Source organism: Gadus morhua, chromosome 9, assembly GCF_902167405.1.
Source record: "Gadus morhua chromosome 9, gadMor3.0, whole genome shotgun sequence".
Classification (NCBI taxonomy): domain Eukaryota; kingdom Metazoa; phylum Chordata; class Actinopteri; order Gadiformes; family Gadidae; genus Gadus; species Gadus morhua.
In genome coordinates this window covers 14,071,275-14,142,106 of record NC_044056.1, presented here as the reverse complement: position 1 = coordinate 14,142,106, position 70,832 = coordinate 14,071,275, and the positions used below count along the sequence as shown (strand labels likewise).

Here is a 70,832-nt window from a genome sequence, read left to right as displayed (position 1 = left end):
CACACACACACACACACACACACACACACACACACACACACACACACACACACACACACACACGCGCGCGCGCACACACACACACACACACACACACACAAAATTGTGTGTGATTGTGAGGTCATTAGATATAGTTTCCTTATAACATATATTCATCTCTAATAAAAAAACAGCTTGAAAATAAATATATATATTACAATTTGAATGTCTTGAAATTGTATAATCAAGACATTATGACAAATGACATAAGAAGAAATACATGATGTGCCAATACAGAACACATGGTATAATCTATACCAGAAATCCAATACATGTCCTTAAGAGCAAACGGTTTAATAAATCAAACACATCATCACTTTTTTTGTCCGCTTTATGTTCTGTGCTTATTTCTAAAGATTGTTGTTTATTATTCCCCTATTTGTATCCTATATTTCCCCATTTGAATCCATGGTTTGAGATTTCATTAATTTTGAAAGCTATTCTAAAGAATAATTACAGTGTGGAATAACACGTGTAGATCCATTGGATTCCTGTTCCACACCCAGAACTCTTTGGACCATTTCCCCAGGAGCCAGGTTCCTTCACACCCAGCCAGTCCCCAATTTACGTTTTGACAAAGACAGAACAGAGGGAAAATGCGGGGGTGTAGCGTATGATGATTTACCTAATTGCATTTCTAACCTATTGGAGAGTACTGGGGGGTTAAATTATCTCATGTAGAAATCCGACCAAACCTCTGTCTAGGGCCCACCCTGAATACCAAGATAAAGGATAAGAAGTAATATTGTGTATTTTAAAGAATATAATAACTCTCAGGGTTATCATGTCAATTATTGACATTTTATTGATGAAAGATAACAATGGTCAGATTTTTTATTTTTTTAAAATCCATTAGTGCATTTAAATGACTTAAACTACGATAATAATAATCATTTTAAAATGATATACATTCTTAAAAGAATGCATTGCTTTTGTGCTTGGAGATCTGCATTCTTCATCATGATGAGCAAAAATGTCATCAGATTTTAATTTAATCATTTAGATGTATTTTAAAATGGCACAGAAGACATATAATCATAAACATTATTACAAGTATGGAAACATTAGGGGACAAAATAAATTGAAAATTAATCAGGGTGACGAATATGGTGATGTGAGCTTGGCAGCTTGCGGAGTGTGGCTCCCAGGGGCCTGTTTATGCTTGACTGCCCGTGCACATGTGTTTGTATTTTAATTCCCTCATGAGAGCTCAAGAGACTTAGCCAAATTAACTCCATATGTCTGTCTATTATATATCTGTCAATGCGGTGCCATGGATTTATATGTTTTGGAAAAACAATCTAACCCCCCAAACAGAATAAAAACAACCAATGCCATTTAAATGAATTTAACTATTAAATGATGATCCAAAGGAAATTACATTCGTAATATGTTCTGTAATTTAGTATAAATTAAGAAAAGAGAGCCACCATAGATCTACTGTAAAATGGCAGTGATTTGCATTGTACCGCTCGTGGCTGTGATCCGGTTCACTCTGGGTTGATGAAGTCTGTGCTGGTCGCTTTATAAAGCCGCATTAGGCCTTTTTTTTTTCAGCAGGGCCATTAAGAGACAATGACAAATTAATTACATCTAAATCTCCACCTAATCTTCATAATAAAAGTGCACCAAACCTGATAAAATGCTCACTGCTGGGTTAGAAAAAAAACTAGATACATTAGAGTAAAAAGAAAGGCAAAGCCATTGCAACTTTAGATGCTGGCTATGTTTTTAGGAAGTCATTTGTGGTTGCATTTATTGTTTATAATTGTAATGATAATGTTGCAGGAATTTTGTTGCACCAAAATCTAAATATAAAAACGTAATTATTTGGTCATATGGTGATAGGGCTATGGATTATGTTTGCTCAGGAATTTAAATGACGCATCACTTAAGATCAAAATAATCTTTAATAAGTTATGATAATATAACAAAACTACAAAGTAACAATTCCATGCAAATAATTATATTGATAATGGGATTTTTTTTAACATAGTGTACAAGTATAACCGTGGCATTAATCCTTTTATTGCATTTTCAGGTGAACTATATCAAACTATCTATAACATATGTAAAAACTCTTTTTAACCGCCTCAACTTTTACCTTTCTCCCCTACCCCTCATCTATTTTTTATTCATCAAATCATTTTAATGTAAATTATGTTTTTTAATAATTGATGGTTTACACAATTTACATTTGTTGAGACTAAATCCGACACGTATTAATCAAATGTTATTTTTTTCTCTATGCGTGAATGTTTCTGTGTGTGTGTGTGTGTGTGTGTGTGTGTGTGTGTGTGTGTGTGTGTGTGTGTGTGTGTGTGTGTGTGTGTGTGTGTGTGTGCGTGCGTGCGTGCGTGTGTGTGCGCGTGTGTGTGTGCAGGTCACAGTGGAGTCAACCAGTTGGGAGGTGTGTTTGTAAACGGCAGGCCGCTGCCAGACACCACCAGACAGAAGATAGTGGAGCTGGCTCATAGCGGGGCGCGCCCCTGCGACATCTCCCGAATCCTACAGGTAAAGCCCTCCCCCATCAGCTCATCCTGATGACCACAGCACCTCTTGTGACAGAACAGCACAAGATGCACATAGAACAATGAACAGTACCAAATTACACTAATGTCTAGCGTCATATTAGACACAGACATGAAGTTATTATGGCATTATTCTGCACTATACATGGTCACTATTCTACTACACTGTCAATAAAAGGGGCCGAATGTTAATATTACAATTATTAATAAAGTACAGTAGTAACAATACTAAGAAACCAATTTTATGAAACATACTTCATGCTTATGAGGGCACCAGGCAGGACAACTATCGGACAGAATATTCCAAAACAATAGACGCTATAACTGTGTTGTCCAATCATCAAAACATACATTACAACCTGAGTGGCTTGAGTATAGCAGTTACCAATAGAGTCTCATAAAGATATAAAGAAACAGGTTTTGAGAGGCTTCCTCACAGCAAGGAGCGGCAGGCTGCGCTGTGTTTTCGTGTGTGGTTTATTGTCAGTCCTGGTACTACTTCAGCTCTCGATATGAATAAAGGTTAGGGCACTTAACCATTGCAACAGGCTCAATGGCAATAACGTGGATCTATGACATATTCCAGGGCAAAGCCATGAGCAGTTTGCCTTTCAAACTGGCACAAGATCTCAGCCAGTTCGTTATTTCCGATCTGAAAGTAATACATAATTTTGCCTATACTGTTATCGTCTATCATTGTTTTGTTTCTTTTGTATTAGAGTACATGGGAACTCAACAGTCATCCGTTGGAAACATGACTGCACAGGCAATGCAACTCCCATCAAGCCACTGATGGATGTTAAAGATTGGGTCTGGTTTGGTTTCAGGTGTCCAACGGCTGTGTGAGTAAGATCCTGGGCCGCTACTACGAGACAGGCTCCATCCGACCACGGGCCATAGGGGGGAGTAAACCCAGAGTGGCGACCCAATCGGTGGTGGGGAAGATCGCCACGTACAAGAGGGAGTGTCCGTCTATCTTCGCCTGGGAGATCAGAGACCGCCTGCTGGCAGAAGGGGTCTGCACTAATGAGAACATACCGAGTGTGAGTGGCTGCTGCTGGACTCTACTGCTGCAAACATGTAGTGTTTCAATCAGTATGTAGTACAACTTTAAATACACAATGCAGAGACAAATATTAGAAACATATTTAATTCCCATTTCATATCAAACATCAACAAACATACAAAAGTACTAGTACAGTACTAGGAAGTATGATATAGATCAATTTTTTTATATAACCTGATCATGAAGACAATATTCCAAAGATATTCCGAATAAATCCAATATTAATTCTAATAATAGTTTGTGTTTTTAAATATTCCCACCACAGGTGTCCTCTATAAACCGCGTGCTAAGGAACCTGGCCAGCGAGAAGCAGCAGGTGGGGCCCCCTAGGGTGGACGGGATGTTCGACAAGCTCAGGATGCTCAGCGGTCAGACCAACTGGGGCGGGCGCCTGCCGTGGTACCCCGGGACCACCCTGCCCAGCGCTGGTGAGGGACCCACTCTTTGTGCATCATTCCAGATGAACACCGTGTAAAAACATGTCACATAAAACACGGACGCAGAGATATTTATCACTACGATATTTACCTTATTATATAGAATAATAACCATTCTGTCTATAATATTCACCATAATTTGCATGTGTGCTTGTAGTTATCTAATAAAATAACATGGAGGTCATGGTGAGCGATTGCACATAGTAATCGTATATGTCGATATATGTGTATCTGCTGCAGAGACGGAGGGGAGAGGAGCAGAGAATACCAACTCAATACATGCTAATGCTGAAGATTCTGAGGAGACTCAGATCAGACTGCAACTCAAGAGGAAGCTCCAAAGAAATAGAACATCGTTCACACAGGAACAAATAGAGGCACTTGAGAAAGGTAATTGGATGTTGTTTAATAGGTGGTTGCCATTGAAATCAATGTATTGTTATTCCAATATAAAGAAACAACATGAATTTGAGGAAAAGGCAGGTGCTGATGGCTTACTTATTTTCTGCAAATTTCTTTCTAGAATTTGAAAGGACTCACTACCCAGATGTGTTTGCCAGAGAACGACTTGCTGCCAAAATAGACCTGCCAGAGGCGCGGATACAGGTCAGTCCATCTGTCTGTTTAATTACCTCCAACCGTTTGCACAGTAAGACAGTCCAGTCAAGTTCATTTAGACTGCCCCTAATCACAGTCTGTAGGCCTGCGTCATACCACAACCCGTAGCCCACTATAAACTAAATAACAAAAAATCGAGTTTTATTATTCTGGTCATCGGAAGTAACAGTGAAAAGGAATCAATCTAACTATATTAACAAGTGTATAATATTATTCATAACTAAATTATACATTTCATATCTTAGTATAAAAAAAAATGTGCATATATATTACTTTTGATATTACATTTGATTATATTTCTGGTCATACATTGTTTTAATACTGCCATACATTTGTGGTGCAATTATTCTTTGATCGCGTGAAAGGCATTTGACTTTATTTAATTCTGTAAGCTAAGCACTCATGGTATTATCTTTTATCTCCAGGTGTGGTTCTCAAATAGAAGAGCCAAGTGGAGAAGAGACGAGAAGCTGAGGGCTCAGCGTCGCCAGTTGTCCATCTCCTCCAGTAACATCCCCATCAGCAGCAGCTTCAATACCAGTGTTTACCAGCCTCTACCACAGCATGCTGCACCAGGTAAACCTTACACACTCCTCATATGAGGGTCAACTCGTCAACGCTACTCTTATTTATTGTCTGCATTTGCATCAACACTGCTACTGATCAAATTGTGTATTTAGATACGTTTCAAGTAGTTTGTTGTTGCTTGAATTTTGAAGCCCTTTTTTATTACTTCTATCTCTACTAGGCCTGGCCTGTACCTTCTGTTGTGATATTATCTGATACATTGTTAAAGGTGTAGTATGTAGAATTGAGTGGCTTTCAGCGGAACGGACTTGGCAGAAATAGAATATAATAGTATGTTTTTTTAAAAAACTAAATGAATGAATGAGCCCTTCATGTCTACATATGGAGTGGGTCCTCTGCCATGTTAAACCGCCTTGTTTCAACATAAGCCCCCCAACAGAGCGACGGCTCTAGAGAAAACACAATTTGAACTCAATCAAATAAATGCATTTTGGGCTAAGAGTTCCAGGAAGGATTGGTGCGGGTTATCCTAATGGCTATGGCCCATTTGTTATATTTTTTATCATGGCCGTTGTGTATGAGCGTTATAATGAGTGATTTTGTATTTGAGAGTCATGACACACACGGCATTAGACGATGAGTCAACAAGGAACTCATAATCAATCTCTGGTTGATAAACACACATCCACACATTTCTTGGCGTTATATAAAATTGTCAAGACGCTTAGCTCTCTGTTGGATGCGCCTCATATAGCCTAGTGAAGACGAGCCTGCTCTGCCAATTTGGCAAAATCTCCTATGTGATTAAATTGTAATGGACTTTCACCCACTTTTTAATCCAAATGTAAAATTGTATAGTGAATGGCAGTTTGTTGATGAGGGGTATTTTGATAATGCAATCTGTCATGCATGTTTGGAGATATTAGTTCTTGAGGTTGTTTCCTTTTACGATAACTAGAGTAGGCCATCACTCTCTCTAGAAAGTTGCTGTTTAAAACAATACTATTGTGATACAACTGCACACCTTCACGTTATTCAAAGAAACCTTTCGTCAGGTACTCAAGTGCAATTAAACACCGGCTTACAGCGCCGAATGCTATCGAGATAAATGATCAATACATACAGGTATAATAGATACCGATGATTATAGGTCTATGAATGTAGTTTCCACTATGGGTGTAATAAGAGGCGTTTGTGTTGCCACCATTATGTCCTACAACATGTACAGTGACCATTGTGATTATGACAAAGATACTCTATTATGATTGGATAAACTGATGCATTCGGAGGCTAAAGCCATCCAAAATTGATCTTGGTGGAATTCCAATGTATGTCACTTCATACACACTTCATGCTGCGTAATGGCACAGTCCCCTTCAGTGCCATGATTTGTAATTATTTTTATTGACGTGGGAAAAAATCACAACGAACAATCACATCAAATGATAAAGGACCTTTACATTGACAGACTAAATGCAATCCCTAAATCGATCACCGCTAGATGCTACTAAATGTTACACAATGGATCCTGCAATATATTGTGGAAAGTGTCCTGATCATAATACGATGGCTATTTCATTGTCCTAAAAGTTAGTTATTGCTCCGTGTCTTCTCTAATCTCTAGTGAGCTTCGCATCAGGACCTGTGTTGGGAAGATCAGAAGCAGTTCTATCCAACAGCTACAGCATACCAACCTTGCCCAACTTCACAATGGCAAGCAGCCTGCCTATTCAGGTGAGTTGCTCAAGACGATTGAGCTTTCAAAACAATGCCGCCCCTACATAGTTGTAAAGTTGTAGTAGAAATACACAGGTGTATTTGATGACATTAATGCTGGGCACTGGCATACATACAGTCCAATAATTACTACACTTTTAATGAGCTACACCTACTGTCATGAGGATACAATGTTCATGAAAACAGAGCTACAGGATTCAGGTTGTTCACAAGTATCCAATCAACTCTGCACACGTTGCTTAATAGACTTTTTTACTATTTAGCAGATGTTTTATCCAAAGCCACTTAGTTATTTCAGAGACATGTCGGTCAGGAGCAGGTAGGGGTTAAGGTGTCTAGCTCAAGGACATGGCTTGTAAGTGGGCATGGGGATGGAACTAATCCCAGATCCTTTTGTCTGTAATTATTGGTTGATTGGTGTAAAGCAGAAGTAGATGGTAAATGGTAACGTAGTGGTATGATAGTTCAGTAGGGCTATGTTGAAGGTGTTTCTTCTAATATGAGCCAATGCAATTTATTTTTTTAATTCTTAATAAAACTGTCTTTTTTTTCATTTCCTTTGATTCCAGGCACCAAGTCAAACTTCGTATTCCTGTATGCTACCTACGAGCCCAACAGTAAATGGAAGAAGTTACGAGCCCTACACCAGCTCTCATATGCAGTCACATGTCACCAGTCAACCAATGACTACAACCACATCAACAGGTAGAGCCATCTTTTTTTAGAAACCTGTAAGGCAGCTTGATTTTTCTGATGATTAAAACATGTGTACTTGATATCTGACGTTCACATTTTTTGATCTTGCAAAAGGTTTTTCTAGAAGCAAAGGAGAGCTCATAGATGAGAATGTAAATTTGACAAGATGTAAATGTAGGCGGTTCATTTAAAAATGTTAAATGATTATAGGTCCTTGGTGTTTGTCATGTTTGTACGTTAGTGTAAGCGTATGTGTTCATGTTGATATGATCTCGTCCTCAGGTCTTATTTCCCCTGGAGTCTCGGTGCCAGTTCAGGTTCCAGGGAGTGAGGTAGACATGCCCCAGTACTGGCCATGCCTACAGTGATGCCGTCCACAGGCCACACCCCTGTAATCATCATGGACATTTGATTTTGGTGATGCTACTTCCAACGTCTTGTCGGGACATTATCAACAAGAACAATGAGGAACGTTGCGTGAGCAACGACTTAAAAATGTGCCAGCAGAACAGCAGAACGACAAGACTGATGGTGGAGCTGCATTCCATGTTACGTTCTCTGAAAGAACGAACAGAAAGGATCTCATGTATTCAAGTGTTTGAATGACTGAATGAAATTAAAGCTTTTACAACGGCAAGTGTCAGCAGCAGGTATTGTTGTCCGGTGAAGTAAAGAAGGCCCACGAACCACAGGATTTACTGAGGCGCAGTACAGAAGCAGTACAGGGTTGCAGTCGAAGAGCATAACTGAATAACCTCCTTTACTGGACAGCTGTTTTGCGTTCCTAAAACTATCTTGATGTCTTCTGTATTTGTAACAGCTCTAAGTTTGTAACATGTTGATGGCTGAAAGAAAAAATGAATTGTTTGACACGTTTTCCATGAGCAGAAGGAGACAGCAAAAATGTGCCACACAAAAACGCTACACAGAATATGTACTGGAAATCATTGTTATATGTTTTGATATTGTAAATAAAATCTGCAAAAGATATTACTCTGCAGTGGCATAGGCGGAGATAAAATTGAGAAAATTCCCGAATCACCTCTTGGTTATACAAGACAGAAAGGCAAAAGACAAACACCTAGAAATGATTTCTCTTTGAATGTTTACAGTAAGTATATAGTGAGTCTTTTGGGTAACCTGTTGAAAGGGCATTTTGGATTTTGGCATTTTAATATCAAAGTAGATGATAATTGTACTGCATTTTATGTACAAAAAAAGAAATCCTCTCACAAATTAAGTTTGGGGGCAAAATAAATCCATATTTGAACATGCTGCCTCTATGCACAGACTGACGACCTAAAACATGCACCTTTTGTCGGTTTTAACTTGTCTTTTGTGGATATTTTGTGTAAGATATCCTTAACTTGATCGCGATAATGTGATGAACCAATTAAATGCCAAAATATTGAAATTAATGTTTTCATTCTTCTTGAGAATGGTGCGCTAAACCATTTTAATAATGTTTTATGTAATGTGAGAGTATTTAATGGTGATACAGCAACAGTTGAACACACATTGCAGAAAACCAGTCCCAAAGCTTTCGTTTGTTAAACAGTACACGGCATGTAATGTTTGTTTTATCCTTTATCGTTAATTAATATTAAACAGGCTTTTAAATAACTGATGTTGTTTCCTGAACAAAAATATATATCTATATCTACAGATATATATGTATCTATATATTATATATACATTTCAGACATATTATCAAAAAAACAACAACATTGATAGCCAAAGTAGTATTCAGAGGCCAAACTGAGGCCTTTTGACTTCTTGAATTGAGGATTCCTTTATGGGATGCACACAAAATGCTTGCTTGCTAAATCATTTTTATTAAAAGTAAAACTATCTGCTTGAAATTAAAAAAAAATACCTATCCCTAAAACAATATAAGTGCTTTACAAAAATGTATCTAATGAGTCATTTAAGGAATTGTTTGTGGGATTGTATCTAAACGGAATGCATTAAATGGATAAAGATAATTTTACACCATAGAGAACAAAAGAAAAAAAGTAGGTGTTAAATACCTAGCCTAATAACAGATACAACAGTGTTGTGTGAAAACCAATGGGCGCAAACACAAACACAAAGACAACTTTGGTTTGAGACTAGTCCGGGGTAGAAGCGGCTCAAAATGCCTTTTGCCTTAAAGTTTTCTCTAAGATCTTCCTGTTTCGTTCTCTCAGGCGAAAAAGAAGGTGTAAAACGCTACACACACAAGTGAGTTGAAGAGTGCATGTTGCGGTAGATCCCCCTTCTCCCTCTAGTAGAACAACCCCTGCTGGGTGACACGTCACTTACTGTGCAACACTGTGAAGGCAATGTGGCCACCAACACCAACACATGTTTGTAGCATGAATAATGGTGCAAATGCAAAGGCTTTCAAAAGTTTTCCATAGGCACATAACCACTGTGATACCTAATTAGGAAATAGATAGTGACATAACTGACATTTATTCTCATGAAAATCTTTAGAGATTTCAAGATTGTTGCTCTAATATTTAAAAAACACGTTTATGGTCTTAAATTAACCTTCGGGTTCTGACTCCCAGCTAGTCAAACTACATCAACAAAGATGCGATTATATCCTGATTCTGTTCAGTTGTGAAATGGAGCTTGTTTACTTGTAGCTTGATATCTGAGGAGTGAATAAAGAACAAATATATGACATACATGCATATAGCGTGGTTCTGCAGCATTTCATTCAAACTGAGATCCCATACAATAGCTCAAACTGTATTGACTCCCACTATCGTCTAAAGAAATGCACATCACACCAAATGATCAATTCTCAATGCCTCAGAAGACAATTTCCCCAGACGTACTCATGGAAATAACATTGTGTGGTACAGTTATTTTCCTTAATGAACACTGAATTTGGCTAATGATATTCTGAATAAATGGATGACAATAACAGACATAATAGAGTGGCTGTTATAAGCTGATAGTCAGCCATCTATAGAAGGCAACACTTTTAATGGGGGCCTCCTGCATGGTGAGAGGGGCGGGGTGAGGGGGGCGGGGGCGAGGGAGGCACTCAGACCAATAGGAACAGCCATTGTGAGATCCAAACGTGCTCATGGCTTCTGGGGCGGCGAAGCTTGGAAACCCCAGACTAAGATGATCAAGAACATTCCTGGAAGAACCGATATGGTATCAACATCCCAAACCCTGAGTGACAATGAATAGCTATTGTTAAATGAACATATACAAAGAGCAGGACGAATGCTTTTTTAGACAGTGTGATAATGTCTGCAATAGGTAGAGAGATACATTTAGGAACTAGTGTAACTGAGAGGGGAAATCGATGGGACAGCAATAAGGCCATTGCATACTTAGATCCAGAATGAGGTCTTGAACAGCATCAGAGTCTCAGAGCATAAAAACATGAATAGAATAAATGAATAACGATTATAAACCTGTATCCGATCTGAAAATAAGCTTCGAGGCGCGCAGATCAGGAATGCTTACTTTGAGTATGTGACTGTGAGATACCTGATAACACGGTCAGAGTCTGTTCACGTCACTTCAGCTACGCAACTCTGCAAAGCTGCAGCATTGAGAATGATCAGCCCTCATGAATAACAATAGAAATAGCAGCCCTAAAGGGGTTGCACCGCGCTGCCCTCTAAATAGGGAGACCGGACCGGGGCCCATATTATATCGGCCGCGTGGACCGGGGGCCACACACTGGGACAATTTAATCTCATCCCCATGTCCTTTTTCTTTTTTAGCATGGCGAGCCGAGAAAGAGCTGAGCAGATGTACATCACCTCTGTCCCCCTCCAGTACTCGCTCGGTGGCTTTTGTCCTTTATGTTGCTGGGCTTTGTGGTCTTTCTGTGTCAGACAATCCCACTCACAAAACCACAAGGATCTCCACTTAGCCACAGTGTCCTGCCGCCGCAGCAAGGAGAATCCCGTCCCGAGACAATGCGCTACATTCACTACTGCTCAGCTCAAATTAGCTGTGCTCTGGTACATCTCAATACCACCTTAAAGCACCATCAAATGCATTTTATAAACAGCTCAAAATATCTCACTTCAACTCCACTGCCTCTCAATGCGTCTCAGATTGTGCTTCAACGCTTTTCTACATATTTGTACGGCCCAGCACATCTCAATGCAACTTAAGCAGATATATGCACCGCTCCAGCCCAGGACTTTGGGGCCATTCAACGTCTTGCGGATGATCTGGCTGCGAGGGGGACTTTGGCCCGCTGAGGTGTGTTTGTTGCTGCAGACGCCGTTGAGATTAACGACAAATTGAATTATTTTTTGTTCAGTCAAGCCTTCAGCATTGACAAGTGCTTGACTGGCAAGTGAAGCATGTTTAAATACCGCAATACTGCAAACGTTTCTCGTTTCTATTGAGATGCTGTTGAATAAATATATAATTAATGACAAATTCTGCTCTTTCATGATTGTATATTATAAATAGCATGTGAGTTCATTACATACCACTTTCTACTTTTACCAACCATTTATTTTGGTTAAATGGTGAATTACATCTGAGATTAAAAAATGCAATCCGCTTTATTAAATCAGCGCACGCACGCGCTACATACTTGGCACACACACATAAACCCACACAACCACGTACACACACACCAAATGCTGATGGGAACATTGGCAGCAGACTTTGACAAATTTAGCACTGAATTTATAAAAGGGATACGATTATTTAAAACCCTTATGGAAGACAATTCTGCAATTGTAAGTGTCTATGTTTTAGCAAATTACATTTAGTGACAGGATTTACTTATCCTCTGCAGGTAAAATCCCAAAAGAAGACCAGTTTCTACCCAAACCTTTGTAGTCGAGAGAGGGTAAACAACTTGTCCAGAAGCAAACAAAATGTTGTTTTAAGTCTGAAAGGCTGTGAGCTGGACCAGAGGGCCCTGAGAGGAAGGATAAATAAACAAACCCTTACTACACATCATTACACTATCAAGTGATGTATTTTACTATGCCATCACTGTTTCCACCACTGCTTCATCAATGTCACACATATATTAATATAGCCTGCAATTTATTTTTATGTCCATATTTATGATATGGACTTGTTGATGATACATACAGTACGTATACTTAAGACTATAGACTATAGTATTTAGGAGTTTATAGTGCCTATTTTAGTCTTTTCCCCAAACTAATCAGTTGCTGTGCTGAGTCAATAGTCCATCAACATTAGTCTTTTGTAATAGTGCGCAACAAATATTTTAATATTTCACAATGAAAATATGTCTCCCCAGTTGTTTATGTTCAGGATTGCACCTTTGCAAATTAAATGTTGTGACTCAGAATTTGAACAATCGGACCGTAATATTTGTATTAATTAGCCACGTTTGGCCCTTTGAAGGGAATTTGAGGATTCTAAGACGTTCCTTTAATCTGTAGGCAGTGCAGAATAAAAAAGTTGCCATCACAGTTACAGACACTAACATATTAGCTCGTTACCATTCTCTTCACCAAGACTAGAACTTTGTTTGTGCACAAAATGATTATCATTAACATTTATTTGATTAGTGTACATTCAACTTCTGGAACACTAAAGTGTTTAGAAGTTTTGTTAAAGGTTGTATTTCTTTGTTATTCTATAACTAATCAGTTACATTTAATTGACATTACATTTGGACCCAGCCCTCATTGTGTGCATGTGAACATCTTTCCTTTGGGTTTTCGGTTAAGGAATCCAACAACTCCTGGTCCGAAAGCACTTTACAACAAGTAAATATGTAACGACCCGGTGGGGGCCCTTATTCATGCGCTGTTTTTCCTCACCTAGCCGGCAAGTACAGTTGTTTTGCAGAGGGCCCCTGGGGACCAAACTGACACAGGCTGGCCCTGTGAGACCCAGCCATGTTTCAACCTGCCACACACGCATAAACAACCCTGTGTGATAAAGTGTGTGTGTGTGTGTGTGTGTGTGTGTGTGTGTGTGTGTGTGTGTGTGTGTGTGTGTGTGTGTGTGTGTGTGTGTGTGTGTGTGTGTGTGTGTGTGTGTGTGTGTGTGTTAATGTAGGTGTATGTATACCTGTCTGTGTGTGTGTCTGTGTGGTAGCGGTGGTGGGGCGGGGGTGACCAGGGGGAGTGTAAAATGGTTCCTGACAGATAGTCTTCCCTACGGTGTGGGGTTGCTATGGTAACAGGCATGTCATAACAGTTCCTCTCATCTTTTAACACTAAGAGGAGAAGGGTGTTTGGGATTATTTTTTTATATAAAAGCCCAGAAAGTTGACGATAGTCGAATTCCATTGTAGGCTATCAATGAAAAGAATTATAGTCAAGAATTATTAACTTCAGGGTACAAATTACATGGTTTAGGAGTAAGTATCAGCTACCTACAAAATAAGAACAAGAATAAGCATTTTCTGTCCATTTCTTCTTTTAAATCTTGAAACCATCAACCATCATTGGATAACATATCGTCATACAGATTCTGTGTACAGTTTGTATTGAGGGGCATCATTCAGAACCCCAGAAGGTCCGGGATTTGAACCAGGTTCAACAATCTTGGTTCTCTGACTTGACTCACCAACTTAAAGCAAAGGCAGAAAATAATGGGTAGAAATTGCCCTGGTGACTCGATGTGACTGAATTGATATGATGAGAGGTTTAAACACACATTCAATTTCAACAATTTGACAAAAGTTCCCCTATTGTTTTAGGGCGCAACCATCATCACCATCATCATCACCATCGTTGTTGTCAACACTACCAGTTCAGGGCTCATCCGAACCCTTTGACTGGACTACACTGGTAATTGTGTTAATATAAAATAATGTCCCTCTGGGGAGTTGCTAATTGGCTGCGGCAGACATTCAGATGGATTTCCTTTTCCTGGGGGATACAGTAGCTTGTTAGCATGTCTTGGTGTTTATTACATGAATGACATGGTAAACATATGGCAAACTTTGACAAATTGGACCAAAGACGCGTGTTGCTGCGCGTAGTGTTGATGCCGGGGTGAAGCCTCAAGTGGCTTCTTTAATCATTCGGAAGCGAGGCACTAGTGACATGAAAATAGGGGAACAGCGTATTATGATATAAATATATGTTTTTATTTAGGATAAAAAGTATATACGTTTATAATTACATTATTTGTGTCCAAGAAAATGTATCATTCTACTACCAGTAAGACTAAATGAAAATGTTAGATTTTATCAAACTCCAATAAGATTTAAGTCAAATATAATTTAAGTATGCTCGTTATGAACTAAAAAGGAAGAAGTCTGGAGTAGGGACAGCCACCTTCTCCTATAAGGATATATAAATATAGATTGCGAATTTATACTATTTATCTCATTGACGTCCCAATTCAGGTGTCGGTTAGGGTTAGGGTTAGTGTCCAAATCATGAACACTTAATAATGGTTTTCAAATCCTGTTTTCGGCAGGGGACAACAATGTTCACCAATTCAGTATTGAGCCATCTACGTGCTAAACCGGGTCTAGCAAACCCCTTTGAAGAATGTAGAACAGAAGAAGGGAAGAGAATGGCCCAGAATAGACCCTTGTTTGGCTGGGCGGGCCAAAGAGTTTAAAATGCAGCTGTCAATACCTATCTGCCCCCTGAACGAAAGAGCTGCTCCTCACAGTGGGGGGGTGACAGATGCACAATGGGATAAGACCTGCTAATGACTCTACTCTCATTGGTCAGTCAGCTGTTAAAGGGCACTCCTCATTTAGTGTGTGGCAGCTGATAGCCACAGATAAAGAAAGTCATCTTAACCATTATACCGTCCATCTAACCCCTCGCTGCTTGAGACGAGTTGAAAAAAAGTCCCCAGGAGAAAAAGTTCCACGATAACTTTATATAGGAGAGACACTGGGTCTGGCAAAGTGCAAAGATACAGCGTGAATAACAGAGCAGCTGTCAAGATGACGTGTCAATTGAGGGGTGGTGAAATATTGACATAGATCGAGGAATGCTGCAGGACACAAAATTGCTTTTAGTGACACTGCAATTAGAGTGCTTAGATCACAGTCTCTCTTATCCCTTCTCCAGCCCTTCCCTCTTGCCCGACCAACTCCCCCTCTAGATTGAGACCTACAATTAGTCCCCTTTAGATCACTTTCTTTATGTCTTGACCCCATTTCTTTCTCAAACCTCCTCTGCCTCTCACCGCTATCTGCATGTTATTAGAGTGATGAAGGCTGACACCCCTAGGGGCACATAACCTGATGCCTGAGAAAAATAAATTCAATTATATACACGTGTGTGTATTATAGTCAAAGTTATATTCGCTAGGCTACTAGTTACCCCTCCTGGGTGGCAAATAAGCACAGAGATGTGATTCACAGAAATTAGCTTCAATCTGTATTAACAAGAGCAGGAAATAACATATAATACATGTAAGGCCTGGGTTTGCGTGCATGACAATATCTTTTTTGGTCACGGCACTTGGTGACAAATGATCAAAAGAAACACAGCAAATACAGCAATAATGGTGCGTTCCTCAATATTCGGACGCCAGCCTTCCGAGGCGATAGTCGAAGATCTCCCAGCTTTCTTGCTGCATTTCTCGGAGGCACGCCCCCTTTTTGTCTTCATCTTTCGGAATTCTGAGCGTAGACCGAGAGCAGTGATGACACTCAACAAAATGGCTGCGCCCGTGAAGACATTTATTTTCTTTGCATTTGTACCACGTTGGTCATTTTAATGTCGACAATGACATTGGTACTTTATTCCGGTCACCAATTTATGCATTGCACGGTCTTGCTGTGCGTGCAATACAATGTAAAGTTGTGTTGTTTGTTTTCGGGCTGGTTTGCTAATGGGGCTTATGTAGCTAACATTAAACAACGACTAGCCAATTTCATGACACAAACACAAAGACGAACAGAAACGCTATAAATGCTCCGAGACCAAAAATGACGTCAAAAGTGCAACTCGGAAGGCTGGCGTCTGAGGATTCAGGAACACACCATAATAAGACATCAGATCATTTCACCATCATCTCACACGAGGATGCAAAAAAATGTCTAGAAAAAACAGGGTGACCAATCAAACACTTGGGGGTGCACGATGACCGACAGACACCCTGTAGGGATGGATGTTGCGTTATTTTCTTTTATTACAGACTAACAAACACAGAACTAGTTGTAAACCCGAGGGCCGTGGCAGAAAGGGCCGTGTGCTGTGGGAGCAACACTGCGCTGCAGCCTAGCACAGCAGCATGCAATAACATCATCATCATTTACCAGCTCATTACACATGCACATTTAACCGGATATGTGTCCTCCGGTGAGGCGTAAAGTAAACAAAGCCTGTGTGGTGATGTCCAGGTTAGATGTGGTGACTCCCAGCCTGCCTGCCTTAGGCCTTACACTGAGAACGATGGTGGGAACAGACACAGCTTCATGGTAGAACTACGTTTGGCTGACAAGGCGACTTTTCTGCAATGATAACAGCAGTGGAACAAACTTCTAAGAAGTGCGTTACAATTTCTACGAGTGTTTGTTCATAACATGTATGTCGAAGATATTATTCAGTAAAACCAAATTTCCTTTTCATCCAATTTAGAGATTTGGCGATAAAACAACACAGTTGCATACTGTTATAGTCATCAACAGCCAAAACTGAATCAGGACCACTTTGCACATGGTAGGTTTGGAAACAGTTGCACTGATTTTGTGTTGGCCTTCAACAGGCAAGTTGGTCATTCAGAATTGTTCACTGCCTGTTGCTGGCCCTCCACTATCAGGACTTTGTGACACATACACTCAGCGAGCAGGTATCACAGCACACCTCTGCTCCTTGAATCCCTTGTTTCGATGCCATCTCATCACTCAGCTCCTCTTCTGGGAGGAGGAACTCACCGCCACAGCGACACGCATATGTATATGATTTGTCATCTTACGCCGCGCACGCACACACACACACACATAAACACACACACACACGTAGATTGATTAGAAGACAGGAAACGATAAACATTATACTTTGGGGTGTACATTTAAACAAACAACTATTTTGTGAGTTTAAATTGTAACTGTATGAAACTGAATTATTGACAGCAAGGATTTCCCATTGCATCTCCAAGGCCATAATTCTGCATGAACAGGAAAGGTTTACCATGGCTGTGACCGTTTGCATTCTGGTTTCACAAAAAAGTGGATAACTGAGATCAAATAAAAAGCCTGGGCTTCTGTATGCAGCGAAAACGATGGTCAATATTGAATTACAGAGATTGGAGTACTAAAGGAAGCCAAAGAAAAAATAAATATGTTATAGGCATTAGCCAGTACAGTCCAGCTATGTTTGTACATTGTCTGAACAAAGTTCACTGAACAACGTTTCTGGAAAGTGCTACTCTCAGTAGCAGAGTTAAAACAGTTTCCCCATTACTGTCTGACATGCAGACTATACTAAGCAGAGAAAGTAATAATACGCATAAAGACCAAAGTTTGATGGCTGATTGATATGTAGTTTGACCCCCTCAAAGGTTGCACACATAGGTGATCAGCTTTATTGTGTTTTAAGTACAATTAAAGTATGCCTAAATACAATTCTTAAATAAAGTCCCGTTATTTTTAAGAAGAAGAATTAAACACCATAAAAGAGTGTACTTCAGCATAAAATATGTTACTGTTATTTGAAATCAACAGATCCGAAATTACCTGGATTAAATATCATGTCGTCTTGAGAAATCATGGAATCCACTGGCCAGGCCTGTTGCAAATCAATGTCTACCCAGAGGAGAAGAGGAAGAAGACGAAGAAGGAGAAGGAGAAGAGATTTTTATGACTAACCTCAGATTACAATGAGATTCTGTCAATCGACATTAAAATATACCTTAGGTTGTCAAAAGTATTCTTAGTGCGAGGAGATTAAAGTATTGTTGAATGGTGAAGAGGAGTGACAGACGTGGAGCGGATTGAAGGTATTATTTTAACAGTTCACCTGTCTTAAGGACACTCATTATGAGGTGTTAAGTTTGTTAATGAGAACGGCTCGGAATCCTCAGCCATAATACGTGTTGAACTTTTTTAATAAGGGTGTCAAGACTCATATTTCATAGGTTGCATGAAGTGCGAATTTAGATTGAATAAGAAATACCAACTTTAAAATTATTTTAAATTTTTTAATTAACTATTTTGTTCAGTGTGATAAATTGTTTGGGTGAGGTGATGTTGACACAAAGATAAATCATTATATTGTGATACACCGATTTGTAACCATAGTGTACCACTTACTACATTATTTTCCATTATTTGAATTAACTTCAGCTCCATTTAATTGCATGGGATTTATTAAAGAGTATTCATATAAAGTAAAATTGTATATTATGTTATACTTTAGGATCAAATAATAATCCTATTATTGACCATGAGAAAGAAAGCAATCTAGAACAAGATTTGAATATCTTGCAAAGTTTTCATATCAGAGTAAAACACTGTGTGTAATTATTGAGTTTGCTATTTTAACTGTGCTGCTTTTTCTGAGTTGGTCAGATTATTGAAGGAGAACTAATACCCCATAATGAGAGATTCTAAATTTAGCTGGGACTGCAGATTGAGGGTTCGCTTGTGAAAATAAATAAATAAATATGACACTTTCTTTTTATAAATAAAAAAGGACGGTGCTAAATGAAACCTGTGGCAACGATAAAGCGTTCTGCTGGATGCACACACACCTTAGCTCGTTCCCACAAATAGGATCTTTGCAGTTGTGTCGCTCCCTACCTTCCAACTTTGTCAATGCTAACTCCTGTACTGTATAGTTAACACTCTCACTGGGCTTGGCCACTTTCTCATTTCAGAAGATACTTTTAAACCCTGTTCATCTCTCACAAGACATACTGCCACTATCCGCTCTGCCGTGGACAGGATGGGAGCGAGACGTATTGGATTAGGCTCACAATGAAGGTAATGTAAAAGCATGCAGGTGATAATTAGACAGTCAATAGGTTTACTGTGCTGCAGGTATCAGGGTGTTATTAACAGGCTTGCAACATTCAGACTCAACCACCGGTCCACATATATATTGTAGATACACATGTGTAATATGTAATATTACTAGTAAATGTAAATAACACCACAGTCCACGCTTACGCAGGCACGCACGCACACTTTGAAATTGGATGCGATTGTTTTCCCTATGCAGCTATACTGCGGAAAATGATCTAAAACAACGTTTGAGCTGTGATGTCGTGCCTGCGTGACTTCCTCTGCTAGAAGTCTCACCCTGTTGGCAAGGCTCACCTGCCTGCTGTTGGTGGCTTGGCCTTTCATTCACAGAAAGGAGGTTGTGGAGCCTCTGGCTTTGCTGCTCGGGCCTCAGTAGAGGTTTACACAGAGCAGGGGGGGCAGCAGAGGTTTTGTTCTGACATAGCACTATCACTGGATATCTTGGTTACTGTGTCTGACGATCTATGTTGCGCGAAGTATGCAGAACATTTTAGACCTAGAACTGATCAGTTATTTAAGAGCTGAAGAACTGAAAAACACATTGATTAGAACCATTATTAGGTATCTTGTATGTTGTTCGAAATCAGACTAGCCTGCTTTAGACTAGGATCTAAGGACCAAAAGAACGGATCAAAACAAACCTTTTCTGTGCAGGTCATATTGACTCCTGGCCTCCTGGTTTCCAAGGATCCTCCAGGCCTGTTCTGCTTCCAGGAACCTCTTCAGGGAGGCCTCCGCCGCCGAGGCACACAGCCCTCGCAGACGGTCCGGGTGGTGCTATGGAAATACAAGCAGGTTTTGTTTAGGCTGTAAGAAACATGTAGAAGAAACAGCAAAACCATGAGCAACATGAATAGCTGCATAAACAACAACCATGAAAACAATGGCATTCCAAACAAATTGAAATAAATAACTACTTACGATTAAACTACCAGATAAATAGAAACAAAAAAGGAGAAAGAAAATCTAAATAAATGATCCATACCACTTAACAACCAGAAGCGGATTGTTAGTATTATTTATTTATTATAGATAATAAATAATACAAGCCTTCAACACCTGATTAACATTTTATTAATAATTGCTCTGAAAATGTAAAACATTGAGGGTCACACAACCAAAAAAAAAAACATCAGAGAAGTTGATTAAACGACGTGACATCCAGCGAATATCTTCCTTCCGAAAAATGACACATTCCGAATAAAACTCGGAACAACACCTATTAGGTGACAAGTGTTTTTATCCTTCAGGATTCCATTGGATCATGCAAATGTGACAAGACACACAAGACAGATGTGTGTTAGTCAATGAAAGGCTTTATAAATGGGAGCGCAAATCGTTCTTCATAAAATAACGTCATGCAATTGGTGGAAATGTGATCCTGCTTATTGTCCCCAGACACTTGTTACTTGAAGTTAGGAATGGTTTGCCTGTCTACTGCTAGTGGATTGAGTTGTTCAGCCATGTGGCTTGATTCCCAACTCCTCTGTCTTTTCAGAAGACACAGATGTCATCAGAGTTCAGGAGAGTACTTCAGGCTGAGTGGAAGAGCAATGCTAGAGATCAGACAAGGAGTCTAACGTTGTGATGATGATATTGCACCATCTATTGGTGGAATGACACCGCACTGCCCAGAAGGAGTTAAGGGATGAAATACATATAAAATATTCATACATTCTCTTTCTGTTCTGAAACCATTGAAAACGGTTTTCAAAATTGGATAGGCATGTCGATATCAAAATAATTAATAACACTATCAACATTATCAAAAATATGATGTGTGCCACATTAAGAGACAAATAGGGAGAGGTTAGGGGGCAGTTGTGGAATGATTTGTTTTGGTTTATGATCTTCCAAAATGCTTCACAACAAAAAAAATCAACTTTTTTTCATGTGTATATCTATAAATGTGAAAAAAAACTCTAGCAATGAAAGATAAATGTGAAGATGGTTTGAGTAGCTTTCTTAGGGATAGGGTATTGAAGAGATCAACGTGATGGCGACAGACAGACAGACAGATAAGCAAACAGGCGTACAGAGGGACATGTCCAGTTACCTTCAAGGCAAGCTGCTTGTATCTATCTTTTAATTGTTGTGGTGAGTCCGAGGGCTCGGCTCCCAACACTGCATACAGGTCCTTGGGAGGCGATTGCTCAGACATCCCTGCAGAAAGATTTCATGACATTAAATGATATTAGCGGATACTATTCTCCAAAGCAACTTCTAAGTGACGCTGAAATGACAGCCTTCATTCATTAGACCAACTAAAATGTCAGATGTGTCCTCCCTCTCCCTTACGAACTTGGACATTCATTTGAAGTGTACCCGACCCATTATCAACAACACTGCTGATCTATAGCAGACTGTGCATAACAGACCTTGGATAAGCCGACCAAGACAAGGTAGATGTCAGCTAATGAATGAAGTTCAGAGATATATATTGTTGTTCCGATGATTATGTAGAAGAAAGTTGCCACACATTTGTTTTCAGTGTGATCATTTTGTGAATTGGATGTATGAGTGTTTGGTTTCACACATTTACGTTTGCTCAAAGTTATACAAATTAGTAACACACGTGTCAAATTCGACCTGCTCTGCGATAAAACGGAGCGATAATTTGCAATAGACATACCTTGACTCATGGACGACCTTCGATAGTTCTTATGTCAACATGTACATACTGTAAATACCATGGACCTGTAAATACATCTCGGCTCTTACATGTGTGCGACGCCTTTCCTCGTCCCCTGGTACACTCTGTTGTATAGATGGTTCCACTAGTGCTTCTGCTAATAGGTTGTCAAAAATCTAAATTCAAACTATAGTTCATATGTTGATATGTATCATATAGCCAGGACAATACAATACAATTTGTGGCAAATTGACTGGGGTTCATACGGCCATGGTTTATATACGATATATAAACACCACCAACATCGAACATTTGTGTCATAAACTAATTTCAAGACATGAATTACAATGCATGTAGAGCTGTCAGTTAAACGCGTTATTAACGGCGTTAACGCAAACCAAATTTAACGGCGTTAAATTTTTTATCGCGCGATTAACGCAATTATTTTATTAAAAAAAAAAAAAAAACTAAAAAGAAAGAAGCAGTAGCCTGACTGCTATGTTCAAATTACATTAGCAGTCGTTTAATTGCACTATAGGCTCTTTTTTTGTATCGTCCTGTTTTGATCAGTGTATATGCCAATGTTGTTATCAATAAAAAATAATTCGCACAAGGCAAGCCGATGCACTTCACCATGTTGATAAGATAATTAAAATGAGAAGAATTATGGGACAAAAAATCAAGGGATATTTAGCATAGAAAAATAATTTGCGATTAATCGCGATTAATTAGAGTTAACTATGACATTAATGCGATTAATCACGATTAAATATTTTAATCGCTTAAGAAGTATTTTATAAATAGTTATTCGGAATGACATTGATATAATAACACGTTTTACAGTTGTAATAAAACAAATACAAACCAGGGGTCTCCAACCAGTTTTTCATTCAACTTTATTTGGTTTTATCCTCTCAGACATCTCCATCTCAATGAAGGAGCAGCACCACCTTCAGCTGAACCTGAACAAGACTGAACTTCTTCCCACCCCAGTGAGACCATCCAACCAACACATCCTCACTTCCACATCCACATCGCATCACATCACATCCAGTTTTAGTAGCCTACCCACAAAGCCCTACTAGAAACCTTGGGGTCACTAATGTTAGAGCACCTGTAAGTAAGTCACTCTACACCTCTCTCCATGGGCTCCCCGTAGCGGCCTGCGTCCAGTTAAAGTTCCAAGAAGCTGTTGGTCTCTGGATCTGCACCCATGGCATCAAAGGCCTGACCTTCTAATGTGTGGGAACTTGTTGGCGGACTAAGATCCCCAGCTCCACATAGCTCCCAACAGTCTGCAGAATAAATCCTCATCCTCAGGAACCAACTGGAACTTTTGTCTTATCTAATTCAAATTAAAATACTTCTTCTGTAGAGTTCACATGTGATTTACCCCACAACCTCAACCAAAGCAATTAAATTAAGATAGTGACTGGGAACACTGACTTTCTTATATCAAATTAAAGCAAATGCATTAGAATATCACACATATTGTTTTTATGACTTTTTTGATGATCGTTTTCATTGCCCCTTCATTAAAATACCTTTCATCACTAATTTAGGACCTGTCAGTTGCATGAGTGATTGTGAGGGGGGGATGCATGCACGCCATGTTCTCAGAAATAGAACAGCTGTTTATTAGAAAGGTGTGAGCTGATACTCATTATTGGTCATAATATTTTTTATCAAAACATTTTGTTACTGTTACTATTATGAATCGGTTGGTCTATTTCTTGTGTATTTTAACTACAGTAATACATTTGAGCAGCTGTTCATCAATGTTTCTTTGACACTTCTGTTAATTGCAACAAAAAAAAGTTAAATAAAGTGTTTTCATCATTAAAAATAAAATAATAATATTAGTATTATATTATTAATATTCTTTTTGTGTTATGTGTAACTGACCAATAGTCAACTTTCTAGTCAAGCATTGCAAATTCAAACTTTATTGGGTTTCGACATCACATCCATGATATATTTAGTCTTCAACAAATGTTTTTTGTTGTTTCTGTTTCTTGACCACATCTATTTTCTCTACTCACAGTCTCTACTGCTAACCCTGTACAGTTATGTTTGCCACGCAATGATATTGCTGGCATAATATCTCAAGGCACTGCTTTGCAGGGAGTATCAATATGTACGCTTAGTATCAAGAAGCAGACTTATATAGAACAGCACTAATACACAACAGTAACACAATTTGTGGGAGGATCACCTCTTTTTCTCTCAACACCCTTTCATACCAATGAGTCAAAGATGATTGCACACAACCACACACACCCAAACACACACAAACAAACACACACACACTCCTTTTCAAATACATATTATCCGCCCCTTACACATTGCGTCAATGTGTTGAAGTTGCTAAACCAGCAGCAAGTGTGACCATTTGCATGTGCGTCCGTCAGGTCGTCAACTGTGTCTCATGAATGTTAAATGTGCATGTCATCGTAGATTGCAATAGAAACACAGCTGGTAACCATTAGTTTTCCTACAACCACTTCATAAATACATCTGGGCCACACTGTAGGCTGGAATCTGGCTTCTGAATGTTTGGTTGCTTGGTTGCAGAGGATCAATTTAAAAAAGAGTATCTGATGATATCCTAGCATTATCTTCCAATTGATTGGATATACTCATCTATCATCTGCATCTGGTAAAATATTTACTAGCTAAAAGACATTCCAATCCACATACTCCTCTCTTTCACTCCCTCTCTCTCTCTCTCATTTTATTTCATAGTTCTTTGCTCTAGGCAAAGAGTAGAGGACAAGCCCCCGAAGAAAATGTTGCCTATGGCTCCCAGTTGTAAAGAGCCGGCCCTGGGAGATGGTCATGGAATTCGAGTGAAAACCTGATGGGATTTGCTTTTTTTTTTCTTTAATCAATAGATGAGAAACAAGACTTGTCTTCTTCACTTCTACACAACCCACAGCGCTACACGAAACACAACACAGAGACATTCTGGTCACACATATCCACGCGAGTCATGTCAAACACACCTAGTAAATCATTAAATATCCTCTCCAAGCTAAATAGCTTGTTTTAAAGGAGGAACGAATTTTACCTACCTTTAATTTTACTTAGTAGCTCAACATATACAGATTGTTGTAAATGCGATGTACTCTGTACGTTCATTACATTTTAATAACACATTTACATTTTCACCGATGCATGATCTCACACACACTTAGAATTAATACATCAATGCCCGAGACACCCATTAATGCACGAATACACACATCCATTATATTTACGCTTAGACGCACACAGTGAAACACTGATCACACCCACTCTTCACCTGATGAACGTGCGCTTACAAGCACTCATCAACTATGGCTTTTCATATATTTATATTTTCTAAAGTTGTATTTAGATGAATTTATATACCTTTGGAAAGCTATGACAAATTGTCTTTGCAGGGTTGGAGTAGTTCAGTTTGATTTAAAATGTAGACCTTTGTACATTTCACCCCCATTAGTACTTTAAGTACTAACATTCATGTTATTTGGTTATCCATGCATTTTTTGGCATGGAAATACAGTTACAAAATACATAGGAAATACAAAACATAGATAGATGGGTTCAAAAGCAGGCTGCTTAAACCAGCCATCAACCACACACAGTCCACCATATTTTTGGACTATATGATCTATTATTTGATTGCCATGCAGTATTTGGTGCACAGCTATGTTATTCTATGCTCTGCGGTCCAACTTTGGGCAGACCAAAGAGGGTGGGTGCTTGAGCTTTGCTCGATATGTATTGACACGAATCAAAGGGCAAAAACTCACAGCTCAATGGACAAATGGCTGGCTTCAACCATAAATCAGAATGCATTGGGTCAGACTGGCTTAGGGTTAACCTCCAAACAGCTGCTAACTACAGGAACTACTTAACGCTACACAATCTGGAGCAAACAGAAAGTTAACAGGACTACTATTCAAGGACTTTGAGGCAAACAAATAGATAAATAGTGTTTAAGAAAATGAATATGATTCTCCTGTGGAAGCGACATCAAAGCCCTTAATGAAGGAGAGAGAGAGAGAGAGAGAGAGAGAGAGAGAGAGAGAGAGAGAGAGAGAGAGAGAGATAGACTCATTCACGTCTGGTACAATACAAATAATATTTTCCTTCGATACTCTAACTTGATTGAACCATATTTCTCTGACTGGGTACTGGGTTGCACAGTTCTAAACAAATGCATTTGGTCAGAATATGCATTGTCTTTGACAAATATGATCCTGTATATACCATTCTATTTCAATAAAGTGTTTAACGCTCAAATGAGTTCACAAATAAGAGACAGACAGGCTGACACACAAAAATGAGTTTGAGTTGATAAGTGAGTGTCTCTGTAAGAGTGAGGAAAAATCAAGGGCCGATAATTGTCTTTTTGATGTTAGTATTGATTGATGTGAAAGGGACAGATAACACAAAGTGTGTTCTCACAGAAGTGTGGGGGATTGTGACCTGACTCTGGTCCTAATCGAAAGCTCATTTACTCTTTCTCTATCAATCAGCCTGTTTCCTTCATCACTGTTGGTTCTCTCTAATCTTCATCATCATCATTGTCATCATCTCGTCCAAGAACCACACACCCTATCTCTCACACACACACACACACACACACACACACATACATGCACACACACACACACACACACACACACACACACACACACACACACACACACACACACACACACACACACACACAGCCACACGTGTATACGTACACAGACACATGCACAGACACACACGCACGCACACACAAACACACGCACACACACACACACACACACACACACACACACACACACACACACACACACACACACACACACAAACACACACACACACAAACGCACAGATCTATGTCCTTAATTTAGTACTTATTGGTTATATTCAAGCTCTCATACAAATTAATTATTGATACATAATCAAGCATAGTGGGGGGAACCCTCACTGGCCTTGGAACGATACACAATGTTTTCTTTTTTTCCTCTTTAGGGAAAGTCTCCCATCTATAAATGGATTGTTGTGACAAGTGTATCATGCCTCACATGTGTTGAATCGTTGGATGAAGTGACCCAACCAATACACTCAAAAAGAGCCAAGATAAATCTTCTGGAGGGTGGTAGGTTTGCACGATGCTGTTCCGCATAAATGGACGATATGATCATGCATTTCAGAAGTGCAATATCAAGTAGCCTGCTTTATTTACAAAAGGTGTATGATAACCTTATTCACTTAGGTATAGGTATTAAATGATGATGTATTGTGGAATGACCAGTCCCTCCACATGGGCTGTAGAGAGACTTCAGCACCGTGGACAGCTCTATCACAGAGGGAATCTGGCGAGGTCATTCATAGTGGTTCAAAGTTCAGGATAGTGGTAGAATAAAAAGCCCTCTACATCTACCAAGCCAATGGTAACAGTAGACAGTATTGGTCACGCAAATTATACTGCATTATTTTGAAGGGGAAATAATATCAAGCCATAGGAAACTGTAAGACAATATCGCCCTTTGGTGGACTAATGGAGAATGGCACTTTTCAAACTACACATGAGGCACATATTAGATAGAAATAACTTATTAATTAACAGTCCCTATGCAAACAACATTTGTGTCCTGTACTTTTGAACGATAACTCAACATTAAAAAGTATTTGTGCATATGTAGAATGCTAGGGATATCATCAAAGTATAATGTACTAAATATCAACAAATCAATGAAACAATTAGGGTAACGTTCTCATTTTATTGTTCTTATGAGTTTTTATTCTCTGAAGAAGGCTGATAAACGCAAAGAACAGATTTTATTCTCTTCTAAGGAAAACTACTCAGCAACATTGATGATCAGAGGTACTGTGAACTGGGAATGATGCACTCCAAAGGAGAAGCTGGGAGCGGTAATTCTGGTGCAGGTCACCTGAGGACAGAAAAGTGTGATTTAAGGTGCTGTAGGCAACATGTGTCATTTGAGTGTAATTGGTTAGCAATGCCATTGTTGTCTGTCAGCTATGAGTGAGGGACAGGCTCCTTAACAATATATTTAGGGTAAGGGTATTTTTCTTTTGTTCTCTCTCTCTCTCTCTCTCTCTCTCTCATCTCTCTCTCTCTCTCTCTCTCTCTCTCTCTCTCTCTCTCTCTCTCTCTCTCTCTCTCTCTCTCTCTCTCTCTCTCTCTCTCTCTCTCTCTCTCTCTCTCTCTCCTCTCTCTCTCTCTCTCTCTCTCTCTCTCTCTCTCTCTCTCTCTCTCTCTCTCTCTCTCTCTCTCTCTCTCTCTCTCTCGTATCTAGCTTTAACAGAGGCCTGGAGAACAAATGTTTAGACTCAATAACATATATGTCCAACTTGCCTTCTCGGGCCGATGCGCTCCAGGGCCTGGTTTCTTGGTGTTGTCCCCAGACATGCTGTTCCGTCCCGTCATGCTATACTGAGGAGGTTTGTATTTGAAGAAGGAAGGGTCCACTGCCTTATAGGTCCCAGGGCCGGGGGTCTACATTGGAAATTTATACAAATAATAGTATTATTCAGATCAAGTCCTCTATGAGTCAAATGTCAATAATGTTTACTTTTATTTTTGGATAATTTCTACTGTGTTTATACTACACTAGTATACTTTCTGTATATTTTTGGCAGATTAATTTCAATCTTTATCCCTGTACTTGCTGCTGTGACACCCAAATTGACCGTCTCGGATCGATAAAGTGCTATATCTTGATTTCTAGGAAATATCTACAGCATTTAATTTTTATTATTGAATACTTACAATGATACATTTCTAAGCAATAACATGGACTCACTTTCTGCAGGTCTTCATGGAAGCTGCCGACCTTGCTGCGTCCACAGAGGGAGTAGTTGGGGGCTGCTGTCTTGCAGACTGTCCCGGGGCCCAGCACAGAGGGCAGCATGTATGCAGCAGGGCCTGCATCATGATGATGACTACACATTAGGACCCCGACTCTGCAACGACTATCTTGATCTCGTTCCCTACAGAAGCACTTTTGTATAAACATATATGATCTCTGCTCTCTTTCGGTTGCTCAGATTCCTATCTCAATGCTTTATATTCTGAAGACATTCTGCCAGAATAGTGAAATAAATGATGATCCTATTTTACCAGGCGTCTTGTCATTGTTGAAGTCCTTGCTCCTGCCAGTCAGAGAGAAAGCTGGCGCAGAGTAGTAGAGTGACCTTCCAGCCTTTTCGGGTGAGTATTGACCTAAAAGCATGACGACAAACAGCAGAATTTTCAAAAGAGAAGTTTTAGACAAGGTGGACAGAATCGTTTTTTAGGTCTACTGGGCTAAATATAAATACAACAAGAACAAATTCATTTCAATAATCAGTACTTATCTATTATATTTCTCAATATGGGTTTCCTTTGAGGCTGTAGGTGTATAGCAAGGAAAAATACTGGGCCCCAATAATATAATGCTCAAGGCTAGGCACTACCTTGTGCTTCGGTTTTCTACTCGTGTTGGTCGCTACAGGAAGTAAAATTCCATATTACAGTTTACATATGACATCAGGGTTTCTGCTGACCTGGACCAGGGATATCGAAGCGCATGGGTTCCTTGTAGCGCCCGTACAGAGAGTAGGCTGGGGTTCCAGACCGGCCCACCCTGGTGATGTTGGCGGGGACCAGGTACCTGGGTCCTGGGGAGCAGTCTGCGCCGATCAGCCCGTGGCGCGTTCCAAAACTAAACACTGGCGCTTTCAGTCTGCAGGGGTCATGGTTATCAATACCTGTAAGGGTAAAACTCATGTAAACCAATGGGATGTACACATTTGTTAAAGAGTAATAGTGGTGACATTGGACGTTGGCATTGGAAGGTGGTTTGGTGAAGAGGTTGTTGGCTACCGATGAGTCCAGGTAGGGCATATTTGGGCCCTGGGCTCCCATAGAGAGCAGCTATGGGTCCTCTGGGCTTGTGGGGCCTCCAGGAGCCAACCCAAGGCTCACCGTCAGGCATAGCTAATCTGAAATGCAATTAAAAACATTGTTGACTGTGATTCATAGTTACTCATTTGCAACAAACAAGAAATTGATACTCGATAGTGGTAGCATACTGAATAGCATACTGGATTGAAAGGTCGTAATTTCGCTAAAGAACGAAAATATTAATCTAGTTATAGGGCTTCATTAGATATTGTGGTGGGCCTTACGAAACTTTTCGTGAAAATAACTTACCTGTGTTGTCTTTTCAACACAACTAAAGTGTCCGTTGGGCGAAAACACAGATTGCTTGGGAGCTACTTGTCATCTTGCCACCATGGCAACGTCGCTACAGAGATGACAAACTTTCCAACCGCAATGCATGACATACAGACGGTCAATGGAAATAAATATTTTAATTCATAAAGACACATTACAGTTTTCACGATAATTGTCATTGACAATGTAGTCAATGTATTCTTTAGAATACAAAATGAACATAGGCTTTTTCTTTTCTGTCAATAGTCAGATCCTTCCGAGAGTATTGATTATTATTCAACGTTTTTATTGTTTTTAAGCACACCAACAATATAATACACGCAACATAAATCACATAAAATGCAAGATAGTAAAATAAAAGCACCACAAAAACACCAGCACTGAATAAAATATGAATAAACAATGTAAAAAAAAAAATATGGTTGGGGGTTGGGTGGGTGTAGCTACATCGCAACATCAGAAAGGATGAAAAAATAGGATAGGATCGTCGATGTGTTGATGTCAAACATAGTGTGTGTTGATTTTTGTTGACGGAAGCCTGAATGTTCTTGTGGTAAATCCATATTTTGTACCATCCGCGTTTTATTGAAGTCCCACAGTCGGAAGTTCAGTTGTAATCATTGTGGAGGGACAACGTTGCTTTTAAAAGTTTCTCTGGAACTTTCCTTAAAAACCTTCATCACCGCTGCATGATTTGCCGTTTCCTCCGGGGGTTGCTGTTGGATCAAGTTATTCAAATTCAGAGCCCAAGATGAAAAATAACAATAGTAACAAAATGTAGGGATTTCACATAGGAAACGCTTTACCTCCCCCACAACACACACCGAACACACACACACACACACACACACACACACACACACACACACACACACACACACACACACACACACACACACACACACACACACACACACACACACACACACACACACACACACACACACACTCACACACCTCTTACCCTAGTAACTGCTTTCAGCAGACGCTGCAGTACTGCGTCCTCTCTATGTGGACACAAGCTGACCACTGTTCCCACACAGCTCAACAGACAGGAGATGGTATGTCTCTGAGGCTGCAATCACACACCTTTTAATATGTATCTTTTTAATACGGACATTCAGTAAACATTATGGTTTAGCCAGACAAAGTCTAGCAGATGAATGTGTGGATTCTTTACCATCCGAAGGGCAGCAAGTGGGTTTGTATGGTTGGCTCCTGAGGTTATCTTCTCCACGTCTCCGGCACTCAAAACAGGATCCTGGAGTAGAGTGGGCATAGTCAAGTCAAGTCAAGTCAAGTTTATTTATATAGCACATTTTAAAACAACAGTAGTTGACCAAAGTGCTGTACACAAATACAATATAAAAAACAAAACAAAGAACAAGAAGGCTTAATATTGCATATTAGCAACAACAATGAATAAGATAAAATAAAATCTTAATCTGTATTAAAAGCCAATGTAAAAAAGTGAGTTTCCAGTTGCGTTTTGAACTGGTCTATAGACTGGGCAGATCTCAGACTCAGGGGGAGGCATAAACCTTCTTTACTCTTTTCAGAGGGAATAATTGCACATTGTTGATTGAAAAATGATCATATTTCATTTCTCATGTGCCTACATTGCATGCAGAAAACAAATGTATTAAAACTGTACACATTCCTTACCAATTCTACATTACAAGGTAAAACATTTAAAATGTATATATGATCCAGTGGCTATAACATCATAACCAATAATATCACTATTTGATTCCAATTTAATAGCAAGCCTTCATATAGGCTCTCCTCATTCTTGTAGCCTGTCTTGCCTTTATATGTCCTATTTCGGAATAAAGATGTTGCCATTGGACGTTTGTGTTTCTTTCTATCAAAAACATGTCTTACCTTGAGTTTCTCAAGCCAGGACCACAGCATACAGCTGAGAACATGTGGATCGCTCTCCGTCACCAACAAAGTCCAGCCGCACTCACTACTGTTCAGCTCCTCCTGTGGTTCAGATATAGACCACAGACCACTGGTTTTACTGCATGGAGCCTGACACACCATCAGCTATATGATGGGATGAAGATGATGCTATTGTTGGTTTTGTTTGATGATTGCAGGGTGAAACTATTAGACATTTATGGTGGCGATTCCCATGATGGCTTGAAAATTGTAGATGTCGGAAGGTTCAATTTAGGTTCAAAGGGAAAGGTTAAATTTGTTAAGGTTGAAATTATGATGGGGTTAGGGATTGTTATTATGTTAAGCTATCTAGTAGCACCCTTTATATGTTTGTTTGTGTACTTATTGTCGAGGGAGTTCACCTGCAGCAGAGCTGACCGTTGCAGAACAGTCTCCCCCAGAGGATCCTGATTGGCCAATGCCTTGGCGACTAAACGCGCCGCTGAAGTGCCTGGTTTGTGACGATTTCTACGCAGCTGAAGCCCAAGAGAAAAAACACGTACGTCAGTAGCCTACCACATTTTAACCCGCCCTCGGGACAAAGGGCCAAAAGTTCCACGTTGATGAGGATATGGCTTACATCGACGTTGGAGCTGAACATAGGCAGTGCCGGGTTGTTTTTAGCCGTGCATCTTGATCGAGGAACACTGGAGTTTTTGGGCTTACTGACAGGTTTTGGGATAATGCATGACCTCTGTTTTTTTTCTTTTTGGTTGCTTTGGCGTTCTGCTGAACGGGAGGAAGGGCTGGGACTGACTGGTCTCAGATCAGCTCGTATCAGGTCGCGCCCACACCATTCTCTCGCTCTTCCCAGTGTAGGGATGCAGTAGGGGCCCAGCTCTAGGTCCTTTGATTAAGAACACAACCAGAGGAAAAACGGTTATAATTATAAACATCATGAAGATCATACTCGAAACATGAATGATACACTTTAAAGAAGGCATTATACTTTGACCTGCATTTCCCGTCCGGAATAAAATATAAGTAAGAACACTTATTTTGAAATTGCGCCTCATATTGTTTTTATTAACAATTTCTGCCTTAAGAAAATTCATCTTAGAATGGCTGACCTTGTTGACCGTAATCTTGGTCAGGTCTGAATCACTGTAGCTTCTCTTGTTCACCAGCAGCTCTCTCTTCCTCTCCCAGAATCCCACTGGCTCATCCCAGGAGGAAATGGACCCCGAGGAGCCCAGCCAGGAGCCCCTGTGGCCCTCCTTCAGCAGGGGGAGGTACTGCTTGCTGACCAGGGTCTCCCTCACTGCCCTGCCCAGGGTGCGCAGCCCCGCCCTCTTCTCCAGCTCCGCGTGGACCTCCGGAGGGGCTGGGACCCCCAGGGCCAGGCATGAGAGACACACACACAGCAGGTACACCACCTGAGAAGGGAGAGCACAGTGGAACACCATGACATTTACATGGAGTCCAGTAGCACACGCTTCTATCCAAAACGAGTTCTCCAAATTGGAGAAGCTACAAAAATTCAATGGCAGAGAATATAATTCAGATTGGCCAACCACATTCAACACTGTAGCCTAATCTGTAAACTGCATCATTACAATAGACGCATGCAAGATGGAAGAGATCTGGTAAATTAATCTATATTATATATGACGGGCATCATCTATTTTGATGTTTGAACAACTTCAACATTCCTGTTCATCATACCATGGGTGTTGTGTGGTCAAATATATGACTATGATTTACAATATATGATTCACCATTGCTGTTATATTATATTATACCATACATGATGCAATTTATGATAAATGTTTCACCATTCCACGTGATACAATTACATCAGTTAGCTACAATATCCACCTCAGGTGCAGATTTGTTGATTATATGATGTTGAATATTATACCATAGTTTGGTCCCAGGTAAGTGGCATTAAAAATACAAGTTTAGCAACGACCAGCCAAGACAGGTTGTGTACCTTGGGTGTGTGTCTGAGGGTCCGCGCCTCGGGCCCGTGCAGCAGGAGGGCCTGGCGGTTGAGGTAGTGCTGCAGGGTGAAGTGGGCCCCGTGGCGGCAGCTGAGGTCTGGGTACTGGGCCAGCTGGGTGCTGAGCAGCCGGGCAAAGTCAAAGACGTGCTGGATCTGAGCGCGGGTCTGGATGGAGCGGGGCCGTTTGATGCGCACGTAGTGCACCGCCTCACTGGGACTGATGCGCAGGATGTACACCAGGTAGCAGGCTATAAGGACCCCTGCAGAGAGAGAGAGAGAGAGAGAGAGAGAGAGAGAGAGAGAGAGAGAGAGAGGGAGAGAGAGGGAGAGAGAGAGAGATGAGAGAGAGAGAGAGAGAGAGAGAGAGAGAGAGAGAGAGAGAGGGGGGGGGGGGGGGGGAAGCTTTAGTTCTTTGCAAAATGTATGGATGTAATCTATGTACCGGGACTACCATAGCTGATATCAAAGGAGGTGATTTATTGATTATCTCAGATAAATGCATTGCAAAATAATATAATATGGTCTTCTTCCTCCTTCCACACAAGCACATGCACACACACACACAAACACACACACACACACCCACACACACACACACACACACACACACACAATGTGAAGTATTACCTGTTCTCCCTAGACCAGCATGACAGTGCACAGCCCACCCGCCCCCTCTTTCACGGCAAAGGCCAAAACTTTGACGCCATCGATGATGCCCACCAGAGATGACACACCGAAATCTGGCATCCCAAAGTTGTAAAAGAAAACTATGCGCGCACACACACACACACACACACACACACACACACACACACACACAACACACCACACACAACACACACCACACACACACACACACACACACACACACACACACACACACACACACCACACAGTCATCAGCAACAACAAGGGGCAGTTCAGTGCTGTTTAAAACGAGGAGTGTGTATGTGATGGCAGAGCAGGGGGGTCTCCTACTGCTGTTCTCCATGAAGGGACTGCGGAGAGTAGGTGAAGCCGCTCTCAGGGTCCAGGGGAGGCCCACAGTGGGCATGCTCCCCGGGCTTGCTGCCATGTTGATGATGGATTTGATGTTCAACCTGCAGAAACATACAGGCCCATTGTAACAGGAGTACCCCCATCCGTGGAGAGAACATCCTCCACTCCCTACCTACAAATGGCCACCTCCCCTGTGTGTGATCCGAGAGCGCTCTAGAACCTGGATCGTTTCATACAGAGGCAGGCGTAGGGTGACCGGGTGTCCTGCGTTATGCAGGGCTGCACCGCATTTATGTTCCTTATTCTACATCCCACAGATTGAGACGATGCTCCGCATTTTGATTGGCTCTAGTTTTCCCAAAAGTCATACCACTGTGGGACGGACACTTTTTATAAGATGGGCTTTTATCCAATGGCTGTGAGTGAAAGCAGGGAAAGCTGTAGTAACGGGGCTGTGTTGATGTCAATCCAACTGTGCACACTCTTGGGTTGAGTGCAGGTTAACCATTCACCCTCTTTGTCACCTGCTACAATACGCCCAACAAGGAGAATCGCAAGTCACCACAAAGTCACAAGCTATGCCGATTTAGATGGAATATGAAGGGTCAAGTCACCAGAGGCGGACATGCAATCAACCAGAGCAGATATTCTCACTGAGTATTTCACTCACCAACAGCTGACTGATGGTTATATTCTATCCAAAAAAAGGTCTTACCTGACCTTATCTTACCTATAGCACCTTTTAGATGAGCTACCATTAGCCAGATGACCAATAGTTAACCTGATAGACACGTCCAAATATGTGTCCAGCATATATGTGATATGTACCTGTGATCACCAGCTCATGAAACAAACACATAATCCACGATCCACAATCTAATCCACAATCCACAATCTAATCCACATCTAGTAAGTGAAACATAAGGCATTAGAAGCTACATTGAACAGTGATTACCTATGGAACTGCTCTATAATGTTGAACTTCTCCATAAGGTGCGAGGAGGGTCGCGCCATGGCAACAATGTCATCAGTCACCCTGAGGAAAAAGCATGTTGGATTATTAATCACATCAAAACAGACATGAATTCCACAATTGAGCGCAATTTGAAATTTGAAACAGAATCTCTTCATGATGATTCACCGAGACCCTTACTCCATTTGGAATTTCATACCAGATTGCATAATAATCATCCATTCTGTCCCCAGATTGTTTCCTCACCAGGAGGAGAAGAGGCCTCGTATGGCCTGTTGGTTGGCTCTCCAGCAGGCAGGGCCTTCATAGCGACAGTCCACTCCCCCACAGACCAGCAGACAGAGTATCCGCGGCGGGATGGCCTTCACCAGGTTCTCCCTAGCTTGGGAATACGAAGGCCTCGGAACAGGCGTGGGTAAATTCAGGTCGGGCATCTCCCTGCACGAGGACTTCCAGGATCAGATCGACTGCATCGTACCGTAGATGCTGCTGTTACTTGCTGGTTGTGATGCAAGGCAAAGCTTTGAATCGAATGAGGCCTGATAGAAGTGCTGTAGGATTAGGCTCCCAACTGGAGCATATGGCTTAGTGGTTCACTAACAGCATGCGTGGACCAAAGAGTGTCTTCACACATTAAGTATTCAAAGAAAGAACTTCTGGAATATTCTGGAAACAAAACACTGAATAAATCTGCTTTTGCTAAGGTTCTCCCACTAGGCAATGTGTGAAAACAGACTATTATGTAAAAATTATGAAAAAATAAATGTTGAAGTTTATGTAATAGTTTATGTATTACAACTAAAGGCAGACCCTGAGACAAATCGTAAAATGTTATTAATCCAAGGAGAAAGATGGAGCGAACATAATGAAACTCTAATAGCCTCTCTGCTGTTAAATAAACTCTAGAACAAACGTAACGTGCAAATATCTTTTACTTACGTTAATAAAAGCTCAGTCTACAGAGTGCAATTCATTCCACTGTTCAAAAAAAGTTATTTTAGTCAAATTACTCCAGTGGTGATCCAATACGCCTCTCATAAACAAACATTTGCCCACACACTCCTCTACTCTGACCTAGCTCCACTAAGCCTGATTAGCAGTCATTAATGCATGAGCAGAGATATGTACTTGTCAATACAAGCCTCATTATGTAACCACTATCTTAGTCTAATACGGGATTCATTCAATACTGTAGTATTGTAGTTTGAAGGCCAAAAGTAGGCCTATCTATTATGCAGTCATCCTACACCTGTTAGTGATTACTAATTTCACAACTAAATGATCACCCTTCACTTCAAATAAATAGAAATGGAGTTTTGGATTAAGACAAAGGCAGTTTTGTTGGCGATACATTAAGGGGCATGTCATCCACAATAGTATCTCTATGGACACATGTCAGCACTTGCAAAGATGTGTTGATATAAAAACAAATTGACACAAATCAATTTATTTATTTTTTTCCACAAGGGCCAAACATTTTAAAGTGACTGTATTCATACATTTTTTTGTAAAACATTGCTAGCGCATCACCTTAAATCGTGGCAGCTTCATGCAGAATCTGAAAGCATAGTTTGGAATGTAAGTCCAGCTACGGTATTGGGCTGGTATGAATGGTGTTTTCTAGTGTGGGAGGGGGAAGATTAACCAAGGTCATCTTCGGTCTTCAAATGCAGGGTTCAACAGAGCATTCACAATGGTATGGAACAAAAAAGAAATGAACAAAACAAAAATAACATGCTGCTTTAACTAAATAGTACTGACTTAGTGCAAATACTGTAAAAGCACAAGCCATTATTTTTATTTATTTTTTCGGACACAGCACAGACAAAAGGAGTCGTAATTGATTGAATAAATCTGCTTAGTGTAGTTGGTTTAAATAGAGCCAGCCCAGGCATCACTGACCATGTGCCTTCACACACACTCTACTTGAACTCTTTATTGCAGAATTCCGTTAACAAAAGAAAAGCTGAGAATGCGAGCAGAAACGATGACAGATAGGTGTAAAGAGACCAGAAGGCACACTGTTCCTTTTTGGTTCCTTTTACTTAGAGGTCAACATGTTCACACACATGTAAAACAAAAAAAATCCATTCATTTAATTAATGCCATCCTTCTCCAGCTCATTTTAACAAGCTACAGTGGGGCTTATATAACAGCAGACACAGGGAAGATGAAAAAGTGGTGAAAGCAGTGATGGGAAACCAATGTTCCCGGGAGGGTGGTGGTTAATAGCTAGCGGTACACAGCAGGTTATCCATAACCAAAAGCTAGTAAGTTAGTTAATCATCTAAACCGCAGGTTAGTCCTTTCCATGACAATGAAAAATCGAACATTATAAAAGTGGCTGAGGGTGATGTCTGCCAACATTGGCTGAAGGAGGAGCAAGAGTGACATGAGTTAACGCTCTTCTCTGATTGAATGATACCTTCAAAACACCATTTTGCTCATCATGCAAAGGTTGGCAACAAAAGGAGAAACGTAGTAAAAGGATACTTACAATAAAACCAATAAAGTTAAAAGAAGTATAAGAGAAGCATATTAATATGTTCCAATTACGCTGATTGCATTGTCCACAAGACAAGTCCTTTTTTGGGATAGCAAGTACTAAAAATAAAACCCCAAAATATATTTTTTTCATTGAATGTGGTCTTCTCTCCTTTTCTGGTGCTGCACCCTTTGCTCCTCACTCCCTCCCTTGATCTTGTGTTGTCCAGTGAAGTCCATCAGTTCTGCTTGGACAGTTCGTTGGAGAGCCAGTCGAGCCCTTCGTATAGTCCAGTGCCCTGGGTAGCACAGGCAGCCTGGACGTACCACTACAGGACAAAGGACGTTATCATTTTAAACACTTTAGCTCTTTGGGTACCTCGACAAAGTACTCACGTAATATCAGAGAGCTGCATCGCCGCCATTCTGGTAGGCAACTGGTATGGAGACTAGTAAGTGTAGTTAATTTTAGGTAACCATTTGTATATGGACTAGGTTTTGGACCCTAAACATCTGTAATGATGGACCTAATAATCGATCTAATCTATATTATCCCCTTAATGGGTTAGGGTTCAAGTGTTTGAAAATCAAAAGGTTCTTGAAACCTTTTCATAAGACGATGCGTCTTTGAATCACAAATAATTTTTTTGGGGCAGATTTTTAGACCAACACATTGCAGGATTTTTTGAATTGCAGGAGACCTAGCTAGCCTACAACTATGATCTGAGCTTAGTTGGCTACTTGTCCGAGACCACATTGCACCCAAAATCTGTTAATTCTTAGATGATCGTGTTTGATGTTTTCTCGATTGGAGGTTGTGATTTTTCTTTGCCGGACCATGAAGTCCTTAAGGCCTACCAAATGGAAATGTCGGAAACATGTCATGATGGGGACTTGACTTACAGTTCGGTTGCGGAGGTTCTGAAGGCCGAGTTTATCTGTGAGTTCACTGACAGACATGGCGTTGGGAAGATCTTGCTTATTAGAAAACACCAGCAAAACGGCATCTTTCAACTCCTCCTCCGCCAACTAAATGAACAGAAAAAATGTGGTTATACAAACATGGTTAAAAATAATATGCCAAGCATATCCCCCCTCCCCAAAATATTAAATAAAAACATTTCAAGTCCGTCATATCAATTTTACTAACAGCTAGCGGCTTCATTTCTCTTGTTGAACAAAGAAACTCAATAGTTTCTGGTTATCCGATATTGACAACAGCCAAACTACAGTAGACTACTGATCAACAATCCTCTTACGCCTATCACACGGTGAACACTGTTTAAAATAGTCAGATGGCGTCACCACTGAGTAGTACAGTACGATATGGCTTTAGGCTAGATTTCACAGCCCAGTATATTGTCCATTATGATATTGTATGTACTTGATACCCACCATTTTATTCAGTTCCTCGTTAGATTCAGCCACTCTCTCTCTGTCGTTACTGTCAACTACAAAGATGAGGCCCTGGATGCAAAGAGCAAAACACATTGTTAGCAAAAGACCGGAAATATTTCACTTGATTTCCCCTTCAGTTAACCAGTGTGTCGACTCGTGTGTGCTGCGTACACAATGCTTTGTACACGTGATGTTAAATTGGAAGATGGTTGTGGAACAGGAATCCTATTATTACAACTTGTGATGGTTCATGCTATTACACCATTGAGTCAATTATATGGTTTGTGTTTTTCTAGACGTACCATTGGATGCAAACGCATCTATGCCAGCTACTGTCAAACTTTTGCAATCAAGACTGTTTTAGTGTTCATATGCACACAAAGCTATTCATTATTAATATGCATTGAACTGCAGTCTTCAGGTAATAGTGTTTTTAAATGTATTTAGTGTGCTCTTTATTCCGTCACTTCCCTATAATTTAACACCTAGTCCGATTTATCATAACTTACAGAAAGTAACCAAACCTCTAACTGAAATAACCAATTCAAAGTTGAAGTTAAGAGTATTCACAGGTCGGAAGAAGAAGGTAATAACGGTCACTCATGAACTAAGCATCGTGGGCGGTTCTTGGCCTACCTGTGTATTCTGGAAATAGTGCCTCCACAGTGGTCGGATCTTGTCCTGGCCACCCACATCCCATACAGTGAAACAGATGTTCTTGTACTCAACCGTCTCCACATTGAAACCTTAACAGAAGACATGGAATAACCTTAACACATTGACTCATCAAAATCGAAAAATGTCAATAATAATGAAAATTACTACATCTTACCAATAGTTGGGATGGTGGTCACAATCTCTCCAAGCTTCAGTTTGTACAAGATAGTAGTTTTTCCTGCAGCATCCAACCCCACTGTAGAGGGATAATGATAAAGAGATCAATTTTTGTTTGTTCAGTTAGGCAAACATAGGTATCTATATTATGGATTTGTCTATTTTAACCTGGCACAGATCAGTGGCGTCACTAGGCTGTTTTATTCAGGGCTAAAATCCCGGATATTATTTATTATTAATTATTAATTGCCCAGAGGGATGGTTTTATTTTCCCTCTGGGCTAAGCACCGGATGTTTATGAAACCTAGAATCGTCCCTGGCAAAGATGTACAAGCAGACTTTAACCGCTAAAGCTTTATGCGTTTACATCAATAAAGATAACAAGGAGAATCCTACTGGTGTAACGTTACACGTCACTCATACACATACAGTGAGCAAATCAATGACTGATTCGATTAATTAAATGATAATGGGGTCACTTGTATGTGAAATTCACAGCTATATTAAAATAACAATTAACTCTACGTTGATGTAATGCTAAATGTCAAACAAACATCGTTCTGGCCATATGTGCAATATCACGACATGGAACTAACATTACAGAGGTAGATTGAGTAACACCATATATACTACCGATGTGTCAACATGAGAGTCATGTAACCTCACCTAACATAAACATGACGATCTTATAGACGTTGATCAGAGCTAACTTATTGAAGTAGTACGGTCTTTAATAGACACGTTTAACATGATGTTACTCAAAACGATAGGTAGCTAATGCTAGGTAGCTATCTGCTCTGTAACCTTAGCTGCTAGCAATCATACTTTAAAAACTATTTAAAATGATTCCTTAAGTGTTAAATTCTAGCCCAAAACATGATTTTGTTCTCCTTAACGATTCTCAACATTTTTAAGTAGCCCAACGACCAAGTTTCGATGTTCAGCCAAAGTTTAGATCATTAGTAAAGACGACAAACAACTTAGAAAGCAGTAGCACAAGCTAATGCTAATTTGCAAGTGTATCTCACCCATTAGGATTCTCATTTGTTTCTTGCCAAAAAATCGGCTTAAGAGTGACGAAATGGTGAGACCCATTGTACGTGTTAGCTCCTGGAAACGGTGTAAAATGTGCCCGGTAAACAAAATGTCTATCAATGTGTGTAGCAAGAATAACAAGTTGTTCGCCTCACTGCCACGTCCGGGCCAACGTGGAACTCGCTACGTCATCAGCTCGGGTGGCTTTTTAACAGGTGCTAACTAGAGATGCATGTATAATTATTATTCAGCCTCCATTATTATTATTACGAAATTTCTTGAAAAAAATGATTTAACATAACAATTAAATCGATTTGTATTATATTAATATGTTTGTATCCCGGTGGCCTATTGACCAACAACAGGTCTGGCCACTAGATGACTCGCCCCCACTACTTAACCATCGAACATTGGCCCACCACTTTAAATTGTAGTATGATGGGTGATGGCTGTCAATTTAATTTGAATAGAATGTGTGCATTTAATACAGATAATATAATAATATATCTAATGGTAGTATATATGATGTCAAGAACATACATAGGCCTACACAAATTGGTTACGAATAATAATTTAAAGGGGTAGTCCGGAATTTTGGACACAGGGCCTGATTCCCAAGTTCTTTATCATTGAAGACAGTTTGCAACACATTTCATTCAGTCCGTCTAGTTGCAGAGATCGCTCGTGCTAGGCTAGCACACGGCAACGGGCAATTTGTTGCATTGTCCTGCGTACCACGGTGACGGTTTCGGGCGCCCTGACGATTGCTCCCCGCACCCCCTCCCCTCCTCCGTTTGTTTCGTATATTTTAATTGACCAATTAAGGTCGACACCAGAGGGCGCCCCCACTGCATTTGCCAGTCGCCTAGGTCGCCTATGCCGAGCGCCGGCCCTGAGTCCGCCGCTGCCGTAGCCTAATACCAGGAATATAATAACACTGCTGCTGAGACAAAGCAAGCCCCTCAAAATGCAATGCAATGCAAGGTTGGTTTATTTCTAACATTATTCTATCAACACAGACATTTACATCGACCGTCTGACGTTATAGTTGATTTGCCTCGGGTGTACTGTGGAGTGGGTAAGACTGTTTTATTAACAGGCTAGTATTGACCGTTGCCGTGCGCTAGCCTAGCACAGGCAAAACTCTGCAACTAGAAGGACTGAATGAAATGTGTCAAAAACTGTCTCCAATGATAAAGAACTTTTTTTTTCATCTGTGTGTGAAATAAGAATGGAGAATCAAACTTTTCACAAAAGTGTAGTGGAAAGTAATGTAAACATACCTTTGTTTTCTCCTTGATCAACCCATCAACTGGTGGATTTGATCGGGAGGGTCCCCCGGGACCCTCCCGATCAAATCCACCAGTTGATCAAATCCATCCAAGATGGGTGAGAGGATCCACCGATAAGAAATCGAGTCAGGTATGGGTGAACCTGTGTCGCTTTTGACTCCACCATCCTCTTTGGTACCAGTTGGGCTCTGGTGTCTTGGTGCAGGAGCCTGTGCAGTCACACCGATTGGAGGGAGCAGGGAGTATACAGCTCGGCCAGCTGGTGGAGATGTCCCTCCATCGCTTTGGGCTGCAGCGGCTCCAATAGGAGGGCACCCGGGAGCATCCCGCTTTGGTAGCTGCTTTTGTCTTCCTGCGTCCCTGTTGGTTGCAGCACTTTGGCCATCTTGTCCGAAGGGGATCCACAATTGAAATAGCGACTCAGGTCTGGTTGAACCTGAGTCCCTTTTAACTGCACCATCCTCTTTGGTACAAGTTGGGCTCTTTCCCCTGGGTAGAGGAGCCGGTACAGCGGCGCCAATAGGAGGGACCCGGGAGTATCCATCTTGGCCAGCTGGTCTTTTTCTTCCTGCGTCCCTGTTGGCTGCAGCACCTCTGCCTTCTTGGGCGAAGGGGATCCACAGATTAAAAAGGGAGCCAGGTCTGGTTGAACCTGGGTCACTTTCAACTGCACCATCCTCTTTGGTACACGTTGGGCTCTGGCATCTTGGTGCAGGAGCCTGTTCAGCCTCAGCAATTGGAGGGAGCAGGGAGTCTACAGCTCGGCCAGCTGGGTTTGGTCTTCCTGCGTCCCTGTTGGCTGCAGCACTTCGGCCATCTTGGGCGAAGGGGATCCACAATTGAAATAGCGACTCAGGTCTGGTTGAACCTGAGTCCCTTTTAACTGCACCATCCTCTTTGGTACCAGTTGGGCTCTTTCCCCTGGGTAGAGGAGCCGGTACAGCGGTGCCAATCGGAGGGACCCGGGAGTATCCATCTTGGCCAGCTGGTCTTTTTCTTCCTGCGTCCCTGTTGGCTGCAGCACCTCTGCCTTCTTGGGCGAAGGGGATCCACAGATTAAAAAGGGAGCCAGGTCTGGCTGAACGTGGGTCACTTTCAACTGCACCATCCTCTTTGGTACACGTTGGGCTCTGGCGTCTTGGTGCAGGAGCCTGTTCAGCCCCAGCAATTGGAGGAAGCAGGGAGTCTACAGCTCGGCCAGCTGGGTTTGGTCCTTCCTGCGTCCCTGTTGGCTGCAGCCCTTCGGTCATCTTTAGCAAAGGGGGATCCACAGATTAAGAAGCGACCCAGGTCTGGTTGAACCTGGGTCACTTTTAACTGCACCATCCTCTTTGGTACCAGTTGGGCTCTGGCGTCTTGGTGCAGGAGCCGGTGCAGCGGCGCCAATAGGAGGGACCCGGGAGTATCCTTCTTGGCCAGCTGGTCTTTTCCTTCCTGCATCCCTGTTGGCTGCAGCACTTCGTCCATCTTGGGCGAAGGGGATCCACAGATTAAAAAGCGACCCAGGTCGGGTTGAACCTGGGTCACTTTTACCAGCACTATCCTCTTGGGTACCAGTTGGGCTCTGGCGTCTTGGTGCAGGAGCCTGTGCAGCCCCACCAATTGGAGGAAGCAGGGAGTCTACAGCTCGGCCAGCTGGGTTTGGTCTTCCTGCGTCCCTGGTGGCTGCAGCCCTTCGGTCATCTTTGGCAAAGGGGATCCACAGATTAAGAAGCGACCCAGGTCTGGTTGGACCTTTGTCACTCTTTACTGCACCATCCTCTTTGGTACCAGTTGGGCACTTTCCTTTCAGTAGAGAAGCCGGTGCAGCGGCGCCAATAGGAGGGACCCGGAGTGTCCTGCATGGCTATCTGGGTTTGGTCTTCCTGCGTCCTGATGGCTTCCAGCACTTTGCTTGTCTTGGCCAAAGGGGATCCACAGATTTAAAAGAGACCCAGCTCTGGTTGAACTTGGGTCACTATTACCTGCATCCTCATATTTGGAACCAGTTGTGCCCCTTACTCTTGGTGGAGGAGCTGGTGCAGGCACACCGATGGGAGGGAGCAGGGTGTATACAGCTCGACCAGCTGTTGGGGATGTCTCTTTGTCGCTATTTGCAGCACCATCCTCTTTGGTACCAGTTGGGGTCTTTCCTCTCGGTGGAGGAGCCGGTGCACACACACAGATGGGAGGGAGCAGGGTGTACACAGCTTGGCCAGCTGGTCTGGAGGTCCCCTCGTTGCCATTGGCTTCACCAATATCTATGGTTACAGTTGCCCGGTTTACTCTTGGTGGAGGAGCCGGTGCAGCGGCGCAAATGGGAGGGACCCAGGAGAATCCCACCCAGTCCCAGTTTGCTGCAGCACCATTTGTTCTAGCAGTTGCCCTCTTGTTGCTATAAGGGGGAGCTGGTGACGCCGATCTAATGGGAGTGATCTTGGAGAAGGCCTCTAAAGTCATTGGTCTCAGGATCCTCCCGTGTTTACCGGGTTGTACCGTTCCCCTCTGATCCATCGTCTTCGGCTGGCTGTCAGTGCCCTTGTTTGGTTTCAGATTAATGGAGGGCAGTTTGCCTCTCTTAAAAAGCGACCCAGGTCTGGTTGAACCTGGGTCACTTTTAACAGCACTATCCTCTTGGGTACCAGTTGGGCTCTGGCGTCTTGGTGCAGGAGCCTGTGCAGCCCCACCAATTGGAGGAAGCAGGGAGTCTACAGCTCGGCCAGCGGGGTTTGGTCTTCCTGCGTCCCTGGTGGCTGCAGCCCTTCGGTCATCTTTGGCAAAGGGGATCCACAGATTAAGAAGCGACCCAGTTCTGGTTGAACCTTTGTCACTTTTTACTGCACCATCCTCTTTGGTACCAGTTGGGCACTTTCCTTTCAGTGGAGAAGCCGGTGCAGCGGCGCCAATAGGAGGGACCCGGGAGTGTCCTGCATGGCTATCTGGGTTTGGTCTTCCTGCGTTCCTGATGGCTCCAGCACTTTGCTCGTCTTGGCCAAAGGGGATCCACAGATTTAAAAGAGACCCAGGTCTGGTTGAACTTGGGTCACTATTACCTGCACCCTCATATTTGGAACCAGTTGTGCCCCTTACTCTTGGTGGAGGAGCTGGTGCAGGCACACCGATGGGAGGGAGCAGGGTGTATACAGCTCGACCAGCTGGTGGGGATGTCCCCTCGTTGCCATTGGCTTCACCAATATCTATGGTTACAGTTTCCCGGTTTACTCTTGGTGGAGGAGCCGGTGCAGCGGCGCAAATGGGAGGGACCCAGGAGAATCCCACTTGGCCAGCTGGTCTTCTTGTTCCCCAGTCCCAGTTTGCTGCAGCACCATTTGTTCTAGCAGTTGCCCTCTTGTTGCTATAAGGGGGAGCTGGTGACGCCGATCTAATGGGAGCGATCTTGGAGAAGGCCTCTAAAGTCATTGGTCTCAGGATCCTCCCGTGTTTACCGGGTTGTACCGTTCCCCTCTGATCCATCGTCTTCGGCTGGCTGTCAGTGCCCTTGTTCGGTTTCAGATTAATGGAGGGCAGTTGGCCTCTCTTAATCGAAGTTGTTCCAGCCAGGTTCTTCAGCCAAACTGTGAATTCAAAGAAATGAAGCCCTCTTTACAATACATCCAAAAAAATATACAATAAAGAGATTTAGGTTTACAAAAGATGTTTCAGACTCTTTGTTATTCAAATGTTTTACCTTGACCGTTAAGCAGTTATTTTATTTAAAAATATAGATATGGTTATATTAAATAAAATAATAGTATTCTAAATCCATCCAAAAATATTTTATTCCTTTTTTATTTTTTTACCGTTTTTGCTGTGTTTCCTGGGCATGGGAACATGTATTCCGGCGAGGTCTCCTTCATCCAGGGATGCTTGAGAGCCTGCCCTGGCGTCATTCTCTTTGATGACTCCCAACTTTTACAAAAAATAAACACACCCTCAAAATGAAAGCAAAAAAAGCCAGCAAACACAGAAGCCTTGGGTGTCTTGAAAGGCGCTCTAAATTAAATGTATTATTATTATTATTATTATTATTATTGATTCACCATGTCTCATGTTAACAGAACGTTGGTTGAAACATTAAGGGGGTGGGTATGGTTAGCCAACTCAGCCGCATTGTCTGCCTTGTAATAGACTGTTTGGCCAAACCGCTCATCTAACATATTTGATGAGCTCTACTGGGAAAAGGTAGTGCACTCACTGAAGGCAACACTTGATGAAATCCAGCAGGTCAGGGTCTCTGGTGCCCAGAACACTCTCAAGCCCCTTGGAGCCGGGCAGGATGTCCTCCCCCGACTGGTCAAGCCTGATAAGATGAGGCCTTCCCTGCTCGTCTGCACATTATACAGCATCACAGAGATTGAACATTGTGGATTTCACATTGTTGGAATAACATTTATATTTCTTTAAGATCACAAGTACTGCTAACTGAAAATTTCATCATATGCCATAAAGTAAAATCCTCACCAAAAAATCTTTCCTTTTTCAAAGACAAATCCAACATTCCTGCTGGAGGCATTCCCAGTATCTGAAATTAGACAACAAAACCCAATACTCAACATCTACAAATAAACACAACGGTTATGGTCATGGGTGATGATCCCTGGGGGGGGGGTTGTAAGCTAACCCTAACCCTAACTCGTGAAAAGTCCACCCAATCTAAATTATTTCTAACTAAAAGATGTCATTGAAAATATAGTTTTAATAGTAGCCGACTCCACTTTTGAACTAATTCATGTGCACTGGTCCGAGCCGTTTCTTGCAGCAGTTCATTTTATATACGTTGGTGATATTTTTAATGTCCCCTCGAGAGGTTTCTATGAGATCTGCGCCCTTGTAGTATAAATCAGCAATTATCCTCCTTCGTAGCACATGTCTTACTCACGCCTCGCATGGTAAATTAGCAGTACAAAGCAACCAGCAGCTTGTAGGATTACCTCTATGGTGTGCGTGAGCTGGTGTATTTCATCCTCTCCAACGAACGCTATTTGTCCAGTGAGGAGCTCGATCATACAGCATCCAAAGCTCCACATGTCTATGGCATTTGTGCACAAGAGACCCAGCATCACCTCTGGAGCACGGATGTGCTGACTCTGGAAAACCCCATAGTCTGGAAGATGAAACAAAGTCAGTAGTATAAAAAGAACTCTATGGAACCCATCAAATAAAACAATGCTGCCACATTGTACATCTCCTCAAGAATCAAAGGAAGAAAACGATTAGACCTACATTTGGGCTTTTTCTGAATCTGGCTAATACCAAAGTCAATGACCTTGAGGGTTTCAGGGTCCTTGTTGGAAATGACCACGTTATCCTGCAGTCATAGAAGAAAGGCAACTCAGAGTGAATAGCTGGGCCAACGGCTCACAACAATTGGCTGACAGTGCAGACGGGCGATGAGCGGGATTCCTACCAGTTTGAGGTCCCCATGCACGATGTTCTCCCTCTCCAGCAGCTGGAGACAGCTGAGGATTGAGGATGCGCACTTCCTCACATAGGACTCTCTCAAACCCTTGCCAGCCACCATGGTGGACAGATCAGAACTGTAAATATTGCATTTATTAGTTCCGATGGAGAGTCAGACTTGCACTACAGTTCCTGATGCAAAGCAACATTTCGATTATAATTGCAGAAATTGCACAGAATCTTATAGCATCCGAGACAGAAATAAGAATTCAGATTGTACCCCAGGAGTTCAAAGGCAATGCATATGTGGTTACGGAACACAAGGCAGTCCTTCATGCGGATGGCGTGGTAGGCATCCCCTGGATCCCGGTCCACCAGGCGCTGAAGGATCATCAGCTCCGTTACCCCATGCCTATGATACCTGGAGCCAACACATAACATTGTGTTAAAGGTGGTGCACTTCACCACGGGCGAACATTAAGGGCATTAAGGCCAGGAAATTAAGCAGAAGTGTATTTGATTCCCGTTGATTCTGTGGTCCTAATATGAATGTTAAAGGCCATGGTGAGCAGATCAAGGTTAATGGCATCGTCCTAGACTCTGGTGAGGGTTCCAGAAAAACCTTTGTGATGTTATGGTACCGACCCTATTATAGCTTCTTTGTTGTAGTGAGACCGTTCTCAATCGATCTATTTGATGTGTGTTGATGATATTTACTTGCTGTGCAGGTTTCTCTTTATTCTATTATTTTACCTAGGCTTGTTGCGAAGGAGCTTGAGGGCCACAAGCTCATTGTACTCGTGGTCAAAGCACTTGAGGACCTGTCCAAAGTGACCCTGCCCCAGAACACCAAGCACCTCGTAGCGATAACCAATGTGATCACCTGTGACCTGTATAAAATTGGTTATTGTTTATTTATTTTTAAATATTATTAGTATTATGAATATCAATCAAGTAAAACATTTCTGATAAAGAAGCTAGCAGAAAATTTCTAAAATTCTCCATGCAAACTTGCTTCTGCGTTATCAGTAACAAAACAATTTTATTTTTTGTACACATGACACAATTTCATTGCATGGGTAGAATTACAAAATGTATCTTGTACTGAATATGTATATGTTATGTAATGAATGTACAAAAGTATAAAATGTCAATACTGATCTTTGCCTTGCGGTAGAGGAACATAACAAACCACAGTAACTAGCAATGTGGTCAGTAGATCTACAATCTAACTAAAGAGACAAGAAATGCATTTGGAAATGCTGTCTTATTTTCCATTTAATGGACGTAAACTGTCACTGTAATCATGCAACAGGAACTCAAATGACACTAAACTAACAGTGATGCATTAAGCTTATAAATATTGCGGTCAACTGAAATGTACCTGCTCATAGAAGCTCTCGCTATTATCAAAGCCGTGGTTGTTTTCCTTGGCATATCTGAAGCCATGGATTTTATTGGCATCCAGGCCAAGGAACCAGATGTTATTGTACGCTTTGATTTCCCGACGTTCATGCTTTGTCATGCAGTCTGAAAAGGCCTGCAATGCCTCTGTACAGCAAATGGAATTAAAAAAATACAGGGCGAACATTAGAAGAACCAAGGCCAAGCAAGTATGTAGTACTAGAGTGCTCTAGTTAAAGAGCAGCACTCTCACTCTCTCTCACACGCACACACACGCGCACATAGGCATAGGCACACACACACACACACACACACACACACACACACACACACACACACACACACACACACACACACACACACACACACACACACACATTTAACAACTTTCTGCACTAAACATAATAAATAAAATAACGTTACCAGCAGGTGACATGGGTAGTTTGTGTCCTTGAAAGAACCTCTCGGGGCCGTGTCTATCACCAGCTGGCCTGGGGTTCTCCGGCTCACTCTACAATGGCCATTTGAAAAGCAAGGTTAATATATGCAGGTGGTGCTACTATAGCAATTTTCCAATAACCTTTAGTTTAGCTTATGCTGCTGATCATTTCTGCCATCTCAATGTATGGATTTTAGCCTAAATTCGGTGCATATTTCTCCAATAATTTCAAATAATTGGAGTTAAATTTTATGAGGATATAAATAATGAGGATGGAAATCCATGGCTGGAAAATAACGACTACCAACAGGGACTTACCGTCATGACGACTCCGAGTTGGTTTAATTTTCGCAGGGCCTTGATGGTTAAAGCTCCTGGCAGGCTTCCGGCGCGGCACGCACCAGGCGCGGCGCGGGGACTGCGTCAGGTGTTGGCTCCTACTTTCTCTAACAGGCGCAATAGAAAAAAACAACATGAGAAGTTTAATCAACAGAGGCCCACGTAACGTAGCATTACAATTGTTGATTAGGTGAGTGAAGTAATTTATTCATATTTTGGTGACGACTTGTAACGAAGATCTTATGGGGGGGGGCGTCTGACTTGAAGGCCGCATTACGGGAGGTCTTCATAACACGTGAAACGAAATTTAATAAACGGTTGGACACATATGCTACGGCAGGGCCTATAAACTCATTAGACAAACGAATTAATTGCATTTATCTACCAATTCCCTAAATCATTAGAATTTTTTTCGTCGTCGTGTGAAAAGAGAATGGAAAATTAAACATTTCTCAAGAGTAGCGGAAAGTCACGGAAACCTACCTTTGTTTTCTACTTGATTAAACGTTCAATTGGATTGTTATCTGTATTCAAAAACAATACCGACACTAAAGAAGCTAATTAACAACCGAGAGAAATCGGCGAGCGATGTCTCTTGATAAGTAGCGTCTTCAATATGAGCATCAGTGTTTACAGTTGTCATGCAAACAATTTAGAATCTTCGATAGAATATCTCGAACTTTATGCAGCTCATTGTGCCGTCATCAGAGAAATGACCTCTCGGGACGTATTACGGAGTCGGGAGGCCTTCATAGGCCTAGGGCCTAACGTAGAAACAAAATAAAATAAACGGTTGTACACATACGACAGGGCCTATAAACTCCTTGAACAAACCAATTAATGGCATTTATCTGCAAATTGCGTAGTAAATCATTAGAATTTTTTCCTCGGTGTGTGAAAAGAGAATGGAAAATTGAACATTTCTCAAAAGAGTAGCGGAAAGTCACGGAAACCTACCTTTCTTTTCTACTAGATCAAACGTTCAATTGGATTGTTATCTGTAGTTAAAAACAATACCGACACTAAAGAAGCTAATTAACAACCGAGAGAAATCGGCGAGCGATGTCTCTTGATAAGTAGCGTCTTCAATATGAGCATCAGTGTTTACAGTTGTCATGCAAACAATTTAGAATCTTCGATAGAATATCTCGAACTTTATGCAGCTCATTGTTCCGTCATCAGAGAAATGACCTCTCGGGACGTATTACGGAGTCGGGATGCCTTCATAGGCCTAGGGCCTAACGTAGAAACAAAATAAAATAAACGGTTGTACACATATACGACAGGGCCTATAAACTCCTTGAACAAACCAATTGATGGCATTTATCTGCAAATTGCCTAGTAAATCATTAGATTTTTTTTCCTCGGTGTGTGAAAAGAGAATGGAAAATTAAACATTTCTCAAAAGAGTAGCGGCAAGTCACGGAAACCTACCTTTCTTTTCTACTGGATCAAACGTTCAATTTGATTGCTATCTGTAGTTAAAAACAATACCGACACTAAAGAAGCTAATTAACAATTGAGGGAAATCGTTGAGCGATGTCTCTTGATAAATAACGTCTTCAATATGATCATCAGTGTTTACAGTTGTCATGCAAACAGTTTAGAATCTTCGCTAAAATATGTGTGTGTGTGTGTGTGTGTGTGTGTGTGTGTGTGTGTGTGTGTGTGTGTGTGTGTGGTGTGTGTGTGTGTGTGTGTGTGTGTGTGTGTGTGTGTGTGTGTGCGCGCGCGTTCGCGCATGCATATGTATATACATATATATTTCACACACAAACACGCACACACACACGCACACGGAGACAAGGCATACATATATATAGGCCTATACATATAAAATATGTATAGGCCTACACAACTATCACAACTATCTTTTAAGTACATTAAGCACCAACAAACAATTAAGGGAAATTGATACGTTGTTTGATTAAGTAGCCTATATTTTATTTCAGTTTTCATTTAACCATTAAATCTGGACTGGAGAATAATATGTATAGGGGTATATATTTATGCAGAGAACATACAACTGCATTGTATCAGTCAGGTGAATAATTGACAAACACAATGTTCATTTATATGATATCTCACTATTAATCATATTAATGACATCTTTCATTCAAAGTTTTATGTCAATGTACTTGGAAAGAGAAAAAATCCTTAAAATGGCATTGGTAAAGTTTGACAAAGGATAAGAGAAGTCATCGTCCACGATAGAAGTCTTGGGATTCCACTAGATGGCAGTGTAAGCTAGGCGCACACGCACGCACACACACACACACACACACACACACACACACACGCACGCACGCACGCACGCCAGCACGCACACACGCACGCACACACACACACACACACACACACACACACACATACTCTCTCACGTACGCACGCACACACACACACACACACGGACAAACATACCACGGACATACCTGGACAGCAGGTGGAGCTAAGTATAGGAGATACTGCAAAATTAGACGTGATAGGTCTAAGGTGCATAGCGAAGGGATGTACTCTCTTTCGAATACATACAGATTACTCGTACAACACCAGCCATGGATACAAGCATTTTAGCGGGGCCGAACCAGTGTGCTCTAAAACAACAGAGGGTTCGATAATAATTTGGTAATCACCATGGATGTCAACGGAACATTGAGGGAAGATCAGGTAAGCATTGCATATTGGACTGATTTTACTTTGCTTGATTAAAACCAATCACTCTTACGTTAACTAGTGACACTAATTGAATGATTATTCTTTCAGATGATCAGTTTGTCTGCTGTGTACTTAGTTTCTCTTACTCCCAGGTAACCTCCTCACACAAACTGTTTGTTTGTATCCGTCATTTGCATTACATCGAGTAGGACATCAAGTAGATACATGAAGGTGAAAGTATTCATATAAATTGTTTTAGTAATGTAATAATAAGTTAATAAACATTACTACTACAACTGCTGCTGCAGCTACTGTTACTATAAGTAATTATAATGAAAAAATAATTATAATGATAATGATAATCATAACATGTATATTTTATCTTTCGTTTAAAACAAAGTTTGATAGGTAGCGCTTCTGTTCTGTTGGTTTCCATTGTAAAATGGCAACGACTACAAGAACAGGTAAGTTTGTGTGTGTTTGTGTCTGTGTGTTGTTCTTGCGGTTGCTGCAGTATAATGTCGCTACACTCTTTTGAGGCAGCATGGATGAACATGGATGGATTTATGGAATGTTTGCGTGTGCACCTGCATGTGCTTGTGTGTGCTGATTGTCTTGCATGCCTGTGTGTAGGTGCTGCCTTTGGTGCAGCTTGCCCTGGCAGACTTCCTGGCTTCACTAATTCTGATGTTCACCAGTGCAATGAACCTCACAGGCTACTTCAGACACAGTGTCTCCTTCTGCCAACGAGCTCTGCCACTGTCAATGGTAAGAAGCAGGCTGCCTGTGGGCATTATTCCATTAGCGGCCATCTTGGGTCGTCATGGACACAAGATGGTTTGTCAGTTTCCATCACTATATAGTTTCATTTTCATTGTTGAAACCAGACTAGGGAGATTCAATACAATAGTGCTTTTTCTGCTTTAGGGCACAGGACTGTGTTGTTATCATGTAATTGACACATTTGGACTTTCCCCTCAGTGACTCAGGTATAAAACAATAAAAACACAAATGCTAATTTCTTATATGTACAGACAAACCGAAAACGGTTGTCATTGTATTAGCATGCATATTTCATCACTGTAAGAAACCTTTGCACAAAAGGGACTCATACAATGACTATCGACACACTGGTAATGTAGGAGCAGGTAGGTGTTAGACAGTGAATATGGATGATTAAAAGCAGGTAGCTGCTAAATAATAAAAGAGCAGCTGTATGGTGTTAAGACAGTGACTACATAGGCTTAAGGAGCAGGTAGGTGTTAGACAGTGAATAAAGAGGATAAAAGTGCCGCTAGTTGTTCGACAGTGAATACAGGAAATTGAAAGGAATTCAGGAATATGTAAATAATCTTGCTCAAGGATGCCTTCAGTTAGGGTGCGTTTTAGCTGCCTTTTTGATTTGATTGTTAATAATTTAATCTCAACACTGTAAACAAGGCTTGCTTATTGGTGTTCATCTATTTATGTTCCAAGTACAAATATGGGATATATGGTCATTACCTTTTAACACACCTTTACATTCTAGAGCTGCTTTTTTTTTATAGATATGGTTCAAACAGAAAGTGTTTGTGTGTATGTTTGTATATGTATGTGTGTGTGTGTGTGTGTGTGTGTGTGTGTGTGTGTGTGTGTGTGTGTGTGTGTGTGTGTGTGTGTGTGTGTGTGTGTGTGTGTTTGGGGGGGGGGTTGTACCTCATTGCAGACATTCTACCTCATTTCATTTCTGATGGTGGTGGTTTACTCCTGGAAATCTAAGAACATATTCAGAGGATGGAGGGTGACACAGGGCCACAGCGAGGACCAACAGGTAACCAACCGATCCTGCTCTCTCATTGGTTGCTCCTGTTAATTGCTGATCACGTTGTAAACCGACTGCTCCTACTCTTTTGACAGAACCTATGTCAGAGAACCACTTTAGCCTTATCCCTGTACACCATTCTATGGTAAGTGAGCTCTACTTCGTTAACAGAGCTGCATGAACGTGAAACCCGACATTAAAAGTGGATGGGATTTAATAGTTATAGTTAGTTATACTCAAAGTTAATTAAGCCTGAATGGTGTTATGTCATCCTCACGCGCTTTCTGGGAATCTCGATTTTTTTTGCCATCTTCAAATTTTCTGCAAGAAGTAGAATGTTTCAATTTGTTGTAAAACTTGATTGTTTACATGCTTGGTTAGAGGAGTTGCTTGGATATGAAATGACAAGGTTGATAATGATATTTATCTCTTGTGGACTCAATTCTACTCTACATACTGAAAGCACCTCTCTCCCCATTGTTTCTGCCCCTCACCATCATGGCCATTCAACAGGTCGGTTCCTGTTGCCATCTATCTGTTGTACGTGATCGCTACCTACCTTTACACAAGCACGTTGTCTACGGACATTCCCTATGTCACCAATGACATCATTCCCGCTGATAACACATACTGTACCAGGTAAATCATACACTTGCATGGTATAAAGATACGTATATGGTATGTGTATATCCTATATACACACAGTTTATGTGTGTTTAACTCCAAATGTTGTTTTCTTCTAGCTGTATACTGTTTTTGCATGCCTGGGGAGATCCGTGTCCGGCCTCGGTGAGTACAGGAGGAGAGCTCGGGGAATGACAACACAAGTTTGAAATGATGCATTAACACATTTAGTTAATAACTCTATGTTCTCCCCCCCCCCCTCCCCACTAACAGCAGGTCCTTCACGATGCTTTTATCAAAGTTCTTCTCTTTCTTGCACTCATACCAGCAGTTGTCTCCAGCTCAGTAAGTTATTCATATAAATCTAATTACAATTCGACATTTTGTTTCATGTTTATTGTCTCCATTATTTTATACGGCATGGGGTTTCTATAATCATCACCGTGGTCTCCTTCGCAGGTTATGTATTACAAGGTGGGCTACTGGTATAATAACTATGACCATCAGGGTCTACTTCCTGGGGAGGCAGATGGACGTTCTCGACACAGACTGAGGAGAATATACTCCACAGCGCGTAATATGGTGTTGATCATCCTATTCTGCTGGACACCAGGTACATGAAATAAGACATACGGTTGATATCTGTTGGAACACATGGAGTACAATCTAAAATAGATTTCCCTGAAATCCTCAAACATCTACTTGTTGTGCTCTAAACTATCCTTTCCTACAGCACTTTTACTGACCATCATGTCTACCCTTTCACCATGGACCAAAGTATCACAAAACAGTATTTTTAGTCTCTACATCATACAGGTATGAATAAAAAAGTTAAACGAAACGTAAATATAATTCCCCAGGTTAGGATGCCCCCCGCTAACCGTCAGGTTTTCTCCAGGCAGTGAGCATGTCGCTGCAAGGCTTCCTCAACAGCATGGTCTACGCCTGGAGACGACCCAACTTCATAGACGCCGTCCTAGGGGAGAGCACGCCCTTGTTGCTGCACGAGCGCCAGGCCTTCTTCGAGGATTCACTGAGGACCACAACACGACCGCACACAATTTGAACTCACAGAGACATTGGTGTGCCACCATGGCATGTTGGTGCCGCTGGTGGAATCACCGAGCCGGTCTGGGGTCCCCGTGTGTGGGGCTACCGGTTGGAGCCGCAGGGGTCATGTCCCTGGGTCTCCGAAGGACGAATCCAGGGGGATGAAGAGAGCAGCAAAGGCCAAGGGTCTTTGACTTTGATATGGTCGTTCTGAACAATGGAATTCTGTGGACAACAACTAAGTATAATATTATGTATAATATTTATAGATATATTTTTGAAAGAGTCATAGATAATAGCAAATAATAACAAAGAACATAGCAGAAATACACATTACGGTAAAATACAGAAGCAGCAGTTCAAGAGACCGTAAGGATGGTGAATATGGACATGGGAATAATAGTATGAACTATTATAAATATGTAATAGTGTAGGAGTGCAGTGTAGGAGTGCCGATGGATAGCAGTGGGTTGGAGTTGAAGAACAAATGGCTTTCATTCAAAGGTGCTGCTTTTGTGAATGAGCAATTAACAATTTCTCATTAACAATTAATAATCAGCAATCAGCAAGTATACCTTTGTACTTGTATGAGCAACAGTGACAACAACCCCAAACTCTTACCTACACTTGGCTTCTGAATAGCCTGTGCCAATTAAACAGAATGTTGTGGTACAAACTCCTTATTTAGCCGTTATCATAAATATAAACGTTTGTATTATATTTGTATCTTTTCAATAAAATGTTGTTGATATTTTTCCTGATATTGTCCATAATTTGTTATATACCAGTTTATTATTCTTAGCTAAAGGCTAGATTGGTTGTGTGGCCTCATATTAAACTTCTTGTCTGCCTATAAACATTCCTTGCTTTTAAAAACATAAAGTTCAACCACAAAAGCACACACACGGTGAGTCAGCACGGAATGGTTGGTCGGGACACCCACAAAACATGTTATCAGTGTTATCTCTATCGCGGATTGGACAGAATGGCTCTAAAAATGTCCTCATAAAGTAAAGTCACATGCAGTTGGAAGTTGGATGTATATAGTTGCAATATTCTTCGAACGAAAGAAGCATGCATGTAAACCACAGCAGGCACACTCACAAACACCGTACAATTTATCAGTTTGATAATATGACGTACTTGCCAGGCATTTATTTCTACGCTACCCACAAGTAAACATAAAGGAAGAAAATAAGGCTTCAAGCAAATAACAATAGCACTAATCATTGAATACATGAATTAAGCCAACATTAAGGGAACAAGATATTTAAAGTGGTAAAGACTAAAACTACGGTTGTGACCTATTCATAAATGACAGGACGTTTTGCTCTTTAAATATATATAGATAAATAACATATGATCTGAGATGCATAACATAAACGGGCAACACTTAACACTTACATAACGCATTATGACATGGTTGAAAATTGCTTTCCTTTAGTTGTATGCCTACAATTACTGATCCATAACCTGAATGATGCGTTGATACTAAGCAGGTGAACCTCAACCCGGTTGGCAGTATTGGTCTTGCATTACATAACTCTGCCCATGGTATTATTTCTAGGTGAAAAGGTACCTATTCAGTCCCGCTGACTGGACTTTGTGTTTGGAGGGTTGCCTGGCTTCATTTGCACTCAGTGACTCCCCGGTTCCTTCCTACCCCGGTATCAGCCATGACTGTATTCCTGACTGTGGTTGTTATCTAATTCTGAGGTTACCTTACTGGTTTGGTACACTTGGTCCACACACAGAAGCTGCCAGCACAAAAGCTCTGAGCACGAGCGCCGGTCGTCAAATACACTCAGGAATCTTGAAATCCTTCAGGGAAGATAAAGTGATATATTCAAAAGATATCACTTCAAATACTCACATTTCACAATTTCATCATAACTGTTCAGCCAGTCAATGACTCCTATACATATGTTCAATACTGGTAGATGTGTGCCATACTTTATATTACACTTATATACTTTGACATATTCTGTACAGCATGCAGTGTACATATCCCTGGATTCACATTGCATCTATAAAAAATAAATAAATAAATACAATTCAAACTGTGGATGACCGTTTTTGTGCTGATTTTATGGATTTTATGCAATGCAATGTTAAAATCCTGTAAATGAACTGCACAGAGAAGCAGATGGAAATGATGGCAACACAGGTGCTCACATTATGCATGGTCCTTAAAGCCATCATAATGTGACTGTTCACACCAACGTGTACCTGCTTACGTACAGTCTGTGAGGAACAGTTATGCAACACACTGCCCTGCTGGTTTCAGAACTTCCCTGTGCCGTTCCCTGTTGGATGAGGAACATTGCTACTGACATGTGAATGGCACACCTTGAGGTAGCAATCTAAAAACAGAACACACGTGCCTGCTTGTGGGGTTTGTATGCAACACCATGTGTGTAATAACCAACGTTGTGAGATGAAAATATTTTTTTACCATTTTCGTTCATTAAGATATACATTGATTGAATGATTGAATCAGAAGTAGGAAAGCATGGTTTATTGTCCAACGAAAGCTTTTTTACATGACAAGAACCTATAACATTTTAAATAAGGTGGCCAAGTCCAAACGTAAAAAGTGTCAACAAAGTGAGAGAAGGGGGTTATTCATTACCTGCAATTCTCTTACACATTCAAATACAAACGTTGATTGAGATCCTCAATGCTTCCTCTCCATCTCCTCATTGGTCCCCTCTCAAACAGGAAGAGATCACACCCCACCACCCATCCACGCATCCCCCGCTCCTCAGAAGTCCATCGACAGGGACCTCTGCTGGGCCATTTCACAGTTCATCCTTCTGCCTCCGGCTCGGCGCACATACACGTCATACCTCCCGTTCTCCTCCTCCTCCACATCCTCCTCCTCCTCCTCCAGCTCCTCCTCCATCACCCTCTCCACCCTCCTCAGCATGGCGACCCCAGCCGCGGGGTGCCCCTGTCCCCTTTCGGTCATGGAGTGCCGTAGCTCCGCCCGGCCCGGCTTCATGCTGGGCCAGCTCTTCTTCCTCAGGCTCCGGCTGGTGCCCTGCTGGAAGGCCTGGAAGTCGTTCTGGAAGACCCCCCCGAACGGGGGAAAGTGGACGGAGCCGGTGAGCAGGGGGGGCGCGCCCCGACCGGGCATCACGTAGCTGACGGAGGCCTGGGAGCCGCAGTGGTGCTCGTGGACGCAGCGGTTGCGCTCGGAGGACGAGCGGCGGAGGGCGTTCAGCGACTGCATCTCCTCAGAGAGCTCCCCCAGATCCCCAGACGTGTCCTGGTGCCCAGGGAGGAATCGTATGAGCCAGGCCACGCAGGCATGCTAGACAGAGCACCATGCATAACTTTAAAGGGGACCTATTGTGGAACTTTAGGTATCATTAAAAACATCCTTGAAGCAATGACTCTGAACTGCATTGTAAAACAATCGGGGTCGAGCCATCATCCGTACTGTGATATACCCTCAACGCATCTTGTCTGAGTACAGGTTATTTTCGGGGGGATTTCCCTTCTAACCAGTCTCTCCTTGGTGATTGGTCTTTGGAGAGAATGTATTTATGTATATGTATATGTATATGTATAATATTTCTGTTTTGTTTTCAGAAATTGTGGACTTTTCGAATGGCTTTGCTGCACCGCACAAAGTAGCGTCACTACGGGGGTTGGATAATTTAGACCGGGAAGTGCTAGGCTGAGGAGAACCAGAATTAGCTACATCACTCCTGGCTCGGATCACATCGGACAGAATCAGCCAGTAAGGACTTTGGAGCAGGACTACGAAGAGACACAGCAGGTTTCAGATTTCAAACTTTGTAGGTCCCCCTTTCATTTAACATTATACGAGGAGGTGTGGATCAGATTGAACCTACCTTATCCCTGAGAGTGAAAAGCTCGTAATGGGGAGGGTCAAACACTTCATGGAACTCAGGCCGGTTGAACAAGTTATTTTTACGCAGCAGCACCTGCAGTCAGAAGTTAAGAATCAAGTGCTTAGTAAGAACATCACTTATGATCACTTACAGTAAGTACACATGTACAAGGAATTCCTCTTGGTGAAAATGTCAGCATTCACTCAGTTCAAAATACAAATCTGGAATATAGAGGTAAAGCATAATAATCAACGGAATATGGATATTTGTGTTTGACACGGGTTGTGGGATTTACGCAGGGAGGAAAAAAACCTGTCCAAATGTTCAATAAAAATGAACATTTGAACACACAACCCTATGGCTACATTATACACACGTGCTGGATATGTTATCTATATATATGATGGGCACAGTGTTGATGCTCTACTTGTATCGACCGGTCGGCTGTGGACCTTTTTGCGCGGCTGCTTGACCTGCACCAAGATAGAGATGACAAGGAGCAGCAGCACCAGGCCGGTAGACACGCCGATCAACGTCCCGTGGGTCTTGGTGATGTGGTGGAACAGGCCTTTGCTCTTCTTTTCTGGACGGTGGGAAAGGCAGACACAATTCACAAATTATACACAGATGCACTCACACATACACATACACACACACAACACACAACACACACATATTCCCGCAGGTACATGCATCCACAATACACACACACAGACAATACACAAAGAGATATTCATGCACGCATGCACACACACACACACACACACACACACACACACACACACACACACACACACACACACACACACACACACACACACACACACACACACACAAATGTGAAAGAAAGAAATTAGTGGTACAATTTTAAAATTATAAATTAACCACATCATAACGATGACTGATCATTAGAAAAATATAACTAAATAATGCCTTATATTTCATTTCACAAGCAGAGTCAGACAGACGGACACATGATCAGTATGTACCTTTACAGCTGCCTTCGTCCCAGGGGAAGACACAGTTCTGGATGCCATTGCACACCAGAGAGGAGTTGATGCACATGTTGCTATGGCAGAAGAATGAACTGCCCTGGCATGGGGCTGAAAGGAGATTAAAACAGATGTCCTTGAGAACCAATAAGATATAATTTAGGAGTAAATACAAAGTCTTATTTTCTGTACCGTGTTATTGTAACATGGCTGCCACATATGAAACTACAAAATGTGATATTTGCTTGGGATGTTTGCTTGACCCTTGACTATGACCTTACAAAACAGCCCAGAATATGAGATTATTAATAATGGTTGAAATTGCAGTTTGCAGTAGTGGTATCGTGCACCTCCCCACCGGTGATGTGCAGCGCAACAGGGCTGGATAAAACTTAAAAGAATGAGGTGCCCGAAATTGCAGTTTATCAACCACACGGAGGCACTATTTACCAATCCATACCCAAGAGAAGAGACGGTTGTCTGCCATGGGGACTTACAACTAAAGACACAAAATAAACACAAACTCACGGTCCTCAAACACGGTGAACAGCATGCGGAAGCGACTGAGGCGACTCGACTCATCGGCCCACATCCGAATAACGCCTAGCCCCGTGTCTAGCATGACGTCGTTAGCCACCGTGCTACAGAACTTAGCCTGTCATAACAGATCACACAACAACATCATCGTGAGGCGAAGGCATGCTAACCACGGGAGGCTGATAAAGAGGTTCACTTGGGTTCACAATGGGTGCTACATACTGGTGGTGGTTAGTGAGGTCCCCCCCCCCCCCCTTCACTGTAGGCGTCTTTGAGTGTCTAGAAAAGCGCTAAATAAATTCAATGAATTATTATTATTATTACTTGATTTGCACCGCTTACCTTCAGGTCTTCAATGGCGTTGCTGCCGTCATACACGGCCACAAAGTTCTTCTTACATTCATTCGAATTCTCCATTTGATAATCTAGAAACCGCAGGTAGATCTGGGAAAGGAGAAATACAGGAGTGTACATTTGGACTCACTCATAGAAATGATAGTGTTATAATTACTGCTTCAGAGAATAACATAGATATTGTTTTAACAGATTTACACCCCAACACTCCAACACTGGACTTATCTTTTGAAATTATACAATCAAATGGATTTATTTTGATTTACTTGATAAGGATTCCTTGAACAAAAAAAGAAAAACAAAGAATAATATATTGGGTCTCATGCTGGGAATGTCATTCCCTTTGTGGAGACACAAGGCGGCAGATACCCTGTGGTTGACGGGCGCTCGGATGGTCCAGATACAGTCCACGGCCTGGTCCCCTTTCACCTTGTTCTCGTCTTCCACCTGACTGGAGCGGATCAGCCCATCCGCCCCGCTCAGCTCAAACTGGCAGTCTGGAACGAGCCATGGAATCGTAGACGAAAAGAGATACAACTTGTAATCCTTCCTAATGCTTTGTTGACAGCATCAACAATAACAATGGTAGGAGTCGGTGTACAATACAACAGAGCGTGTGAGATGTTTGTTAGATTTGTTGCAGACTGTATGTCACTAGGTGGACAGTTTGACCACTTCCAATTTTTACACTGTTTTTAAGTATGTAACGCAGCGAACAAGCTAAATGTTTTTGTAAGGATTATTAGTCAAATAAATGAAACAAGAAGAAAAATGAATTGTTCAAAAGCAATCAGGTATAAGGTAAATCGATAAAACAAGTATGATACTGAGCACAGATGATTGAATTTGGTAGAGATACCTGGGATGGGGTTAAGGATTCCTCCAAGGTGCAGATAAAACTCAGGGTCTTTATGGGGAAATGAAAGAGAGAACCAGTCAACTTTCATTAGCAATAACTATGTACATTGTTGGTAGAAGATATTCATATAACATGCTTTGTTGTCTGGTGTTCTCCGTCTTAACATTATGTTCCCCAAAGACTGATTTATTGGGTGTGTGAGAAGATGAGACTGGAAAATCAGAAATGTAATTGAGAGTCAGTCAGGGAGTAGAGCCTAAAGCATGGTCACAAAACCCCCTAAAAACAGTGAGAACGGACCCTTTCACTGAGGCGTCGCTCATCACACTAATTATGGATCTGCTCCTTCTATGTCCCAAGGCCCGCGTAGTAGACTAAACTCGTGAAGAAAAAGGATGCTACACACGGGCCCACTTGTGGCCATCTGAAACATTTGGGGAGACTCTGACGAGTTCGGGAACAAATCTGTTTCTTGTGTTCAGGTCTGTTCGAAGCTTTTGTAACCGCGTGGACAGTGTCTGGTCCGATTCAACATGCAAAGTCTGAGAGAGTTGGCGTCTCGGAGCCTCTGGTTGGTCTAGTGCTTATAGCAAATTGGTTTGAGTCTGGGCGGTGTGTAGGCCCCTTAAGTCTCCCAGCCTAGCCCTGGAACAGAAGAAGAGCCGACCCGTATGAACTGTTACATTAATGTCCTAGTCCTACGACGACTCTGGTTAGGACTTCCTCTATGAAGGGAGGCTCCTTGGCATCAGTCTCACGATGCCAAACTCGTGTCCATCGACCATGTGACAGGATCATCCTCTTCATCTCCCAGACGGCGCTCTGCCCTCATGTGACCCCTTAACCCCCAGGGGGGGGGGTGAACCTCCTACCTGTGGTGAAGTGGTACTGGACCTGGAAGCCCTGGCCCTCCAGCTCGTCGTCGCTGTAGAAGCGCACCCACACAAAGCGGCCGCTGGAGACCACCAGGCCCGGGGTGGCCGTGCCGCAGAAGCGGTCGATGAGGGGGGAGAAGCTGAAGGGGCCGTCCCGCACCTCGATGTGGTCGAAGCGGCACTCGAACGACGCCTCCATGTAGAAGCTCCGGTTGAAGTGCAGCTCTATCCGCTGCCGCGGTAACGCTGCAGCGGGAATGAACGGGAGATGACATTCGACGAGGCCGTCCTTTTGCATAGGGCGTTACATGCAGAACAATGCATAGTTTGATGGCCTTTGCATAAAACATCCAATCAAATACATTACCTAAAACGTACAGCATGTGCCATATTTTTTTTTAAGTGCTTGCATCAAATAACATTTATTTGTGCTATTTACCAACTTTCCAGTATTTTTCACTTCTAAAGTCTGTTGACTTTTGAGGGTTGAAATGTACTGTAACCATTTGCTCACTGATTACATACTTGTTGAATAAAAATACTACAGTAATTAATACCCCCCAAGAACAATCAATTGCATTTATTGATAAATACCAAAATAATGTATTTATTGAATCCAAAAAACGATTGGCAAACAACTAGGAAAAGTGACAGCAAGGATATGACAAAATACACAACTAAAATATCAGTCGTTATTTAAAGTGCATGAATTTGTGTTATATTTGTTAGTGAATACATGATGTGTGACACTACAAGCGTATGTAGCTTACCTTCCAGTATGTAGATGCACTCCTTGTTGGGTGGGTATGTTTTGGGGTAGTTTGGAGAGCTAAAGACCCCGCCCTCCGTGTCTCTCACCCAGCTTCCACAGTTACGGGGGAGCCGAGGTTGAAGGGTGGGCTTAACGCCTTGGGATGCTGCGTCTGCTGCATCTGTGGATCCATTCAACACACACACTGCATCACATATAGTCATGACCACTAGTCTGACTTTCAATTCCACATTAGGCCGCATCATAAATGCATGTTTGTGTAGTATATGTTATATATACACACACACACACACACACACACACACACACACACACACACACACACACACACACACACACACACACACACACACACACACACACACACACACACACACACACACACACACACGCTGTACAGCTGTGGAGTTGTAATCTTAAGTGAACGAGGGCAGAGGCGTAGACAAACTCTTTCAAACACATAGAACACTAGTGGACCGTGTACAGCATGGTTGTTACTGTAGTAAATAAACATGGTGAAGCGAACTCCAACCTTTGGTTTTCTGTGCCGCCGCCGTGAAGCCCTCCTCAATCAGCACAAGCAGGATCCACACTGCTACAGGACAGGGTTGGACAGGGCGGAAAAGAGGTCAAGCACAAACCAGGGTGAGAGGGTGCAACTGATACCACCCAACATGAGCAGAGGAATTAAAGGATGAGAGCGGAGCCGGCAGCTTGGCAGGAATTCAGATTTGAGGACAATTTTCTTGTTTCTCTCCTCCAGATCCAGATATAAATTACAGTAAGGCACCGTTCTACAGCGTCCTCTATTGGCCAGAAGCAACGATGTAGGCTACACACTATTTCTTCAAAATCTTAAAAAAAGGAACAAGGCAGGTCAGTTGGCTATCATGCATACCAACATCATGTTTTACATTAAAAGTTATTGCTGCACTCACGTGAAAGTCATTTTTAACTGTTCCTAGTTTCCACTAAGAATGAAGTAGCCGGTATCTTGCTAAGAGCATCCGTTTTATTGTTCTACGTCCATTGCTGTTTCTACTGTCGAAGAATCAATAGGCCTACTGACTTGACCAAGCTGCTGAAAACAACAATGGACGGAACATTTAATTTATGTGTTTGTACAAAAAGTGGTAATTGAAAAAAAAGATATTAAAAAAAATACCTATTCTAGGGTGAACTCTAACCACTCACCTGCTTGCATCCTTCCCATTGGTCCGTTACAAGGTGAACGTCGACGCTTGCAATCTTAGTACCACATTTATATTTGAATGTTGATGCATAACTAAGACAGTAACGTAGGTGCACTTTCAGATTTAACATTTCTAGAGATATAAGTCGCTGTCATCTTTTCAGATTCTTACTTATCGCCCTCCTTTCCGTTTCTTGATTATGATGCAAAAGAGGAAGAAAAAAGTCCGCTTCACGCCCTACAGAGCATTAACGCTTTATGGCAAGCGCTAGTCCAGAATGGTTCCGTCACTTCAAGTATGATGAATTGACCGCCAGCTCTTAGGGGGTTTGGGGTTTTAACATAACTGGCGCTGCAACACGACGGGCAGATTGCGCATGGGCAGACCAGAAAGCCGAACTTTAAATCGAATAATAGAGTGGAAATACGTCATAGGGTGCACCAATCCGGATTACAACGTCTTGTTTATATTCAGTTTTCTTTTTCAGCTTGTTGGTAACTCAGACAAACAAAATATGCATGTATAAACCTGTATTTTATTGTATAAACCTTCACTAGCCCTGGGATTGAAAAGAGTCCTGTCTGAATTGTATTTGGTGAAGGTTGAAGTATCTACACTGCTACACATTGTTCATTTTGAAAATAGAAAAGCCCCAACAGGAAATTCAGATCTGAAACAGATTGCTGATTTGCCATTAAAGTGTTGCTGCCCACCTGGCTGTAACTTTCCTTGTTCTTGAGTTTCTGCGTTGATTGTTGGAAGAGGCAGGGCTGCTGGCTGAAACACATTAAACTCAACTCAAACTTAAACTCATTTTAAATGTGTGCGTGCATGCACATGCATATATTCATGTATCTGGGATTGTTTAACATCTTGTTTACCAGAATGAGTATATGTCAGCAGCAATCTGGGCCACGGTAAACCTTGAGCATGAATAGATACAGCAGGAGAGTCGGTGACAGCGCGATGGGACTCTTATTGAACAGCACAAACAATAAGTAAACCATATGAGGCAGAGTTTAGATCCTGACACCAGACATCTGTTTTGTTCTGGGTCAGGAACCACACAGCCGTGATGTTAAGAAGACACTTTATCTTTAACTGTAAATCCCCCCAAGTAGTTTATTACTGTACTATTCTGTAAAAATATATTTAGGAACTATATTTCCTTCCTTCCTTCCTTCCTTCCTTCCTTCCTTCCTTCCTTCCTTCCTTCCTTCCTCCCTCCCTCCCTCCCTTCCTCCCTCCCTTCCTTCCTTCCTTCCTTCCTTCCTTCCTTCCTTCCTTCCTTCCTTCCTTCCTTCCTTCCTTCCTTCCTTCTTCACCTGGCCCCGATATTTTGTTTCACCTTCTTCTGACAAATGTAATTATTGTAAGTCCCTGGGATAGAAGCGTCTGCTAAATGCCCTAACAGTTAACATGCTGATGGTTGTTTTGTGCAACAGGTGCGCCGCCTCACCTGGCCCCAGAGTCCCAGCGGTCTGACGCGGCCCATCAGAGGCTGCTTAAACCAGCCATAATCCACACACAATCCACACTGTAAAATGACATGGGCAACTGTTAAATGTATGTCGGTTGTTTTAATATTACTGGTGTCCTTTGTAAGTTTATGTCATGGTATTAACGTAGTTATTAATGTAATAAAGTAGTGTAGTCGTACCATGTATTATGTAGCCTGTTCATCTGATGCTTGGATTAAAAAAAATAAGACATCCAAGAAAATTAATCTTCTCTACTCCCTCTGACTGTCTTTTCCTCCAAGTGATTAATCAGGCACCTGTGATTGGGCAAGATGGATGTCCTGATTCGTCAGAAAAAAGCTGTGAGCAGCCTAAAATCTAAACTGCTTCAAACAGAGGAAGACACACGGTCAACAAGAACAGATACTTTACAGAGCATGACTGACGCTCTGGCATTTCAATTAAATGACATTCCAATTATAGCTCTTAAATCATACCTACGGCATCTTTGATTTACTGCTAGGCATATTCCAATAAGATAATAGTCGTAGAATCTGAGGGAGGTTTAACCTTTCAGCTAGGCCCAGAGCATTAGGGCTGTTTTCTACCTGCAGTCATTTCATGCCAACATACCGATAGAATGAACCGTTTACATGGAATTTTACTGAAAGAGAAAATGCTAATAAAGGTCTCAGATCTGACACTCTCACCATATGGTCAATCTCATCCTTTCTAGGGAGACAGATGGCCCTGACCCTGACTCCAAACAGGGCTAAGCTTAGCACCCGCCAGATGAGTCTAGTTCTCACATGGCCTTCCGAATGAGCAGAGGATGAAGAGATGCTGGTACACAAGTGATGGAGATCAGGAAGAGGTCCGGTGAGGCGAGGTCAGTAGAAGTTGACTCAGCATCTCTTCACACACCACCAACCAAGAGGGGCCCAGAGACTGATGACCAGCGACCTGCCCTATACCCGTGATATACCCGGCATTTGAAAACCAATGAAAAACCACACAAAAGGCTGGACAAAGGAGATATTCAGCACTATAAATCAGATGGCCCAAGAGTTATCTGCAGAACTATCCAACATTTAAGCAAAGTTCAAGTTCAACGCAGGGAAGGAAAAGAGCCACTCTTCTGCAAAGAGAAATCTTCTTAGTCTGATCTGTTTATGTGCCAGCTAGCCAGGGGGAGGATGAAGTTAATGCCACTTTATGGACCACAAAGATTACTCATTTATAATAATCCTACAAGATCATAACACAATTATGCAAACACAATTTATCATTGATATTGCCTTTATTTTTATTCCTGAAGATACGCTGTTATTTAAAATCCATATTATTATAATAAACCATTCAATTCATTCAGAAGTATAAGATATTTTAGTCTGAAATTCTTTATTTGATTGCTTTGAAATGTTGTCCTCCCTGAGGAAACACCCGGAATGAATATTTTTTTACTCATTGGCACATTCCCTAGAGGAAGGCGAGAGATTTTCAGCTTTTTTTTTCATTTGATACGACTTCAATCTTGAAGGCATGATTACATGCTTTTCCTGAAATGACTAAGACTCGAGAGCTTTAGGGAAATTACAGTGTGCGGGATTCTGACTGTTAACATACATGGGGTTAGTTTTTAATTTGGTAAAATCTACAAAGCCCGCTCTGCAATTAAGGCCTAAGCACTTGTGTGTGATGGGCGGATTTAGAGAGATAATTAAACAGACTGGGAGCTTGGGCACAAAGTTAGAGAGCAAAATAGGGTCTGAAACGAGAGCGAGTGAGGGCAAGAGACAGATAGACTAAGATAAGAGTGCGGTTTTGTGAGTTGGCTATGGTGGTGGCATTGCATGCAGGGCAGTGTTTGGGGGTGGTTACCAGCAATTCAGTCAAATCAATAATGATAAGGAAAATTCTTTAAAATTAATAATAGTCAAATGTAGCCTATGTAAAGATATAAATAAATAAAATACAATATTTTCTGTGAGTTTAGTATATTTAAAAGTAAATCCGTAGGCTACTTTAAATTGCAGTTACTGAAATCTCCAATACCAAATCGACAGTCTTCTTGCATATTATGGTCAAACAAAGCATAACAAACAGATGTGAGGGGCTCTACTGCCATCTAACGGTAAACTTAAAATACTCACATCCGTGTTGTATTTTCCTGCATGTCCATCTCGACTACGGGCATACATTTGTTAGGTAAAGCATGGTTTCCAATAACTTGATTGGGATTCCGTGATTGTAGTTGTAGATCTTCTAGCTTAAATTAACTGAATGCGTTTTCGCCGAGTGGAGCTGGTTCTTTGTTTGCCTTTTGTCTCGCTTTCCCGTGACATAGGCCTACCTTCATAGAAACATAAGTATCTGCTGGTCAATGTTCCCTTGATACTTTGATGCGCGGTCCTTGTACACATCCCTTACGCGAATATCCACCATAGGTGTCAACTATGACCGACCGAAAGAGGGAACTGCCGTCTTGGATGTCGCTAAAGGAGAAGGCGATACCAGATCAGGCAATGACGAACATTAGAAAAGTTTCACGGTAATGTTGGATACGTTTTAAACGTGCGTTGCAAAATATAGTGTATTGTATGTATGTATGTATGTATGTATGTATGTATGTATGTATGTATGTATGTATGTATGTATGTATGTATGTATGTATGTATGTATGTATGTATGTATGTATGTATGTATGTATGTATGTAGGCTATGTATGTGTGTAATGCTTGCTTGAATATTTAATTGTCCTTTAATGAAAACAACGGTGTATTTCTTTCAGAACGGTATATTGCATGAACGAGAAGGAGCTTGTTGAAGCAGCGATTGCATTTATTAGCCAAGGGGCAAGTGACGCTTTTCTTTACAACCACTAGGTCGCGCCATTCTAAT

General features: G+C 41.6%; 8 protein-coding genes across 8 annotated transcripts in view; 3 read left to right on the top strand and 5 right to left on the bottom strand.

The window, feature by feature from the left end:
- LOC115551424 (paired box protein Pax-6) overlaps positions 1–9,344 on the top strand; it is a 13,640-nt gene extending 4,296 nt beyond the window's left edge. Inside the window, exons 3-11 of the mRNA XM_030367144.1 lie at positions 2,423–2,553; positions 3,398–3,613; positions 3,902–4,064; positions 4,314–4,463; positions 4,597–4,679; positions 5,117–5,267; positions 6,844–6,953; positions 7,526–7,661; positions 7,935–9,344. Coding sequence (XP_030223004.1) covers positions 2,423–2,553; positions 3,398–3,613; positions 3,902–4,064; positions 4,314–4,463; positions 4,597–4,679; positions 5,117–5,267; positions 6,844–6,953; positions 7,526–7,661; positions 7,935–8,020 — 1,226 coding nt within the window. The 3' untranslated portion in view covers positions 8,021–9,344. The remainder of the gene's footprint in view (positions 1–2,422; positions 2,554–3,397; positions 3,614–3,901; positions 4,065–4,313; positions 4,464–4,596; positions 4,680–5,116; positions 5,268–6,843; positions 6,954–7,525; positions 7,662–7,934) is intronic.
- A 6,609-nt stretch (positions 9,345–15,953) lies between these two features.
- Positions 15,954–22,335, bottom strand: dnajc24 (DnaJ (Hsp40) homolog, subfamily C, member 24). The gene is made up of 5 exons (XM_030366599.1): positions 22,202–22,335; positions 21,626–21,732; positions 20,211–20,346; positions 18,280–18,348; positions 15,954–17,514 (listed from the first exon to the last, which is right to left on the bottom strand). The coding sequence occupies exons 1-5, from the start codon at positions 22,209–22,211 to the stop codon at positions 17,360–17,362; spliced, it is 477 nt and encodes a 158-aa protein (XP_030222459.1). The 5' UTR covers positions 22,212–22,335; the 3' UTR covers positions 15,954–17,359.
- Positions 22,336–27,949: 5,614 nt separating this feature from the next.
- cimap1b (ciliary microtubule associated protein 1B) lies at positions 27,950–30,540 on the bottom strand. Its single transcript, XM_030367257.1, has 7 exons — positions 30,408–30,540; positions 30,078–30,196; positions 29,759–29,962; positions 29,334–29,435; positions 29,017–29,138; positions 28,569–28,709; positions 27,950–28,140 (listed from the first exon to the last, which is right to left on the bottom strand). The coding sequence occupies exons 2-7, from the start codon at positions 30,187–30,189 to the stop codon at positions 28,048–28,050; spliced, it is 774 nt and encodes a 257-aa protein (XP_030223117.1). The 5' UTR covers positions 30,190–30,196; positions 30,408–30,540; the 3' UTR covers positions 27,950–28,047.
- Positions 30,541–30,696: 156 nt separating this feature from the next.
- LOC115551477 (protein tyrosine phosphatase domain-containing protein 1) lies at positions 30,697–37,481 on the bottom strand. Its single transcript, XM_075074214.1, is given in 16 exon segments — positions 30,697–31,147; positions 31,396–31,506; positions 31,612–31,692; positions 32,316–32,417; positions 32,738–32,851; positions 32,956–33,222; positions 33,446–33,751; positions 34,309–34,580; positions 34,948–34,984; positions 34,987–35,087; positions 35,299–35,314; positions 35,316–35,390; positions 35,393–35,420; positions 36,275–36,355; positions 36,539–36,730; positions 37,232–37,481. Coding segments are annotated over 15 exon segments (1,878 nt in total). The 5' UTR covers positions 36,727–36,730; positions 37,232–37,481; the 3' UTR covers positions 30,697–31,048.
- A 246-nt stretch (positions 37,482–37,727) lies between these two features.
- On the bottom strand, positions 37,728–42,343 carry LOC115550729 (ADP-ribosylation factor 4). Its single transcript, XM_030366010.1, has 6 exons — positions 42,037–42,343; positions 41,007–41,087; positions 40,811–40,920; positions 40,172–40,243; positions 39,680–39,805; positions 37,728–39,105 (listed from the first exon to the last, which is right to left on the bottom strand). The coding sequence occupies exons 1-6, from the start codon at positions 42,101–42,103 to the stop codon at positions 39,016–39,018; spliced, it is 546 nt and encodes a 181-aa protein (XP_030221870.1). The 5' UTR covers positions 42,104–42,343; the 3' UTR covers positions 37,728–39,015.
- An 11,033-nt stretch (positions 42,344–53,376) lies between these two features.
- On the top strand, positions 53,377–57,780 carry si:dkey-30c15.2 (transmembrane protein 116). Its single transcript, XM_030366009.1, has 12 exons — positions 53,377–53,563; positions 53,660–53,703; positions 53,952–54,015; positions 54,185–54,319; positions 55,257–55,361; positions 55,448–55,497; positions 55,866–55,991; positions 56,096–56,141; positions 56,250–56,321; positions 56,436–56,589; positions 56,710–56,792; positions 56,875–57,780. Exons 1-12 carry the CDS (start codon positions 53,531–53,533, stop codon positions 57,040–57,042), a joined length of 1,080 nt encoding a protein of 359 aa, XP_030221869.1. The 5' UTR covers positions 53,377–53,530; the 3' UTR covers positions 57,043–57,780.
- Positions 57,781–59,529: 1,749 nt separating this feature from the next.
- Positions 59,530–66,832, bottom strand: neto2b (neuropilin (NRP) and tolloid (TLL)-like 2b). The gene is made up of 12 exons (XM_030366007.1): positions 66,473–66,832; positions 65,811–65,873; positions 65,277–65,438; positions 64,504–64,752; positions 63,632–63,679; positions 63,142–63,269; positions 62,761–62,862; positions 62,410–62,536; positions 61,879–61,992; positions 61,342–61,472; positions 60,890–60,982; positions 59,530–60,297 (listed from the first exon to the last, which is right to left on the bottom strand). The coding sequence occupies exons 1-12, from the start codon at positions 66,489–66,491 to the stop codon at positions 59,791–59,793; spliced, it is 1,743 nt and encodes a 580-aa protein (XP_030221867.1). The 5' UTR covers positions 66,492–66,832; the 3' UTR covers positions 59,530–59,790.
- Positions 66,833–70,063: 3,231 nt separating this feature from the next.
- Positions 70,064–70,832, top strand: part of LOC115550690 (cell cycle regulator of non-homologous end joining) — a 1,685-nt gene continuing 916 nt past the window's right edge. Inside the window, exons 1-2 of the mRNA XM_030365952.1 lie at positions 70,064–70,482; positions 70,723–70,786. Coding sequence (XP_030221812.1) covers positions 70,388–70,482; positions 70,723–70,786 — 159 coding nt within the window. The 5' untranslated portion in view covers positions 70,064–70,387. The remainder of the gene's footprint in view (positions 70,483–70,722; positions 70,787–70,832) is intronic.

What these genes read in the sequence shown, in the direction of transcription:
- dnajc24 (XM_030366599.1), bottom strand. An exon ending in ACAAGCAGCTTGCCTTGAAG is followed by an intron (nt 20,347 to 21,625) that starts GTAACTGGACAT and finishes GTATTTCCATAG; the next exon opens with CACCACCCGGACCGTCTGCG. An exon ending in CGACATGATATTTAATCCAG is followed by an intron (nt 17,515 to 18,279) that starts GTAATTTCGGAT and finishes GCGCGGCGTAAG; the next exon opens with ATGACAAATCATATACATAT.
- cimap1b (XM_030367257.1), bottom strand. Translation starts at nt 30,189, where the DNA reads ATGCCTGACGGTGAGCCTTGGGTTGGCTCCTGGAGGCCCCACAAGCCC. An exon ending in CAACAATGACAAGACGCCTG is followed by an intron (nt 29,139 to 29,333) that starts GTAAAATAGGAT and finishes ATCATGATGCAG; the next exon opens with GCCCTGCTGCATACATGCTG. An exon ending in TCCATGAAGACCTGCAGAAA is followed by an intron (nt 28,710 to 29,016) that starts GTGAGTCCATGT and finishes TTTCCAATGTAG; the next exon opens with ACCCCCGGCCCTGGGACCTA.
- LOC115550729 (XM_030366010.1), bottom strand. Translation starts at nt 42,103, where the DNA reads ATGGGTCTCACCATTTCGTCACTCTTAAGCCGATTTTTTGGCAAGAAA. An exon ending in GACCACCATCCCAACTATTG is followed by an intron (nt 40,921 to 41,006) that starts GTAAGATGTAGT and finishes TCTTCTGTTAAG; the next exon opens with GTTTCAATGTGGAGACGGTT. An exon ending in ACTATTTCCAGAATACACAG is followed by an intron (nt 40,244 to 40,810) that starts GTAGGCCAAGAA and finishes CTTTGCATCCAG; the next exon opens with GGCCTCATCTTTGTAGTTGA.
- si:dkey-30c15.2 (XM_030366009.1), top strand. Translation starts at nt 53,531, where the DNA reads ATGGATGTCAACGGAACATTGAGGGAAGATCAG. An exon ending in TCCCTGTACACCATTCTATG is followed by an intron (nt 55,498 to 55,865) that starts GTAAGTGAGCTC and finishes GCCATTCAACAG; the next exon opens with GTCGGTTCCTGTTGCCATCT. An exon ending in GATAACACATACTGTACCAG is followed by an intron (nt 55,992 to 56,095) that starts GTAAATCATACA and finishes GTTTTCTTCTAG; the next exon opens with CTGTATACTGTTTTTGCATG.
- neto2b (XM_030366007.1), bottom strand. An exon ending in GTGCATCTACATACTGGAAG is followed by an intron (nt 64,753 to 65,276) that starts GTAAGCTACATA and finishes TTCCCGCTGCAG; the next exon opens with CGTTACCGCGGCAGCGGATA. An exon ending in GGACGAAGGCAGCTGTAAAG is followed by an intron (nt 61,473 to 61,878) that starts GTACATACTGAT and finishes CCCACCGTCCAG; the next exon opens with AAAAGAAGAGCAAAGGCCTG.